Here is a 70,323-nt window from a genome sequence, read left to right on the forward strand (position 1 = left end):
TCTGTATGGTCAGTGTCCCGTAAGGGTGGAACATCTCTCGGAAATGTCACTGAATGTCAGTGGACAATTGAGGTTCTGGCACCTCCCGGGAGCCCCCGATCAGTGACTGTCATTGATCTCTGCCCATGGGGGTCACACCTGACAGGGGCCTCTGAGCTGGGATGGGAGCGAGGGACACTCAGGTGGGAAGGTCCCATCCTGCTTGGGAGAGCAGTGGGGTGAGGGCAGGGAAGGGACATCCCTGAGGAGAGGGGGGTCTGTGGGAGCTGTGTCCCAGTCCCAGCCCAGTCTGCAACCAGAGCCCTGCTGGACTGGAGTCACTGGGACCCCCTGTCTGGGACAGCTCAGCAGAGATAGGACCCAGGTGATACGGGTGACACGGTGTCCCCAGGTGGGACAGGGGCAGGGCCAGGGCTGGGGATCTGCTCCTTTGGGCTGTGCGTGGAAAGGGAGTAGCTGGGCCTTGACCACTTTAGGGTTGCAGTGGCAGGAAATGGTCTGGACCCAGCACTGCAACCACCCCAGCACTTGCCAAAGCCAAGCCCTGTTCTCCCAGTGCCAACACTCCCCAGTGCTCACCAGTTCCTCCAGAGCTAACCAGAGACTGGAGATCCCAGGCTGTTACTATTGCCTGTGACCTTCTTTATCTGCCATCCCCCTGTTTTCCCTCATCCTGGGGCCCCGGTGCCTCAAGCAGAGGGGTCAGTGTCAGCCCCCCATTCAGCCAAGGGTCTGGAGTGGGAATAGGGATAATTGTGCTCAGATGTGCCAGGTGTCCCATGCAGGGAGCTGGATGGATGCCAGGGAAGGTGGCTGGATCCATGCCACGGCTGGCTTTGTTGCCAGGGATGGGGTCTGTGCCAAGTCAGGCTTTGCCTGGAAGGCTCTTGGGGAGGGTGCAGGGAGGAGTCCTGGCAGGGATAAATGTGCTCCTCACCTTCTCCAGCCTCACCCAGCGCTCCCCACTGAGCGAGGAAGATGAAGGTCGCTGTGCTCAGCGTGGCCCTGCTCTTCACCATCCTGCTGAGCCATCCGGCAGATGCCCAGGTGAGATTCTGATGCCACCAGGACAGGTCCAGGTATGGGACCCTTCCCAATCCAGGGGCTCCCCCAGGACTGCCCATCACCCGCAGCCCCAGTCAATGCCACTTTTTGCCTGCCATAATTCCCTCTGTCCTTGCCCTTCCCACAATTCTACTCCTGCTGCTGGAGCTCTGGTTCTTCATGGTATGGTTGGACTCAGCTCTGTCCTGGCAGAGTCCCACCGGATTCTGCTCTACCTGCCCCCAAATCCCACCTTTTTGGGCCTCCCCATCCCATCCTCTTGGTCCCCTCAGGCATTTCCCCAGGATCTCCTTTGTTTCCCATTCAATATAAAGGTTGAACCCAAATGGGGCTTAACTGGACCAAGGCCAAATTAAATCATATTAGGACTAATAGGACTAAGCTCCAAACTGGGCCGAACTGGGACATGTCCTCCCATGGATGTTTCCAAGGGTTGTTCCCCTCAACCCCTTGCCTTTCCCCCTGCCCCCAGTCTCCAGGAGACCCTCAATCCCAAGCACTCCTGCTCAGACCGGTGTGCAGCCATGGGCTGAGGGGGTGGGGACACCTGTGTGCCCCCCACAGCCCTGAAGGGACAATTCAGACCAAACCTTTCCTCTCTTTCTGCAGCCCGTTGGAATTGCTGGTGGAGGCTGTGGTGGGGTAAGTCCTGGATTTGGGAGCACCCAGTGTGGGAACTGGGGGCCAATTTTTTCCCCTTATCCCTTACTGAGACTGGAGACACCCCAGTGACCAGTGACATCTCATGGTCTCTCTGCAGGTAGGTGCCATGGCTGGAGCACCTGGCCAGGTGAGTACCAGCAGTTGTTCTGGGAACAGACCCTCCCCTGTCAAGGCCAAAACCCTCCAGGGCTTCCCAATCCACCCCAGTGTTTCCTGGACAAGGCCCTTCCTCATGGCCCCCACTTTATTATTACTCACCCCAGTTCACCCCAGTACACACACACAGGATATCATTCCCAGAATATTTCTTTCCCTCTATCCCCACTAATCCTTTCCCATTGCACTTGACAGTGATGCCCCTAAATCCCCTTCCTTGACTCCACAGTACCAAACCCTCTCCCAGGCTCTGAGTTTTCTCCCGACCCCATCCCTCCTCTTCTTCATTCCCCATTTTTCCTCCACTGGAATTCTTTCCTCCTCACCTGCCTCCCTTATAGTCCCATCCCTTCTAGACCCCAGTGCCCATCTCGTTTGATCCCCAGTTTCCCCCAGATCTCCATCTTTGCGTGCCTTCCCTCTCACCCCCATCCTCCTTGGACACCCTCAATTGCCCTCACTCTCTTTGTCTCCATCCCCACCCTGGTCCCTGCAGGATCAGGGATCCCAGGTGAAACTGGGCAATTTGGGATTGGGAGGAGCAGAAGGGATTTTCCCCCTCAGTCCAGGGGGCAGTCCCAGGGGGGCTGGGGACACCTGTGTCAGCCACAGCCCCACAGGGGCCAATCTGCTTAAACCTGTGCTCTCCTTCCCCAGGGACTTGCAGCATCAGGTGCAGGGGCATGTGTTATGGTAAGTACTGGAGTTGGGGGGCACCCAGGGTGGGAAATGGGGGGAAATTTAGTCCCCCCATTCTTTACTGGGAGTGGAAATGAACCAGTGACACCTCATGGTCTCTCTACAGGGTGCTCTCGGTGGCGGTCGAGTGAAGAGGTCTGAGGTGGGTACCCTGAGTCCTTCTAGGCCCAGAGTCTGCCCTCTCATGGCCACGACCCTCCAGGGCATCCCAGTGTTTCTCACTACATCCCAGTTTGCCCCAGTACATCCCAGTGTCTCTAATCCTGCCTTTCCCCACAGCCCCCTGTGGCTGAGCAGGTGGAGCTTCTGCGCCAGTGATGCCCAGTTGCCTCTCTGGATGCCTCTCCAGGTGAGAAATATCAGAGGGTCCTCAGGTCCTCAAAATGGTCCTGGGAGGGTTCTGGGTGAACCTTCTGGGTTGGGGAGATCTTGGGCACAGCAAATGGACACAGAGGTGGCTGTCCCTGACCTGTGTCCCAGCTGAGCTGGACAGAGCTGCCCCCACACCTTTCCTTGCACTCAGGGGGCTCTGCAGACCCCCAGTGTCACCAGGAAGGCACTGAGGGGCTCTGGGAGATTTCAGAGCATTCCAGGCAGAGGTACTCTGGGGCCACATGGATGTCAGGATTTAATTCCCTTCTCTGCTCCAGGTCTCTGGGGTAGGGACAAGGCCTCTCTCATGTCCCAGTGGACACTGGGGCTGATGTTTTGGGCTCTGCCTTTCAGGATTGGAACAGTTGATGACACCCATGTCCTGTCCCTCTCCAGCGGTATGAGGAGATCATCATCCCTGGAGGACACCTCTGACCCCTTGGCAGCCCTGGCAATCACCCAGGAATGATCAATAAACCCCTTCAGCAAAGCAATGCTCTCAGTCTGTCTGTTTGTTCCCCTGTCCATGTGAGTTCCCGTGTCTGTGTGTGTGTCCCCATGTCCATGTGGGTTCCCATGTCTCTGTCCCCTCCCCTCTCCAGCCCCTGCACACCCAGTGCCTCTCTGCCCACACTCCAACAATCAGCAGAGCTCTCAGGGGGCTCCTAGGGGGCTCTGCTTGGGAAATCCTCTTTACCCTCTCAATGTACCCCCCAAGCAGGGCGGGTTTGGGGACTCTGGTGTATCCCCTCAGGGGCCAGGGAAGGTGAGGGGCACAGGGACAGTCCCTCAGGAATCTGGGTTTGGAAACACATCAGGAAACAGCTTCTGGCCAGGGCTTCATGAGCTGCATCCCAAAGGAGCACAGGGGAAGGGAGGGGCACAGGAAGCCTGGAAGCACTGGGTCCTCTGCCCAGATCTGGGACGGAAAGAAGAGGGTATAAAGGGAGCCAGAGGATGTAAAATTCTCTCAGATACCAGGCCAGGTTGGGGTGAGGGGATCCAGAGCAGACCTGCACACAAGGACAAGGGGATGCTTTTGGATAAAAACCTGGATGTGACCCAGCAATGTGAGCTCAGAGTCTGGAAATCCCCATGTCCTGAGCTCATCCCACAGCATGGGCAGCAGGTGAGGGTGAGTTCTGTCTCTCTGCTCTGCTCAGCTGACATCCCACCTGCAGTGCTGCTTCCAGCTCTGGGCACCTCTCTGTCTCTGTAATGCACCTGCTCTGAATGGGAATCACTTTTGGTGATTTCCCTGCCAGCCCCTGCATCTCATGTAGCTCCAGAGGGTCCTCAGCACAGGAAAGACCTGGACCTGTTGGAGCAGTTCCAGGGGAGGCCAGCAAGATGATCAGAGGGCTGGAGCACCTCTCTGGTGGAGACACAGGCTGTGAGAGTTGGAGTTGTTGAGCCTGGAGAAGAAAATTACGTGAGGAGACATAAGGTGCTTTATTAGAAATGTGTGGGTCTGTCAGAAAAGGACAAGGGGTGAGGAATTTGAAATAAAGTAGAAGAGGGTCAGTTCAGATGACAGATAAAGAAAAAATATTTTATGATGGGAATGGTGGAACAGTGGAACACATTTCCAGGGAGGCAGTGGATGCCCCATCCCTGGAAACATTCAAGGCCAAGCTGGATGGGGCTTTCAGCAACCTGATGTGGTGAAGGCAGTCTCTGCTCCCCCCTCCAGGTGACCTCCTGCCCTGTGGTGTTGGCTACCAGAGGGACTGACATCTCTGGCAAGTGCCCCAGAGAGCAGAGGGAACACACAGTAGCTGTGTTAGCAGGGGCATATTCAGATGAAGATGGTGATATTTTGAACCAACACTCTCAGGCTACTCTGCTTTGCCTCTCTGTAAGGGTTTGGGGGGGAGGATCCCCCCACTACAAGCCCTTTTAAGGGGGTGCATCCTTCCCATTTAAGGGTGTTTGGGGAGACCCCTCACCCCATATGCCCCTTTTAGGGGGGTCTTGCCCCTTTAGGTCGCTTTGGGAAGAGGCCCCTCCCCACACAAGCCCCTTACAAAGGGGCCTGACCCCTTTAAGAGTCTTTTTGAGGGCACTCCACCACCCTGAAGCCTTTTTAGGGGTGTTTTACCACCCAGGGTGTATGTTTGGGGTTCCCTTTACCATCTCCACTTTAAGACCTCCCTTCAGGCGGGCCATTCTATACCCTCCTCCTTAAAAGGGCAACACCACTCCCCGTTTATTCTCACAGTGGAGCTCGCAGGGGGTTGGGAGTTACGGAGGGGATTTGGTTTTTTGGGGGGTACCTGTGCGATGGGGAGGTATTGGGGGGCTCTTAGTACTTTCTTTGGGGCAGTGAGGGTCCCCCCAGGAATCCCGGGGGGAAATCAGCCGGGGGACCCCCAGGAAGGGGTTGGGGGAGACCAGAGAGAGTTTTGGAGGGGGTTGGGAGGGGCCTAGGAGGAGTTTGGGGGGTCCCCCAGGACGGGATTTGAGGGGTCTAGGGATGTTCCAAGATTTTGGAAGGGTTGGGGGGACCCGTCAGGAGGGGCCCAGGGGAACCCAGCAATCGCAGGAGGAGTTCGGGGGGTCCCCAGGAGTTTTGGGGAGAATTTGGGGGGACCCCCGACCTCGCTCGACACCGCCATGGCCTCGCTGGGGCCGCACGTGGGCGAGGCCGGGATCAATCAGCACCGATCGGGATCGATGGCGACGGCGCCCCACCCCGAGACCGCCTGGCAACCGATGACGTCACTGACATCGCGACGTTCTATTGGATGTGTCACACCAAAGGCGGGTAGAGAGACGAGCAGATTCCTCCCAGCAACTGGTGACGTCACAAAACAGCGCCATCCTATTGGCTGCAGCGCACGAGGGAGCCTCAAAACCTGTTCATTGCTGGAGGTGGTGGGGGGAGCAAACCGGGATGGCCGGGAATGGGAATCGGGGGGATTGGGGGCAGGTTCCAGTGCGCAGGAAAGGGGCACAGACCTGTCCCGGCTGTCTCTCAATGGCCCCCCAGCCCATCCCAGTCTTTCCCCTCTCTCTCCCAGTACCCTCCCAGCCCAGCCCAGTCTCTCTCCTCTCTCCCATTGCCCCCCCCAGCCAATCCCAGTGTCTCCCAGTGCTCCCCGTGTCCATGTCACTGGTGCCGCGGAGCTCCCAGCCTGGCCCAGCCCCTGCTCTTCCCCCGGGAAAATACAGTAAAAGCTCCTGGTGGTTTCTTGGAGCAGCAACAAAGTGTTTTGGTTGGATTATTGTGGGAAGAAAAGCGACACATTCACAGTTCAGGGCTGGGCTGTGGCACACAGAATGAAGTCAGGATATAATAAAACTACCATTTTCTTTTTCTTCTTCTGATACAGGAAAAACCAACCAAACAGGTCCTGATATGTGTGTCAAGTCAAAAGGAGGGGAAAAGCTTTTTTGATTTTTAGATGACAGAGACAGATTTACTTTGTAGCAACTGGACAGGTAATGAAACTGGTTTTTTCAAAGGATGCATTTCAAACCTTTTTTCTATAGGTTTTCCTTTGATAGTGTAATAAATTTGCAGTTCAAGGTAATGTAAAATACACATTTCATCATCTTAACATAGTTTAAATTAAAACAAAATAAAATCTAATAAATACAAGTTGCAAGAGCTGCATCCCTGTCAGTGCTGTGGAAGGACCAGAGAACCCAAAGAGGAATAAACCACAGGAAAGGTCTGAGCAGAGGAAGAGAATAAAAGGGAAAATATGAGTTCAGAAAGGAAAAAGCTGCCCATGCTTTTGCAAACCCAAAGAATGACAAATGTCTTGTGTGTGATCGCAGCTTGTAGTTCCTGGAAATGGAGAATTTTGTTTAATATTTGTAAATATTTCCCTGGACAACCCAGATAAGTATAGTTTGTAATGCAGGTGATGAACTAATAACAAACAATTTCATGCAAAAATTAATATCTTTTCTTTTTAGCTGGGCCTGCTGATACTGAGACCCATCTAAAACTAAAGCCAGAACTACCACAACTATATTCATGCATATATATCTATATATAAAATGAAAAATTACAGAAAGTTCTCACTCCAAATTAGCTCCCCTTGTGGTACACAACATGTTTCCCCATCTTTTTGCCTTACCCACCAAGTGCAACCAGGTCCTTGAACAAAAACAATCCCTCAGATGGGTTTGCATTTGCTTGAGGTGGGATTAATCCAAACAGTCTTTCCTAACATGCCTCCCATATGTACCACAGGGACTTCATCTACAGTATTCAAGAGTTCTTATTGGACAGGGCCAGCTCAATTGGTGGAGCCTCAGGTGGTGACCAAGCAGGTGGCCTTTGGTAAATGCAGCTCCCAGTGTTTGTAATTTCCCCCACTCAGCATCTTCAAGGTGGTTTTCAGCAGTCCATTGCACCGCTCAACTTTCCTGGCAGCTGGTGCATGGGAGGGGACATGATACACCCACTCAAGGCCGTGCTCTCTGGCCCAGGTGTCTATGAGGCAATTCTAGAAATGGGTGCCATTGTCAGACTCTGTTCTCTCTGGGGTGCCGTGTCTCCACAGGACTTGTTTCTCAAGGCCCAGGATGGTATTCTGGGCAGTGACGTGAGGCACGGGGTATGTCTCCAGCCATCCAGTGGTTGTCTTTACCATAGTCAGCACGTGGCGCTTGCCTTGGTGTGTTTGGGGAAGTGTGATGTAGTCAACTTGCCAGGCTTCCCCATACCTGTATTTCGACCACCATCCACCATACCACAGAGGCTTCACCCGCTTGGCCTGCTTGATGGCAGCACATGTGTCACAGTCACAGATAACCTGTGAGACTCTGTCCATGGTTAGATCCACCCCTCGGCCCCGAGCCCATCTGTATGTCGCATCTCTGCCCTGATGACCAGAGGCATCATGGGCCCATCGAGCTAGAAACAATTCTCCCTTGTGCTGCCAATCCAGATCTAACTGAGGGACTTTAATCCTGGCAGCTCGATCCACCTGCTCGTTGTTACGATGCTCCTCATTAGCCCGGCTCTTGGGTACATGAGCATCTACGTGACGGACCTTCACACTCAGCTTCTCTACCCGGGCAGTGATGTCCTGCCACATCTCAGCCGCCCAGATGGGTTTCCCTTTGCGCTGCCAGCCGGCCTTTCTCCATCGCTCCAGCCATCCCCACAGAGCACTGGCCACCATCCACGAGTCAGTGTAGAGGTAGAGTTTTGGCCACTTCTCTCATTCAGCGATATCCAAAGCCAGCTGAATGGCTTTCAGCTCTGCAACCTGACTTGATCCACCCTGTCCTTCAGTGGCTTCTGCAACTCGCCCTGTAGGACTCCATACAGCTGCTTTCCATTTCCAGCTTGTCCCTACAATGCGGCAGGAGCCATCCGTGAGGACAGCATATCACTTTTCCTCTTCTGGTAGCTGGTTATAATGGTGGAGCCTCTTCAGCTCGTGTCACCTGCTCCTCTTCTTCTCCAGAGGATAGTCCAAAACTCTCACCTTCCAACCAGTTGCTGATGAATTCCAAAATCCCAGGGCGATTAGGATTCCCCATCCGGGTTTGCTGTGTAATCAGAGCGATCCACTTACTCCATGTGGCATCAGTGGTGTGATGGTTAGAAGGAGCTTCTCTTTTGAACATCCAGCCCAGTACTGGTAGTCGGGGTGCCAGGAGGAGCTGTGCCTCAGTGCCAATCACTTCTGAGGCTGCTTGAACTTCCTCATAAGCTGCCAGGATCTCTTTCTCAGTTGGGGTATAGCTGGCTTCAGATCCTTTGTTTCCCCAACTCCAGAATCCCAGAGGTCGTCCTCGGGTCTCCCCAGGTACTTTCTGCCAGAGGCTCCAGGATGGGCCATTCTCCCTGGCTGCAGTGTAGAGGACATTCTTCACATCCTGTCCTGACCTGACTGGCCCAAGAGCTACTGTGTGGGCAATCTCCTGTTTAATCTACTCAAAGGCTTGTTGTTGTTCAGGCCCCCACTGGAAATCATTTCTCTTCCATGTCACAAGGTAGAGAGGGCTTACAATCTGACTGTACTCAGCAATATGCATCTTCCAAAAGCCCACGGTGCCTGGGAAAGCCTGAGTTTCCTTCTTGCTGGTCGGTGGAGACACAGCTGCTGTTTTGTTGATCACCTCTGATGGAATCTGGCCATGTCTGTCTTGCCACTTCACTCCTAGGAACTGAATTTCCTGAGCAGGTCCCTTGACCTTACTTTGTTTAATGCCAAAACCAGCTCTTAGGAGAATCTGGATTATTTCTTTCCTTTCTCGAAAACTTCCCCTGCTGTGTTCCCCCATACAATGATGTCATTGATGTACTGTAGATGTTCTGGAGCCTCACCCTTTTCCAGTGCAGTCTGGATCAGTCCATGGCAAATGGTGGGACTGTGTTTCCACCCCGGGGCAGTCTATTCTTGGTGTACTGCACACACCTTCAGATGAAAATAAACTGTGGCCTGCACTCTGCTGCCAAAGGAGTTGAGAAAAAGGCATTGGCAATGTCGATGGTGGAACCTCTTGGCTGCCTTGGACTCCAGCTCATACTGAAGCTCCAGCATGTCCGGCACAGCGGCACTCAGGGGGGTGTGACCTCATTGAGGCCACGGTAATCCACCTTCAGCTTCCACTCTCCACTGGACTTCTGCGTTGGCCATATGGGGCTATTAAAGTGTGAGCGAGTCTTGCTGACCACCCCTTGGCTCTCCAGCTCAGGAATCATCTTGTGTATGGGGGTCACAGAGTCTCGGTCGGTGCGGTATTGCCGACGGTGCACTGTGGCTGTGGCCAGCGGTACCAACTGTTCTTCAGCTTCCAGCAGTCCCACAGCAGAAGGGTCCTCTGAGAGGCCAGACAAGGTGTTCAACTGTCTGATTTCCTCTGTCTGCACAGCAGCTATGCCAAAAGCCCAAAAAAGTCTTTTTGGGTCTTTGAAATACCCACTCCTCAGGTAGTCTATGCCAAGGATACACAGGGCCTCTGGACCAGTCACAATGGGGTGTCTATGCCATTCCTTCCCAGTCAAGCTGACTTCAGCTTCCAGTACAGTCAGCTGTTGGGATCCCCCTGTCACCCCAGAAATAGAGATGGATTCTGCCCCTGCGTATCTTGATGGCCTCAATATGCATGTCAGCTTAAGCTTGAAGAGAACAGAGCTACCTGGAGTATGTGCGGTGACTTCTAACCAATGAGAAGCTGTGGTGTATGCAAGGTGAATTGGTTAACCAATTATGTGATAGCATGTTGGATCTGAGAGTACTTAAAAGGTGTGGATATTACTGCATGAGAGAGAGATTTGCTAGGATGTGAGAATGAGTCAGATCTAGATCTACTGTTGTAATAGGAACTAACTTCTTCTCCTATGAGCTATGAGAACTGTCTGTTAACCTATCTTGAATAAACTCCCTAAGTTGTGAGCCTTGTGATCAAGCCTTCTGATGTCTGGTGTGCCTGAGCTCTTCTGACCACCAGTCCACAACCCAGCTCGGTGTAGGTGGCTCCCCTGATAGGTGTGATGTACCAGGCCATCGAATTCACATGGTCCATAAACCCAAATGTCCCTCTCCTCTGCCTTGCTAGAGGCAGGGCCCCCCTTGTTCTGGTCGTGGAACTCACTGCAGTCTTCCTGTAAATATGACGTGAAGGGCCCTTCAAGAGTGTCCCAGTTCAGCAGGAGGGAGCAGCTAACCCTGTGTGGGGGTGATCAAAGCTGTGTATTCTACCCCCTCTATTCATTCCCCAAGGACAATGGGCCATTAGCAGCAGCTGCCCAGGGAGCCATTATCACCTTCACACCCAGCCTGAGGGGGGCGGAGCTGCTAATGGGCCATCAACAGTTCAACACCCCCTGGCTCCCAGAGTTAACCACCCATTGTGTGAGTCCCCGCCCAGGGGGAGGGACTGAGTGCTCCCTGAGGGTACATAAGTGGTGGGTAAGAAGACCTCGGGAACTTCTTGTTGGATCCAGAGCAGCAGCAGGACCTTGACAGGAGGAGATCACCGCTCTCGCCCAGACCACAGCCCTCGCCTGCACCAACAGCAGGTTTTTCTTTTCCTTTTGCTCTGGACTTGGAGGAACCACAGGGGTCTCAGCACAAGGGCAAACAAACCCCCTTGGGTTTGTGCCTCAGGACACTGGGTTATACTGCTGGGGTTTTGTGAGTTGAAAGCAATTTCCCTTTTGTGTCAGTGTTGTTATTGTAATATTGTTAATAAATCTTAGCTCTGACTTATAATCTCTCTCGTGGTGAGTTCATTTCCCCTGCTGTTTAACCTTTAAACCAGCACAAAGAGGAACGGACATGACATCACTCCTATACCATCTGGAGTCTTGCCCACAAGAGACCGGAGCAGCATTTAACCTTGAAGAGTTTCTTGTGGTAGTTGTGCCTCTTTTCAGTTCATGTACCCGTGCTGCTAAGAAGAGCTGAGTTTTCCATCCCACTTCCTCATATCTTCTCCATGCTCATGGAGGAAGAAACATAGATTGCCATGTGGAGTGTACCCTTTCTACTTGGCTGGGGGATGCCTGCTCCTGATGGCAGAGACTTTTATTTGTCCTGGCAAGATATGGAAGATTCCTTCCTTAATCTTCTCTTCCAGTTCGACCAGTTTTGTTTTCAGAGCTGAGATGTGGGCTCGTAATGGGGCAGTGACAGTGTCTTCATAAATCTCCAGTTTGCTTTACCAGCACGCCCACCTTGTCCTCTCCTTCTCTCCACTGCCACATTGCAAGGTAGCGAGAATACAGTTCTGCCCCAAGCCGTGCAAACTTTAACCACATCTGGGATGTGCACTGTACAGCATCCAGACTTTTAGGGCATCTCTCGTCCTCTGAAAAGATTATCTCCAGTGTGGCTAATTCCCTTAAGCACTGGACACCTTGTTCCAACATGTTCCACTGTCCTTGCTGTACATGGAGGTCCTCCTTGCAAAGATATCTCTCCGTTACACTTGACAACAGTCGCCGCCAGAGGCTGAGAGTTTCCTGCCTTTTTCCAATCTCCTGGTCAATGACGACATCCCGAGACAGGGATCCCAGCTGCCTTGCCTCACTCCCATCTAGAATTGTATCATTGGCCACGGTGTCCCAGATTCGGAGCAGCCAGGTCAAGATGGACTCATTCGCCTGTCATGTGAACTCTCTCCGGAGCTCACACAGCTCACCCAGGGATAGGGACCGGCTGATTAGTTCTGGCTCCGTTTCTTCTGCTTGATGTGAAGGTCCTGCCTCTTCCTTGTCATTCCCTATACAAAGTGATTTGGTCTTTGATTTTCTGTTCTGGACAGGGACAATGGCTATTAGTTTCAGTTCCCTTCTGGCTCCTCAGCAGTTTGCGTGGACATGATGTTGGTTGATGTATTTCTTTATCTCTCTGGCTCAGCCGTGGTTTGGGTGGACACGCTGCCTGTGCAATTGCCTCTCTTCTCCTCCTCCTGATGGGGCTGTTCCACACCAAGCAGTGCCCGTTAGGCCCGTGAAAGGGCCCAGCAGGTTGCTGTGAGCTGCCCATCTCTGGATCTGCCAGAGCATTTCCCTTTCACGTGGCTTATTATTCCAACAGGGTCCTGCAGTTGTTCAGGGTTGAATTTCCTCATCATTGGAGGAGAGAAACTCTCCAAATACTGGCCCATGTCCTCCCACTTCCTGTGCCACTCAGCATTATCCACTCTCAGGGTAGGCCTCCAAACAACCTCCCTAGAAGGCCCTGTGCTGACCCCTAAGCATGGTGTGTACAGTACAGAGGAGACAAAGCAACACTAACAACAGTATTACACTGTCCTTAATATCAAAAGGAAACTCAATATTCTCAAAGACTGTTGTAGCAGGTCTGAAGGGGGAGAAAAAGGTGAAAGTGTGGAAAGAACCATTCCCTTCTGTTACCCCACAGGCTGGGTGCTATTTTTATTGAGGCCCCAGAGGCAGCAACCCAAGCTAGGACAGGCAAACAGGACTGAATACACATTCACAATGAAGCTCACTGCTTCTGATGTTATGGTGATATAAAAGTAATATATTAATAACACAATTTTGGTCCCTCTCCCTGGTCTTAAAAATGGCATCAAATAGGTAAAAAATTCCCATATGTTGAAATATGAACAGGCTGAGAGACAACATCCATGGGAATACATCAAGCAACAGGGTAATCAGGGAGTTTCTGTATCCAAATACACAGATGTTTAAAATGAAATTGTAAGTCTGACTTCTCTCTCGTGCCCCACATTGGGCTTTAAAAGATGCGCTGGTTTAAAGGTAAACCAAGAGGAGAAATGAAACCAACATGAGAGAGATGAAGTCAGAGTTACAATTTAATAAAAATATGACAATGAATGCAATGATACAAAGAGAAATTGGTTTTGACCCAAAAACCCAGAAGTATAACCCAGCACCCTGGGGCACAAACAGAATGGTGTTTGTTGGCCCCTGTGCTGAGTCCCACGTGATTCCTCTGAGTCTAAAGTAAAAGGAAGAGAAACACCTGTTGGTGCAGATGACAGTCACAGTCTGGACATGAGTGGTGGTCTCAGTCCTGTCGAGGTTCTGGTTCTCCTCTGGATCTGACAGGTGGTCCCAGAAGTCCCCAAACCCCAAGATTCTATACCCTCTGGTTCAGATGGGAACACCCAATATGTCCCCCAGGGAGGGGAGTTCCACAATGGGTGATCTGACTGTGTCAGTCATGGGGTATATTTGGAGTTGTTGATGGCCCATGAGCAGACATGACCCCTCAGGCTGGGTGTGAAGGCACTAAGGACTCCCCAGAGGGGAGTTATCACAGCTCCTCTCTCACAGGTGTCTTTCACACCCAGCACAGATCCTGGGGGGTGTGCCCTGGGGAGCTGCTGCAAATGGTCCACTATTAACAGTTCATGAGAAACGACACAGGGGGTTTAGAATACACAGCTTTGGTCACACCCAGACAGTGATAAACTGGTCTCAGTTTGCTGAACTAGGACAGTTGTGTAGTTGCTAATAAAGTATTTGCCAGCAGTTGGATTACGTCTCCTAATACAGACCACCGTACAGGCTCTCATTTCATCTGGTGGGTTTAGTGGCTCAGATCAATCCCAATACTTGGTAGCTCGAGCTGGTGCCTCAGCAGAGGGACCTGAACAAAGAAATCCCTGGGCAGGTCCACCCTTACGATCTAAACTGCCCATCCTGCACACAACAGTCTGCACCAATGGAAATATCAGCAGCTGAGGTCTTGTCACTCTGCAATGGATTTGCTGTTTTGTTGCCAAGTGTTTGTCACAGGGTTATTGGTAAAACTGACCGAATTATTGAGGCCAACATTCAAAACTTAATTTTTAATCATTTATTGCAGCAACAATAGACAAATAATTCACGGCAGCAACTATTAGACAAATAAACAAACAGGACATCCTAGGAAATGCCCTGGGCGACCAGCTTAGGAGCCCAGTGCTCCCAGCTGGCTCGCAAAGGATACAAGTTATAGGCTTGGTTTTTATAGACTGTGATTGTTCCTTGTTGTCGCCCCTAATTCAAGTGGGTCTGAAGGACCAGCCTACAAGTTTCGTTTTCACCTTAAAAGGACATGTTTCCAGCCTCAGCCTATGGAATCAGACCTCCGTACGTGGGGCGGGGTCACTTAATGTGATATATACCTGTATTTTTGAATAAACTTTGGATCTTGCTTGCACATCATACTGGTGTGTGCGGTCTCACTAGCGCCTGGTCTGTAACATCTGGTGGACCTCGACGTGATTCAAGACATGAAAGCCATCTGCAGACCTGCCTAGACCCTTAAGTAGTGGCCCCTGAGAGCTGCTGTTCCCCAGTTTTCTGGGAGCTTTGTGTATAGGCCCCTGAGAGCTTCTGTCTCCTGTAAACTCGGGAGGTTTTGGAAGTGGCCTTTGAGAGCTGCTGGAAGAACGTGGACTGAAAGAAAAAACCATGACCTTCAAACCAGTGAGTTAAACATGGGAAATTCCAAGTTGACTAAGACGAACTTATTGCTTGATAAATTTGAAAAATTAGTACTTGTTACAAAAACATTGAAAGACAAGCCTTACAAAAATTTCTGGACTGGTGCTTTAGTCAGGGCATTTAACCGATGCCAGCTCCACGCTTTCCATAGAATTGTGTGACAATATCGGGGCAGATTTGTGGAATTTATCACAAATTGCCCCCGAAGATCTCTTGCCGCTTATCCCGTCACATACAGCTATAAGGAAAATGCTGTTAGAGGTAGATCGAGCCCGAAAAAACTCAAGCTACCTGAGAGAAGGGAAAAGAGTCTCCTTTTGCAGAGCGACTTTTCCCCTGAGCACCCTTCTGCACCGCCGTGGGCGCCGCCGTTCGCGGAGCCCCCGCCGCGGTACCCTTCTGCACCGCCCGTGCCGCCCGTCGGACCCCCGCTGCCGTTCCCTTCGGCATCGCCACCGCCCTATCCGCAAGCGCGGAGCCCGGAGCCGAGCCGCGGAGCCAGCGCTGTGCCATGCCCGTCGTTGCCGCCCGCCCCCGCTCCGGGAGATCCGACGAGACCACACCAGCCGTGGGACCAAGGCTTTTCCACGCCGTTCGTCGCCGCAAACAGCAGAGATATCCAACAGTACCAAGGAGTAAGTGATTTTAATTCATGTTCCAAGTCCACGGTAGAGCTGCGCGCCATAGCTGAGTTTGAAACCGAAACCGTGAGAGGCTTTGAAAACCTCATGGAAATGCCCGCGAAATCAAACAAAGGGATTGCGCGCGCTTACCACGAGGCGCCAGGACCGCCCCATTCCCCTCCCTACAGTATGCCCATCAAGGCGCATGCGCGAGGCGCAGGTCCCCCCGCAGCAATGGCGCAGGAAGAAGCCTCTGTTTGGGACATGATGGCGGGAGCCGGGAATCGCGAGGTAGTTAACTTAATTTCAAAGCCTTCTGATACCCAGGTACCAGATTCGGTAGATGGAGCAACAGCGCCACCTCGCGACCTCACATTTAACAGCCAGCAAAGGTACAAAGAGTCTCTTTGGCGGCTGACGCAGGTACACCTTCACCTTCCCTGCGACCTCTGGTTTCTGCGCCTCTGATGAACACTACACAAGGCTCAAAATGGGAACCACTTGATTGGAAAATTGCACAAAAAATACACACTATAGTCTTTCAATACGGCTATGACAATGCCTTAGTAAAAAACCAAATCACTGCCTTCATAAAATACAACAACCTAGTTCCAGCAGACACTAATTAATGGAGTTTATTCTACCTCCTACTGCTTATATGTTATTTCTACAGAAATGGAAAGAGCAGCTAATGGAGGAACAGGAAAAAAATATACACTTAGAAACTGGACATCCCTTAAGATTAGCATCTTTAGACCAGCTAATGGGATCAGGAGCTTATGAAGACCCACAAACACAAGCTGCATTACATTTTCATATTCTGCAACAGTCAAAGAATGCTGCTTTGACCGCATTCTCTAATCTGCCTAAGAAGGGAAAACCTTCTCTACCTTATATGCAAATAATGCAGAAACCTGGACAAACATTTATGGAATTTGTAGACAAAGTAAAAGAAGCCCTGGACATGGCTCCAAATCTTACCCCTGAAATGAAACCAGTATTATTGAAAGATCTGGTAATTAATAATGCCAATCCTCAATGCAAACAGCTCATAGCCTCTCTACCAGCTACAGCTACTTTGGTACAGTTAATTGAAGCCTGTGCCAGATTGCCCTGGGTAGAGGAGGAAGAAAAAGCAAAGCTACATCCCTCTGCTCTAGCCACAGCTCTTAACAAACAATCTACCCAAAAAAGGGGGAAAAGACCCTGGAATTTAACAACAAAATCTTGTCCAGCACAACCAAAATATAGCAGAACTCAAAGCTTCACTGGAGAATGTAACCGTTGTCACAGGCTTGGCCACAGGGCCCAGGATTGTCATTCTAAATATAAAAAGGATGGCACTCCTCTAACAAACATGGGATGGGGAGCTGGGCCTCCAGAAAACCAGAGGGGCTACAGGCCATGGGGCACAGCCAGTCAAATACCTCATAGAAACTGGAGCCAAGCTGCCTTCCCCATATGGCAACCACAACCACAAGCAGTAGTAGCCTAGGACTAGTCATTGACTGTCCAATCAAACAAGAACAGTCCAGTTCAAGAGCATGTTGCTTAGTCTGTCTCTCCAAGTTACAAACAAATCCTAAAAGCTGTAATTTTGGTATTTCAGCATTTCTCTCATCAGCCCGTTAACCTTGTTGTCGATTCTCTGTATGTAGCAGGAATTGTTACTAGAATTTCCCGTTCCTTATTAGGGTACATTTCAAATTCAAAACTGCAACCCTTGTTCATCACATTATGGAATTTAGTTGAACATCATCAGCACCCTTTCTGTGTACTCACATTCACAGTCACTCAGATGGAGAAGGCATACTTGTTCAAGGTAATGCATTTATTGATCAGGCTGTTTCTGCTGCTGCAGTCACAACACCAACTCCTTTTGAACAAGCTACCCGGTCACATTCCTTTTCCCACCAATCAGCTAAAGCCATACATAATGAATTTGCTCTGTCACGATCACAAGCCAGGGCTATTATTGCTTCCTGCCCTGACTGTGCCAAAATAGCACCCATTCAATCTGGAGGAGTGAACCCACGAGGGTTAGAAGCTCGGAAAATTTGGCAGACTGATGTCACTGAAATTGTATCTTTTGGACATTTAAGGTACGTTCATGTGTCAGCTGACACCTGTTCTAAAGCAATGTGGGCCAGTGCTGACGTCTCCACTGCTGCCAAGGCATGTATTAAACATTGGCTTAGTGCTTTTGCTGCATTGGGTAAGCCTGACATTATCAAAACAGATAATGCTCCAGCATATAAAGGCAAAATATGTGGCACCTTTCTTAATCAATGGCAGATTAATCATGTCACTGGCATCCCCCATAACTCTGGAGGACAAGCAATCATTGAACGCCACCACCAAGATTTAAAACGCATGGTGTCAGTTTTAAAAAGAGAGGGGGAAATGGAGATGCGTAGCCCACAGAATGTGCTGATGAAAGCTTGTTATGTTTTAAATTGGTTAAACCCAAGGGAGACTAATGATCCCCCAATTTTTTCACACTTCTCAGAAAATTTACAGAATTTCTCAGCCTCAGATGTTCAAGTTGCAGTGTATCAACCTGCCTCGAACATATGGAAAGGTCCCTTTCAGCTGATAACGTGGGGCCGTGGATACGCTTGAGTATCTTCAGATCAAGGCAGTGAGTGGATACCAGCAAAATGGGTAAAGCCCTGGATTTGAAAAGACCCAGCCAAATCTGCAGGGAACAACATGCCTGTTAACCCTACAGATGGCAGAGGATCCACAGCTCACTTAACAAGTAATGCTGACACATGAATCTGAGTACTAGTTAAAAAGTCTAACTTCTGACCAAAAGTTTAATTTCACTGTTCAAATAAGTTCACAAAGTGCCTGAAGTGACTGAATCTCAAGGCTTTTCTCAGTCTACGATGGCCACGTAGAACTGAGAATTGCTCTTGTGAAGTTGCATAGGGAATTAGCTCAGCTGGACTGAAGCTAACCCTTGATAAGTGAAGTCACTGCACTCAGACACAATTCATTAAATGTGTTGTTTTGTTTACCATGGTCAGTGTGGTGACGGCCACACGAAAGGACCAAGAAGTCTCACGTGAGAAAAGTTTTCTTGTTTTGCACTGATTGTAATTTATGACAAATTACTGTGTTAGTTTTGTATTATGTTGTCTGTATTTTCATTTTGTTCTTTGAAACAAAAGGGGGAGATGTTGTCGCCCCTAATTCAGGTGGGTCTGAAGGACCAGCCTACAAGTTTTGTTTTCACCTTAAAAGGACATGTTCCCAGCCTCAGCCTATGGAATCAGACCTCCGTACCTGGGGCGGGGTCACTTAAGGTGATATATACCTGTATTTTTGAATAAACTTGGGATCTTGCTTGTACATCAGACTGGTGTGTGCGATCTCACTAGCACCTGGTCTGCAATAGTTCCTCTTTTTAGCTTAGGTTTTTTCATTCTTGATAATGTCTTAGTCTCTATTTTTAATTAGTCCCTCCCAGCCTTGGCTTGTGATGGCTCTTGATCTTCATCTCATCAGGCTCGTGATAGCTCATGATGTTCACCTCTGCGTAGGTTTGGCTCTGTTGCTGGGGGGTTGCTTTCTTTTGATTGGACATAGAGTGGTCTTAGGGGGGTCTTCAGGCTCTTCTTCTCATGCGCAGTTCACATGTATGATATGCAGGTGGTGGTCAGAGGCTACGGCGCTGATGATGAGGCCGTTGCCCAGGAGGGCAGCCAGGGAGATGCCCAGGAAGAGCCACAAGTGCAGGAGCTGCAGCTGCCGCGTGTCTGCCAAAGGCAGGAGGAGGAAGTGGCTGATGGAGCTGCTGTTGCACATCTATTGTTTCTTAGCAGAGGGTCTTCTCAGAAAAAGAAAAGAAAGATTATTAAGCATAGAGGTCAAAGTCAGTCTGTTTCTAACCAAAATCAAAGATGTCAAATATTGCCAAATGTTTTGCCAAGGAGCCAGTTTTCCTCTGCTGCAGTGGGACATGGAAATCTTTTCTCACAGCTTTGACATTCACAAGGTGTATCAGATTCAACCCATCTTGAATGCAAAAGTTTCTTTTCTGCACTCGTAACTCAGAAGAGACATCTGATAAAAGTTCTTTTCCACTTTAAGAACTCTCAATTTTCTTGCCCAGCACAAAGTGCCCAGCAGAGCTCAGGGAAGTGCCCCCAGAGCTGCATGAACGCCACCCCCCACACCCCCCATCCCCAAGGCTGCCTTGAGGGCACTTTTCCCCCACTCCCTGCCCAGGCCTTTGCTGCCAGCAGCTGCTTCCCTGTGCCCAGGGCTGGGCCCTGGCAGTGCTCCCAGAGTCCATTCCAGCCCTGGGTGCTCAGCTCTGCCCTGCAGAGCCCTCCCAGCACAGGGCACTGCCCAGGGGCAGCTCTGGCTGTGCAGGCTCTGATGGGATCGTCTGAGCAACTCCGAGGAGGCTGGAAAAGTGACACTGATGATGAGTTTAAGGCACAGTGTGGTGGTTGGAGAGATTTCCTTAAAGTAAAATGATTGAAGATTCAGAGCTTTCTCATGAACTGAGAAATTAATTTCTGTGTCCCACTGCCCACACAGAAACCTTGGAGCAAAAGATAGAAAGGACATAAAGAACATGCAGCCCCCGACTTCCAATGTTTCATTTAAACTTCCCTGTTTTAATGCCTTTAGTGATCTGCAGCTGTGAACAGCTGTGAAACCTGCCCTCACCTGCCAGAGATTGCTCCTTTCCCACAGCCCTGTGAGCAGCTCCCTGGGCCAGCTGAGAGCTGACCCTGGCAGGCAGCAGAGTCCCTGCCCCAGCACAGCGCCCTGGGCTGCAGGACCCTGCTCTGCACCAGTCCTGGCCACCCCTGGCTGCACCCCCCAGCTCCAAAGCTATTCCAAAGTGCCCCCCAATAGCCCCCTCCTGACACATCCCAGCAGCTGGGGCTGTGCCAGCCTTAGGAGATGCCTCCAGGAGCTGCCCCTGCACTGCCCTGCACCCACAGACTCACCGTATCCAGCACTGCAAAGATTTCTCCTCCAAGAGCTCTCAGTCATCCTGCCAATCCTGAGCACATTTAAGCTCTGTCTGTGCCCCACTCGTGTCCCTGAGATGCCCTGTCAGTGCCCAGATCCCTGCTGGGCTGTGCACAGGAGCTGCTCCTGGGCAGAGCTGTCTCTCTGCAGCACTGCCCGCTTGCCAGGAGCTCCCTGTGTGCCAGGAGCCCGGCCCAGCTCAGCAGCACAGCAACATCCCCTGGCATTTAATGACCCTCTGGGGGCACTGATGTTGTTTACATTAGACTCAGTCCATATGAGTAAGTTTAAACAACTTCTCAAGAAGTCAAAGTGAGATTGAAACACTGAACCATCTTGTAGTCCTAATGGGTCCCACTGAGGAACAGGACTGAGAAAGTGTCCCCAGATTCCAGTTAGAGCAGAAAACTGACACAGTAATGACAAGTATGGACAAAAGAAAGATGGCTCTGATACTGAGGAAACTTGGATGTGTTTCACAATCTAAAGGACTGAACCCTGACACCCAGCCCCTGGGAAGTAGGATCCTGTCCCTGCCTCATTCCTCAGGGCTCTTCCTGGGGCACTGGGATGTGGGGATGTGAAATGCCAAGGGCAGGAGGATGGGGTGGCACCTCCCAGGCTGCTAAACAGGGACAAGGAGGCAATGAGGCCCCAGGGCTGCAATGGTCACTTGTCTTCTCATGCCATCAGTGGCACACACAGCAGCCATGGCCAAAGGCCTGCACAAGTTGGCTCTGTCAGGGCCTTTCAGCTTCTGCACATCCCTGTCTCCTCTCCAGCCCAGGCTGTCCTATGGTGTCCATGCCCTGCCCCTTTCCCTGCAGGCTGTTGTCATCCCCCTGACTGCCCCACCTGGCTGGCACCTTCCTGCACTGACATCTCTCCCTCCTCCCTGGCTCTTCCATAAAGCCTTGGGCTGATCCAGGCTCCTTCTGGGGGATGTGTTTCACCACACCTTGACCTTGGAAAGAAATTCCTTTCTCCTTGTTTCCAGTCTGCACCTCCTCCATTGTCCTTGGTGACCTTTTTTCTTTCTTACTCTATTTCCAACTGCAAAGGGAAAAAAAGCTCCACCATCTCTGAAACCACCACTGTGTCACTGCTGAACCTCATGGAATGAAGGGTCCATTTTGGCTTTGTGGGGCCTCATGGAATGAAAAGAAACCTGAGATACTGTGGAAATTCATGGAATCAGGGGACCATAGTGACATTGGGCAAGCCCATGGAACCAAAGGTGTCTTGAGACTTTGTGGAATCTCATTGTGTCACAGAAAATATGGAAGGCTTAGACAAAGGTTATTAGAGAAGGCACCTCATTGAGCTATGAGGTGCAGAAAGGACCCCATTGCTTTCTAAACCCTTCTTAGAGAGGAGCCTGAGTGTGACAGGGTCCAATATTAGCCTCAGGTTTACTTTGGGGTTAAAATTTAGGGAATTATAGAGATGTGATTGAATCACTTTCTCCTGCAGGTTTTAATGATGGCATATCAGATGTACTTATATCTAATGTATTATTTATTATGATAAATGGACAGAGAAAGAAACAGATAAGTGAACAGATTAAAGATCTAAATCAGAATTATTTACTACACTGTGGAAAGGCTAAAAACCTCCTAGTATAGTATATTATAGCATAAAATAGTGCAGTGCACTGTATCAAAAGAATTCTTTTAAAGCAGTTGTATCAAAGCCAGCAAAAAGAAACAATCATTCAGCAGGGATTGTTGTAATTTACCACACAGATAAAGAGGGCAGATCTCTGTCCTTCCCTTAACCCCTGGGCAGTGACCATGAAGAACCCTCCTTCTTCATGGGAGAAGCTCCACACACTTCAAGGCAGTCTGTGGAAGGATGTGCCATATGAAAGTTGGACTGGGCTTTTCTAGTTACACAGTGAGGGATTGCAGGTCCTGTATTTCCAGGCCAGTGAGCAGCTTATCTGTCAGCTCCTGTTTCAAAAAGCAGGATGTGTATTTGCAGTTTGGTGAACCAGGCTGGTTTTAGCAGAATTCAACACCAAACCAGCACCTTGGTGCCAGCAGTAACTCAGCACAGAGAGCCTGCACTGTTTGCATTCTCTGAGCAGATTCTGGGCCTGATCAGGGTACAACATCCCGTCACTGTCCATAAGGCTCTGCAGAGCCACAGTGGCACCTTGATGCCATGAGGTTCCAAAATGTCCTGGGGTTGATCTGGTTCCAGGAGGCCCCACAAAAGACAAAGGCCCCTTGGTTCAATGAGATTCTGAAAAGTCTCAGTGTTCCCTGTGTTCCCTGAGGCCCTGCAGTGTCATGGTGGCCCCGTATCTCCAAGAGGTTCCAAAGTGTCTCTGTGTACACTTCCAGAGAGTCCTCCACCTCCCTGGGTAACCCACTGCAATACGTAAACACTCTCTTGGGGTTGAAAGAAATTTGTTTTAATATCTGATCTGAACTGCATCCAATGCAATTTATGGACATTTCCTCTCTTCCTCTCACTAGGTGCTTGGTAGAATAGACCGACCCCCACCTCACTAAAACCTTCTTTTCAGTCTTTGTAGAGAGCAACGAGGCTCCTCCCTGAGCCTCCTCTTCTCCATTCTCAAAAGCACCAGTTCTGTCAGCCGTTCTGTTTCGCAGTGACAGGCCCAGAACTGGACACAGCACTCCTGGTGGGGCCTCACCAGTGCCCAGTGTAGAGGCACAATCACTTTCCTGACCATGTGGGCCACACTGTTCTCAATAAAGGCCAGGATGCCATTGGCCTTCTTGCCCAGCTGGGCACACTCTGGCTCATATCCAGCCACTGTCAAGCAGCACCTGCAAGTCCATTCCTGCTGAGCAGCTCTCAAGCCACTCTGCCCTCAGCCTGGAGCATTCCATGAGGTTGTTGTGACCCAAGGGCAGGATCTGGCACTTGGCCTTATTGATGCAGCCAGTCCAGATCCCTCTGCAGAGCCTTCCTGAGCTCCAGCAGATCCACAATCACCCCCACCTTGGTGCTGTCTATGATCTTACTGAGGGTGCACTGGATCCCGTTGGCCAAATCATCAAGAATGATGTTAAAAAGGACCAGCCCCAACACTGAGCCCTGGGGAACCCCACTAGTGACCAGCCCCACCTGCATTTAGTTCCATCCCCCACCACTCTCTGGGCCATCAGCCAGTTTTTCACCCAGCAAAGAGTTCCCTCATCCAAGTCATGAACAGCCAGTTTCTGCAAGAGATGCTGTGGGAGGTGGTGCCAAAGGCTTTTCTGAATCGTAGAGAGACGCATCCACAGCCGTTCCCTCATCTCCTGAGTGGGTCATTCTGTCATGGAAGGAGATCAGGGTGGTCAGGCAGGACCTGCCTTTCCCAAACCCAGACTGTCTAGGCCTTGTCCTCTGGTTCTTCTGCAAATGCCATGTGATGACACTCAAGGTGATCTGCTCCATGGCCTTCCCTGGCATCAAGGACAGGCTGACTGCCTTGGAGTTGCCCAGATCCTCCTTCACACACTTCCTGTGGTTGGGCATCACATTTGCTGATTTTGAGTCAGCTGAGACTTCTGCAGTTCATCAGGACTGCTGGGCAATGAGTGGAAGAGACTTGGCCAGTTCTTTCTCCAGCTCCCTCAGTACTCTGGGGTGCATCCCCTCTGGGCACAGGGAGTTGTATTGGTGTCATTAGGACAGGTCACTGCCCATTTCTGCCTGGATTATGGGGGCTTCACTCAGCTCCCCATCACCAACTTCCAGCCCTGGGATCTGGGTATCCTGAGGATGACTGGGTTTGGTGTTAAAGACTGAGGAAAGAAGTCACTAACACCTTCAGCCTCTCCCTCCTCCCCTGACACTGTGCTGCCTCTGCATCCAGAAAAGGATAGAGACTCTCCTGAGCCCTCCTTTTGCTGTCCAGGGATTTAGAGGCACGTTTTTTGTTGGTTTTAAGTGCAGTGAACAAATTCAGTTCCTGCTTGTCTTTGGCCTTTCAAGTTCTTCCCCTCCATAACTTCATCACATCCTCGTAGTCCCTTTCAACTTTCCTGGCCCTTCTTTCAGAGGTGGTCCACTCTCTTTTATCCTTTGAGTTACAGCCTAAGTTCTCTGTTTAACCAGGTAGGTCTTTTCTACACCTGCTTTTCTGAGGGCCATTTGGCACAGCCTGCTCATGGAGCTTTGAGATTTCCTTCTTTAAGCACCTCCAGCCTGCCAGAACTGTTTTTTCCTTCGGGACTGACTCCCAAGGAACTCCTTCAAACATTCTCCCAGACAGGCCAAAGTCTGCCCACCAGCAGTCCAAGGCATCAGTTCTGCTGTCCCCTCCTTCCTTCACCCACAATGGAAAACACCACTATTTCATGGTGTCTGTACCCAGACAGCCCCAACCACCACATCACCCACCAGTCTCAGAATCACAGAATTTTGGGGTGTGAAGGGCCCTTAAAGAGTATTTAATTCCAGCCCCCTGCCATGGACAGGGACACCTTCCACTGGACTGGGCTTCGCATCCAACCTGGCCTTGAAGAACTTCCAGAGATGGGGCAGCCAGAACTTCTCTGCACAACCTGTACCAGGGCCTCACCACCCTAACCATGAGGAATTTCTTCCTAATATCTCATTTAACCCTCCCCTCTATCAATGTGAAGCCATTTCTCCTTGTCCTGTCACTCCAGGCCCATGTAAATAGTCTCTCTCCATCTTTCTTGTTGGGTCCCTTCAGGTCTGGAAGGGCACAATTAGGTCACCCCAAAGCCTTCTCTTCTCCATGTTGAACAATTCCAGTTCTCTCAGCATTTCCTCATGGCAGAGCTGCTCCATCCCTTTGATGATCTTGGTGTCTCCTCTGGACTCTCTCCAACAGCTCCATGTCCTTGCTGTGCTGGGACCCCAGAGCTGGAGGCAGCTCTGCAGGTGGGGCAACATCCACCCATGTGTGTTCCTGCAAGTGCAGTGTGGAACCTCATGGAACCAAAGGGACATTGTGACACCACAGAACCTCATGGAACCAAAGGGACATTGTGACACCACAGAACCTCATGGAACCAAAGGGGACATTGTGACACCACAGAACCTCATGGAACCAAAGGGGACATTGTGACACTTCAGATTCTCATCGAACCAAAGGAAATCTGGACCATTTCTGAAAGTCAAGGAGTCAATGGGCCACTGTGACACTTGAGGCCTCACCAAACCAAATGGACACAGGGACACCGTGGAACCTCTTGGAGATACGGGGCCACCATGACACTGCAGGGCCTCAGGGAACACAGAGAACACTGAGACTTTTCAGAATCTCATTGAACCAAGAGGCCTTTGTCTTTTGTGGGGCCTCCTGGAACCAGATCAACCCCAGGACATTTTGGAACCTCATGGCATCAAGGTGCCACTGTGGCTCTGCAGAGCCTTATGGACAGTGATGGGATGTTGTACCCTGATCAGGCCCAGAATCTGCTCAGAGAATGCAAACAGTGCAGGCTCTCTGTGCTGAGTTACTGCTGGCACCAAGGTGCTGGTTTGGTGTTGAATTCTGCTAAAACCAGCCTGGTTCACCAAACTGCAAATACACATCCTGCTTTTTGAAACAGGAGCTGACAGATAAGCTGCTCACTGGCCTGGAAATACAGGACCTGCAATCCCTCCCTGTGTAACTTTAAATCCCAGCCCAACTCTCATATGGCACGTCCTTCCACAGACTGCCTTGAAGTGTGTGGAGCTTCTCCCATGAAGAAGGATGGTTCTTCATGGTCACTGCCCAGGGGTTAAGGGAAGAAGAGAGATGCCCCTTCTTTAATTGAGTGGTGAGAAATGTCATTTTCTGTTTAATGATTTTTTTCTTTTTGCTGGCTTTGTTACAACTGCTTTTAAATAATTGCTTTGATACAGAGCAGTGCAATTTTTTATGCTATAAAATACTCTACTGGTAGGGTTTTAGTTTTCCACAGTGTAGTAAATATTGAAGTAAATGATTAAGAATTTTCATCTGTTCACTTGTCTGTTGTTTTGTCTATTCATTTCTCATAAGAAATAGTTATTTTGATACAGGTGTATCTGATTTGCCATCATTAAAACCTGCAGGAGAATGTGATTTGATCAGACTTCTTTAATTCCTTAAATTTCAACCACAGAGTAAACCTGAGGCTAAGATTGGATCCTGTCACACTCAGGCTGCTTTCTCAGAAGGAGTGTGGAAAGCAAGGGGGCCTTTTCTGCACCTCTCAGCTCAATGAGACAGCTTCTCTAATAAACTCTGTCTGATACTTCTATTTCCCCCGTGACACCACGAGATTCCACAGTGTCCCAAGACTCCTTTCATTCCATGAGCTTCCACAATGTCCCAGAATTCCTTTGGTTCTACGACCTCCTGCAGTGTCACAATGACCCTTGGATTCCATGAGGTTGCACACAGTGACAATGATCCCTTTGGATCAATAAGACTCTGCAGTGTCACACTGGGCCGTTCATCCCATGAGGTTCCACAGTGTCACACTGGTCCTTTATGCTCCACAAGGCCCTGTCCTGTGACAATGGCCCCTTAAATCCATGAGATTTCACAGTGACCCTGTGACTCCAAGAGGTTCTGCAGTGTCACAATGGTGGTTTCAGCGATAGTGAAGCTTTTATTTTAATAATACAAAATAGAAAGAAAAAGAAATAAGGTCACCAAGGGCATCCAAGAAGGTCCAGACTGGACAGATGGAGAAAGGAATTTCACTCCCAAAACAAGTCCACTGACACAAAACATCACCAAGGACTCTAGATCAGTTGAAAGCTTTGTATTCCAAAGAAGAGCCAGTGAGGAGGGAGAGATGTCAGTGCAGGAAGGTGCCAGCCAGGTGGGGCAGTCAGGGGGATGACAACAGCCTGCAGGGAAAGGGGCAGGGCATGGACACTGTAGGACAGTCTGGGCTGGAGAGGAGACAGGGATGTGCAGAAGCTGAAAGGCCCTGACAGAGCCAACTTGTGCAGGCCTTTGGCCATGGCTGCTGTGTGTGCCACTGATGGCATGAGGAGACAAGTGACCCTTGCAGCCCTGGGGCCTCATTCCCTCCTTGTCCCTGTTCAGCAGCCTGGGAGGTGCCACCCCATACTCCTGCCCTTGGCATTTCACATCCCCACATCCCAGTGCCCCAGGAAGAGCCCTGAGGAATGAGAGGGAGAGACAGGATCTCCCTTTCCAGGGACTGGGTGGCATGGCTGTGACATTTCCTTAACGTGGTCCAGGCTTAGACCTCTGGATTAGTGAAACACATCCAGGTTTATTCAGCATCAGAGCCAACTTTACTTTGCCTGTCCCCAGCTGTCAGCACTACCTCCAGTTTTCTGCTCTAACTGGAGCCTGGGGACATTTTCTCCTTTGTGTCCCTCAGTGAGACCCATTCAAACTACAAGAAACTTTGGAGTTGCAACACGAGTTTGAATTCCTGTGAGGTTTCCTCAAGTTCCACTCAGGGCCTGATGTTCAGGGAGTCAGGACCAAACTCCCACCAGGGTTTATTGTTTTGATGCTGAGCTGGGCCGGGCTCCTGGCACACAGGGAGCTCCTGGCAAGCGGGCAGTGCTGCAGAGAGACAGCTCTGCCCAGGAGCAGCTCCTGTGCACAGCCCAGCAGGGCTCAGGGCACTGCCTGCAGACACCCAGGGCACAGGAGAGCAGTGAGAGGGAAGTTAAGCACAGTTTGGAAGAAGACAGAGGAGAGCTTGCTTATATCTCACTAGAGGAGAAATTATCACTCTGAAACAGTCAAACTTTAAGGAGGATAAACTTCAGTTCCTGGAAGGATCTCCTAAACTGGCACATCCCACAGCTTTTAGGACCTTCCTGGAGGACTCTCCCAGTTCCTCCAGTGCAGAGGAGGTGGCCACACAGCAGAGCTGGGTTTGCCTCCTGCACCATCCGAGGGACAGAGCAAGGCAATCCCTGTTCCCATTGTGTGCTGCAGGTCTGTGAAGGTGGGTGTGCAGCCAGGGGTGCCCAGGGCTGTGGTGCAGAGCAGGGTCCTGCAGCTCAGGGTGCTGTGCTGGGGCAGGGACTCTGCTGCCTGCCAGGGGCAGCTCTCAGCCAGCCCGGGGAGCTGCTCACAGGTCTGGGGAGAAGCTGTGGGAGGAAGGAGCAGCTCTGAGCAGGGCAGGGTCCTGCTGCTGAGAGGGTGCTGTGTGGGTCAGGGCTGCTCACAGCTCCAGATCCACCTGGGAATGGCTCTGGATGACACTTCCTGAGAAGATGGTAAATCAGAGATTATTGTAACAAGGTGCTTTCCTGAGTGTGTTTTCAATTTTCTCCTTGGAGCAGGGTGAGATTGTTGGGGGATGAGAGAAGCAGAATAGGAGGTGTAATCACAGAATCACAGAATCTTCTGGATTGGAAGGGGCACACAAGGACCATCCACACAATGGTTGAACATGTACTGAGACTGCTGATGTGTAACTTTGAGTCAGTCTGTCTTCTGGGATCCTCCTGAAGTGCCTCAGCTATGGACAGCACCAGGATCACCTTTCCTGGGCCCATCAGGGTTGTTGTGACCTGCCCTTTCCCACCTGCAAAGAGAACATGCCCCAGGCAGTGCCCTGCAGACAGGCAGGTTTCTGTAGGGTTGGGGTGAGTGCACAGAGGGTGGGATGGGACTGGGAGTGCTGAGAGGGAAAAGGCACCTGCCAGGAGGAAAATGTCCAGGCAGCAGGGATATGATCAGGGAATGAAGGGGAGCTAAAAGGAGAAATGCTGTGGGAAGGAGGGCACTGTTGGTGTCTGTGAGGTGGCACAGCTGGGTCAGGGTAACACTGTCCTCAGTGCCTGCTGTCTCTGCCTTGGCCTCTCAGAGAAGGCACCACAATATTTTTCCTTCTTTCTCCACTACTCTGATACTGTTCTTGTCTTGTTCTCTCAGTGAGGCTCTGGGATTTGCAGCATCTGAGTCAGGCACTGCCCTTGTGATTCCTGTCATGCAGGTGTGTCCTTAGGAATGCAATGTTAAAGCTTTCCTCTAACCTGTGGGCTGTGTGCAGTGTGTGTGAGAGGGGAATGAGCTGACTCTCCCTTAATGAGCCACCATCCCCAGGGCACTCAGGGGTCTCCTTGTCCTGTCCTTCCAAGCACTGAGCTGCCCTCCTGGATGCAAATCTCTCCTACAGCATATTTCTGCTACCAGAATTCCCCATGGAGAAGCACAGAGATGTTATAACTGAGGAAACACTGTTGGGTTTGTCAAATGAACTGTGTCTTTGGCACAATTGATTCTTCCCCAAAGACCTTAAGAAAGGCTGAGACATTTAGTGATCCCTCTGCTCTCAGCAGGGTCTGGTTTCTTCTCAGGGTAACATGGAGGAGGTGATTGTCATCTGATCCCCAAAGGTGCAACCACAGGGCAATGGGGAAGAAGACTGTCCAATTCTTTACCTTGCCCTGAGCTACAGAAATCCCTTTACCTCCCAGACCTGGCTGTGGCTCATTCTGTGTGCAGCAGAAATGCTGGGGATTTCTGACCTCAGAGAAGCAGGCATGGAAAGTGGCCAGGAAAAGTATTCCCTAAATCCCCTTCCTGCCAACCCTGTCCTTTAGAACTGAGAGTGTAGATGCTAATAAGTTTTCTGCATTAGGAATGATTCCATCTGACAAATCCAGAATATGCCACATGTCCCCAAACGCACCGCAGTGGGGCAGGGATGGCTTCTCCAGAGCCCACACACACAGGCCTGGCTGCTCTTGGCACACTCAGACAGTCAAAAGGGAGCTCAAGTCAGGGACTGAGATGAGGGTTTTCCTCAGAGAAGGAACAAGGGTGGTTGAGACAAAGGGGGACAGTCTACAGGAAATGGCACCAGTTTAGCTCGAAGCAGCCTGTCCTGACTTGTCCCTGCCTTTTTCTCCATCAACAGATAACCATACCCTGAGGCAGCAAATGTCCAACAGCAGCTCCATCAGCCACTTCCTCCTCCTGCCATTGGCAGACACGCGGCAGCTGCAGCTCCTGCACTTGTGGCTCTTCCTGGGCATCTTCCTGGCTGCCCTCCTGGGCAACGGCCTCATCATCAGCGCCGTAGCCTCTGACCACCACCTGCACACCCCCATGCACTTCTTCCTGCTCAACCTGTCCCTCATAGACCTGGGCTCCATCTGCACCACTGTCCCCAAGGCCATGCACAACTCCCTCTGGAACATCAGAACCATCTCCTATAAGGGATGTATTGCACAGTTCTTTCTGATGTTCCTCTTAGTTGGAGTAGAGTTTTCCCTCCTCACCATCATGTGCTACGACCGCTACGTTGCCATCTGCAAACCCCTGCACTACGGGACCCTCCTGGGCAGCAGAGCTTGTGCCCACATGGCAGCAGCTGCCTGGACTACTGGGGTTTTTTATGGTGTCCTGCACACAATCAATACATTTTCCATGCCCTTATGCCATGGCAATGCCCTGGGCCAGTTCTTCTGTGAAGTGCCCCAGATCCTCAAGCTCTCCTGCTCACACTCCTACCTGAGAGAACTTGGGCTTCTTCTGGTTAGTGGGGGGGGGTTTGTGGGATGTTTCATTTTCATTGTTTTCTCCTATGTGCAGATCTTCAGGGCTGTGCTGAGGATCCCCTCTGAGCAGGGAAGGCACAAAGCCTTTTCCACGTGCCTCCCTCACCTGGCTGTGGTCTCCCTGTTTCTCAGCACTGTCTTCTGTGCCTACCTAAAGCCCCTTTCTCTCTCCTCCCCATCCCTGGACCTGGTTCTGGCAGTTCTGTACTCGGTGCTGCCTCCAACACTCAACCCCTTCATCTACAGCCTGAGGAACCAAGAACTCAGGGATGCTGTGAAGAAAAAGATGACTGGATGCTTTTCAGGAACCAGAGACTGCTTGCTTTCCTCTGTCAATGGCCTGTAGTTTATGTCATGAGAGATGAATATAACCTCATTTTTCATTGTGTTTTCCCTTTCTAGTATTATGGTCTTCAATGATATTTCATTATTAACTTCATTCTAGCTCCTCCATTTTCTGTGACCCAGCCCAGGAACTGCTCTGGGCGTCCCATCATAGGGGCTGTTCCCCACCCTGGATGCTCCTGCCCTGGGCTGGGGCTGCACAGGGAGCTGTGGGACCAACTGTGGGGCAGTGGGACACAAAGGGGCCACAGAGTCACTGCCAGGGGGTGGGAGCAAGGCCAGGCACAGACAAGGAATTCCTGGGCATGGCCTGAGCTGTGCACGTGGGACTGTGGGAAAGGCAAAGCTCCCCTGGAGTTGGTGGCTGCAGGAAAAGTCAAGAGCCAAAAGAGCCTCAGTGGCTGTACTGGAGACCAAGGCTGAAGGAGGGAAATGCTGGGCTGCTGTGGGATGGGGAGGGGGATTTAATTCCAGCAGAGACTGCTGTGGTGCTGAGGGACTCCATGGCTTCTCTGCCTGAGTCTTTACTGGAAAGGTCTCTCAGGCCTCTGTGCTCAGGGAAAGCTTGAGGGAGGAGGAGAGCCCATCTTGGCAGGAACCTCCTGCAATGCCAGAGGACAAATGGCAGTGTGTGCCCCTGCAGGGGCCTCCCCTGGCCATGGCACAGGCTGGGAGCTGCCTGGCTGGGAGCAGCCCTGTAAGGCAGCTGTGGGTGGGCAGGAGCTGGGCAGGAGGCAGCCGTGTGCCCTGGCAGCAAGGGAGGCCAGGAGCACCCTGGGCTGTGTGACCAGCACAGCAAGGACGTGGGTCATCCAGGTTGCTGAGGCTGAGGAAAGCTGCACAAAGAGCTGTGATGTTTAGAAATGTTACTGTGTTTATTTTTTCTCTGGGCAATGAAGGGACTGTGCCTCTAAGCATCACCAGTTCCCAACCTCCCAAAGAACACAAACCTGATGAGTTTTGGTTCCTACTTCAGTGGCACTTGGATCTCCCTCCATGCTCAGAGCACAGAGCTCCCTTTTCTCACAAAGTTCTTGGAAATGAAGAGACTGAGGACACAGGACAGGCTGTGGGGATCAGTTGCAGAGCATTGCCAGGGACTGGGGGTACTTGTGACCCCAGTGCAGGACCTGGCACTCGGTCTTGTTCAACCACATCCAGGTGGCCTGGGCCCATCGATCCAGCCTGTCCAGAGCCCTCTGCAGAGCCTTCCTGCCCTCCAGCAGGTCAGCAATCCCCCTCAGCCTGGTGTGATCTGCAAACTGACTAAGGGTGCACTCAATGCCCTTGTCAAGGTCGTTTATAACAATAATTGAACTAAGCTGACCCCAACACTGAGCCCTGGGAACACCCATCCATGTAACTTGATTCCCCCCCACTCCCTTGGCTTGATCATCCAGCCAGATTTTTACCCAGTAAAGAGATGCTGCAGAAAATGTTTGATTAAGTTCCTGGAACCCCAGAATATTTGGGATTAGAGCATTGCTTATTCCCAGGACAATTCTTATCCCCTCAACAAACACACTCCTCCAGGTGCCACCCTTGTCTCTTGGGAAACACAAAGGGATTGGACGGGAGTGTTTCACTGACAACAAGGAGAATTTTGGATGGGTACCTTTACACACACAGATATTGATGTGTCCACTCATCTCTGCCTGTGAGTGTGTGTGAATTGAGTGTGGTGTGAATGTTGTTATTGTGACTCTGCAGTTGAGTCACTGTTAAAATTGCTGATCAATGCTATTGAAGCAGATGGTAACTGTCAAATTGGTCAATGGTTAAGGGCTGCTAATCTCTTTTGCCCTATTTTGTATCTGATTCCTTTTCACCCTGGCCCTCTTGCATTTGAAGTGTCTGTGTAAATCATCCCCATTCATTAAAAAATAAATATTTTTGTCAGGTCCATATTGAAATTTTCCCTCTTAACTAAACTCCAAATAATACAAGTCTTCAAGACTTGAAGTCAATTAAAGGAAGAGAAAGAAATTGATTTTTCTGTGCTTTAATGAGCCCTACTGTGTATTTGGAGATGAGTTCATGGTCCTCAGGAACTGATAAAACAATGAAGAAGTTCTCAAGAAGTCAGAAGCCAAACTCTAAGTCTCCTGAAGCATCAATGGGCCCCACTGAGGGCAGGCACTGACAAAGCCTCCCCAGGGACTCGTTAGAGCAGATCCTTGGAGGCCCTGATTGCAGGGAGACAAAGGCTCTGTGCAGGCACCTGGAAAGCTGAGAAAACCCTGGGTTTCTTTGAGGAAGCACAAGTGCCAAGGCCTGAGTCTCAGGCCCTGGGCCAACAGGTCCTGTCCCTCACTGGTGGCTCGGGGCTGTTTGTGGGGCAGGAGGGGGTGAGGGTGTGAAATGACAAATGTCAAAATTTCTGCAACCCCTCCCAGTCTCCAAAGGGAGGGGTTAGGGAGAAACAAGGTGCAGACCCTCAAAGGAAAGATCCTTATGCTGGCCTCAGTGGCAGAGGTACCTGTCAGAGTGCTGGGGACAAAGCCCTGGGTGCCTTTGTGCCTTCCAGCCCTGCCAGAGCCCTTGGCCATCTCTCCTGCAGTCTGTCCTGCCCTGTCCCTGCTGCTCCTCTGGCCTTGCAGGCTGCACACACCCATCCTGCTTTGCCTCCCAGCCCTCCCACCAGCATTTCTGTGCCCTCACTGATGTCTGTGCAACCATCACTGCCTGTTCCCTGGAACACAAAGCCATGGCATGGTCCAGACTCTCTCTGCGTGACCTCTTGCACCACAAGGCTCCCCTTTGAGGGATATTTCTATTTCCTCACCTCCACTCTCAACATTCCAAATCTGACTATGTGGCTTTCTTTCTCATTCCACCACCAAGAACATCTCCATCCTGCCTGATCTCCTCTGGCTCAACTCCAGTTCTTCTTCATTCCTCCCCAAGGATGAGCCTCATAGACAGACAGACCAGTCCAGAAGTGTTACCCCAGGGCTGAGTCCAGAGGGGTGACAACTTCCCTGTCTGGGTGGCCACACTGCCCCCAAGTCAGCCCCACATCCTGTTGTCCTTATTAACTTTCATCCCGAGCCCCTGTGCCTCAGGACATCCCTCACAGAGCCCAGGGCCTTCTCCTCAGGGTCACTCCAGAGCTGTTCATGTCCCTGTCCTCAGCTCTGGGTCATTGTGCCCCCAGGGCAGGACTGGCCTCTTTCCCTTCCAAAACTCCATGAGGTTTGTATTGCCAGAGCCCAGAGCTCCTCAGGGCCCCTGAGAGGGACTCTCAGCTGGGGCAGCTCTCAGTGTGTGTGCACAGGGGGCTCAGCTGCCTCTGGGTGCCCAAGGCTGCTGCTGCCTGGCAGGGAGGTGACAGATGGCACCTGGCAGCCCCTTCCCAGCCACAGGCCCCCTGGAGATGCTGAGGCACAGCTGACTCCTCACAGCATTGCCACCCATCTGCTCCTTGTGTCCCACAAGCTGATCAGGTCCAGGTCACCTCACATTCCTCTCCCAACACCTTGTGCCTGCTCTGGACCCTCAAGGTCCCTGCCCAGCTCCCAAGGGCTGTGTGGGGGTCGTTAATTGTCAGGGGTTGGTGTTTAGAGGTTCGTGTCAGGATTAGGTAGAAGTTTAGGGAGGTTTGGTGTTGTGCTGACAGGGTTGGAGTCATGTTTAGGGGAGGAGCTTTTTGGTCCTGTTTAGGATTAAAGCTTGGCTTTCATACTAAGAATGCAGGTTTGGGATTGGGGCATTAGAGTCTAAATAAGAGTCTGGAGTTCTGTCTTTGGGCTTTTCCTTCGAGGTCAGGTTGAGGTTGGCATCAGAGCAGTGGATTCCTTTCACTGGGAGAGGCAGCACTTTTAGGCTGGGGCTTGAGGTTGGACATTGGGTAAAGGTCTATCAGAGGTGTTTGCACAGTCAGTGTTTCAGCACTCTCAGCATGACCTGAACCTGTTTTGAAATCATCAAAATGTTTCCTCTCTTTTGTCCAAGCTCCTCTTTCCTTCCCCAACTGTCCCAGTTCCTCCCAATCTCCCCAGAACTTCCAACAGGATGGTCTCAGCTTTGTGATGGCACTGCAACCTCATGGAGTCAAGGGGCCATTGTCACACTTGCAGGGCCTTATGAAGCCAAAGGGACCCTGGGACACTGCAGGAGCTCATGGAATCAAGGGGCCATTGTGACATGCGGGGCCTCATGGACAAAAATAACCCTGAAATGTTTCAGAACCTCATGGAATCAAGGGGTCATTTTGTCACTGCTGAGTGTCATGGAAATAAAGTGACCCTGGGACACTGAGGAGCCTTTTCAGATCAAGGGGCAGTTGTGACACCACAGGACCTGATGGAGCCAGAGGAACCTGGGGACACTGTTCAACCTCATAACTCCAGATGGCATAGGGACACTGTGGAACCTCATGGAAACAAGGGGCCACTGTGACAGTGCAGGACTTCATGGAACCAAAGGAACCCAGGAACACTGTGGAAAAGCATGGGACCAAGAGGCCATTGGACATTCAGGGCCTCAGGGAACCCAAGGGGCCCTGTGACATGGAGTAACCTCATGGAATCAAGGGGCCATTCTGACAGTGAGGAACTTGATGGACTCAAGGGGCCACTGTGCCCCTGCACAGTCTCATGGAACAAAATGAACCCTGGGACACAGTGGAACCTCATGACATCAACGGTCCATTGTGACACTGCAGGGGCTCATTGAACCAAAGGAGTATGGGGACAGTGAGATATCCCATGGAATCAAGGGGCCATTGTGACATGTGAGTCCTCGTGGAACCAAAGGAACCCTGAGGCATTTCAGAACCTCAGGAGCCAAGGGGCCAGTGTGATCCTAGAACTCCAAGGGATCAGCAGACCCGCTGCCTCCCCCCCACTGCCACATGGACCGGAGTCGTGGCTGCTCCTTGGGCCCCTCTGGAGTCAGCGTTTGCTTTGGCAGCAGAACTTGTCTTGGATGAGATACTTTCCAGATTTTGCTTTGCCCCCTCTCTCCCATGGTTTTATTTTTTAATCTTGTTCCCTCAGGGGAAAAGGGGAATGGGAAGCACATGTTGATAACCATCTATACATAAAAGGGAGTTGAGGGCGGAGAGACAAAGTGATTTCTCTCTCTCTTGTTGCTTTGAACTCTTGATATTGTTGTCTTTGCTGCTGTATTTCTTCTCACTAAACTTCTACTTTTTTCACTTAATACCTCTTCTTGTTTTGTCTCTCTGTACTGGTGGGGAATAAAAGGGGAGTGAATTAATTTAATAGGATTTTCCATCACAATATTTGTCTTTAAGCCCAGACAGGTTGCTCAAGGCCTCCCTGAAAGGTGGCATCAACCACAAAGGACTTGAAAAAGCATTTAGTCCCATTGTATAGAGAGATAATAAAGATGTTCTACAGTGGTATTGAAGGGCTGATCACTGGGATATCTCACCAGGATGTTTCTGCCAAGTGGAATTTTTTCTGTTGATTTTATTTGACACTCTTTGTTCAGCCAAATTCCCACCCACCACAGGTTCCACTTCTTCACTCCAGCTCTCACCAATCTGGCCATAAGGACACCATAGAAGAGCATGTCAAAGCTCTTGCTAAAGTCTTGGCACACAACACCCCCTTTTTGTCCATCCCACATGGGTTCTGCCATCCCTTCCTTGTCCTTCCAAAACCTGGAGATGGCTGCAGAGGACTTCCCATATCCCCTTCTCTGCTGAGCCTGACCAGTCTGGAACTCTCTCAGTCCTCCTCCATGCCCTGTTTGCAAACTGGTTCCATCTCTGCTTTTCCCAAGTCCCCAGGAATCTCTATGATGGCTCTGGCCTTCCCAAGGTGTGTGAGAGAGGACTCACAATGACACTGCCCACCCTCCTCAATATCCCTGAAACCAAAGGCCTTTTCCATATCCCACAGTTCCAGTTTAGTGCCCACAACACAACACAGGCCTGTCCAGCTCCTTGGGGCCATTCATAAGGGAGGCAGCAGGGATTTCTTCCTACAGGAACACCACCCTCTGTGCACTCCATGGCTGCCCAGAGCACTTTCCCTGGTGCCTCCCTGCCCGGAATGTTTCTGGCCATCAGGCTGTAGGTGAGAGGGGTGAGCAGGTGCTGAGGATGATGTAGAACAAGGGCTGTGTCAGACTCTCTCAGGAGGGCTGTGCTGGGCAAGGCTGAGGGTGCTGCAGAAAACAGTGACACTGTTGAGGTGAGAGGGGCAGGTGGAGAGACCTTGTGGCTGCCTGTGCTGGGCAGGAGCTGCCCCAGGATGGCAGCTCTGAAGCACACACAGGTTGCCAGTGTGATCAGGAAGGGGAAGGCTGGATCAGAAAATCAGGCTTGGAACACAAAGAGCAGCAGTGACATGGTGTCACTGCAGGAGAGTTCCAGCACTGGAGCAAGAATACAGAAGTGGTGCAGTATGTCAGGGCCATAAAGGTGTCTGGGACAAGAAGGAAATGATGACTGTGGGTGACAGGACTCCCAAAGGTCAGGGTGCAGCTTTACTGGAGACAGAAATTCCTTGTTTATGCCTGGCCTTGCTGTCACCTCCTGGCAGTGGCTCCATGGCCCCTTTGTGTCCCACTGCCCATCAGATGGTGCCACAGCCCCCTGTGCAGCCCCAGCCCAGGGCAAGGGCAACCAGGGTGGGGAATGGCCCCTCTGGTAGGATGCCCAGGGCAGTCCCTGGGCTTGGTGACAGAAATGGGTGTCTAAGTAGAAAAATGAATTTAATAAGGACATTTCATTGAAAACAGTAACATCAGAAGAGGAAAAAACAGTTATAAATGAGGACAGACTTGGTCTCTCATGACATACACTATAAGCCATTGACAGAGCAAAGCAGGGAGGTTTTGGCAGCTGAAAAGCATCCAGTCATCCTTTAAAGTAAACAAACTTTCACAGAGAGAAAGGACTTCACAGCACGAATCTCTGAGATTCAAAGTAAAGACATTTTATTTCACACAGCACACGGTTTATATGGGGTTAGAGGTGCATCTTATTGGCTGAAAAGGTCTCACCCCAACACCCTAGAACTTCTAATTGGTTAAAAGCCCATCTCTCACAAGTCCAGTGTTTGTATTATCTCCTCCCGATGTTTTGAGGTCCATGTCCAGAGATCAGGAAGGCAGTTGAGACGTTCTCATGAAAACACTTGCAAGGAGTGACCGTCGCCTACCGGACAAACAGCAGGTGTGTGTCCTTGCAGGCTGAAGTATCAGCATGATTCTCATGGAGCTGAAGCAGTTTGGACTGCTCAGAAATTAACTTTTTGCAAGCAATCTCACAACAATCATTTTCCTCACAGCATCCTTGAGCTCCTGGTTCCTCAGGCTGTAGATGAGGGGGTTGAGTGTTGGAGACACCATTGTGTACAGAACTGACACCACCAGGTCCAGGGATGGGGAAAAGATAGAAGGAGGCTTCAAATAGGCCAAGAAGACAGTGCTGAGAAACAGGGAGACCACAGCCAGGTGAGGGAGGCACATGGAAAAGGTTTTGTGCCGTCCCTGCTCAGAGGGGATCCTCAGCACAGCCCTGAAGATCTGCACATAGGAGAAAACAATGAAAATGAAACATCCCAATAATAGAAAACAACTAACAGCAATGAGACCAAGTTCCCTGAGGTAGGAGTGTGAGCAGGAGAGCTTGAGGATGTGGGGGATTTCACAGAAGAACTGGCCCAGGGCATTGCCCTGGCACAGGGGCAGGGAAAATGTATTGGCTGTGTGCAGCAGAGCATAGAGACAGGCACTGGCCCAGGCAGCTGCTGCCATGTGGGCACAGGCTCTGCTGCCCAGGAGGGTCCCGTAGTGCAGGGGTTTGCAGATGGCAACGTAGCGGTCGTAGCACATGATGGTGAGGAGAGAGAATTCTGTTGCCAAGAAGAAGATAACCAGAAAAATTTGAGCAGCACATCCCATGTAGGAGATGTCCCTGGTGTTCCAGAGGGAATTGTGCATGGCCTTGGGGACAGTGGTGCAGATGGAGCCCAGGTCTGTGAGGGACAGGTTGAGCAGGAAGAAGTGCATGGGGGTGTGCAGGTGGTGGTCAGAGGCTACGGCGCTGATGATGAGGCCGTTGCCCAGGAGGGCAGCCAGGGAGATGCCCAGGAAGAGCCACACGTACAGGAGCTGCAGCTGCCGCGTGTCTGCCAATGGCAGGAGGAGGAAGTGGCTGATGGAGCTGCTGTTGGACATTTGCTGCCTCTGGGTATGGGGACCTGTTCATGTAGAAAAGACAGGGACAAGTCAGGACAGGCTGCTTTGAACTAAAATGGTGCTATTTCCCGTAGACTGTCTCACTTTGACTCATCTACCCTTGTTCCTTCTCTGGGAAAATCCTTCATCCAGGTTTCTGATTTGAGCTCCCCTTGCACTGTCTGGGTGTGCCATGAGCAGTCAGGCCTGTGTCTGTTGGGCCTGGAGGAGCCATCTCTGCCCCACTGCAGTGGGTTTGTGTTCATGTGGCAGAAGGACTGGCTTGAACAGTCAGCATTTTTCAATGCAATCACTCCTAATGCAGAAAGGCTTGTTGGCATCTGCACTTCCAATTTTAAAGGACTGTTTTTCCTACCCACATTCCATGCCTGGTTCTCTGAGGTCAGAAATTCCCAGCCTTTCTGCTGCACTCGGACTGAGCCACTGAGAGGTGTGGGAGGCAAAGGGATTCCTGTGGCTCAGGGCAAGGTGAGTGGCTGGACAGGCTCACTCCAAATGGCCCTGTGTTTGCACCTTTGGGGATCAGAGGACAATCACTTTTCATGTACCCTGAGAAGAAACCAGAATATGCTGAGAGCAGAGGGATCACTAAATGTCTCAGTCTTTCTGAAGGTCTCTGATGAAGACTGACTTCTGCCAAAGACACACAGAGTTCATTTGACAAACCCAACAGCATTTCCTCAGTTGTAACATCTCTGTGCTTCTCCATGGGGCATTCAGGTAACACCAGTGTGCTATAGGAGAGATTTGCATGCAGGAGGGCAGCTCAGTGCTTGGAAGGACATGACAAGGAGACCCCTGAGTGGCCTGGGGATGGTGGCTCATTAAGGGAGAGTCAGCTCATTCCCCTCTCACACACACTGATTTGCCTGCAGCCAAGAGTGTAGAGGAAAAGGTTGAACATTCCATTCCAAGGACACACCTGCATGACAGGAATCACAAGGGCAGTGCCTGACTCAGATGCTGCAAATCCCAGAGCCTCACTGAGAGAACAAGACAATAAGAACAAGATAAGAATTGTAGAGAAACAAAGGAAAATATTGTGGTTCTCTCTCTGAGACACCAGGGCAGAGACAGCAGGCACTGAGGACAGTGTTACCCTGACCCAGCTGTGCCACCTCACAGACACCAACAGTGCCCTCCTTCCCACAGCAGTTCTCCTTTTAGCTCCCCTTCATTCCCTGATCATATCCCTGCTGCCTGGACATTTTCCTCCTGGCAGGTGCCTTTTCCCTCTCAGCACTCCCAGTCCCATCCCACCCTCTGTGCACTCACCCCAACCCTACAGAAACCTGCCTGTCTGCAGGGCACTGCCTGGGGCATGTTCTCTTTGCAGGTGGGAAAGGGCAGGTCACAACAACCCTGAGGGGCCCAGAAAAGGTGATCCTGGTGCTGTCCATAGCTGAGGCATTTCAGGGGGATCCCAGGAGACAGACTGACTCAGAGTTACACATCAGCAGTCTCAGTACATGTTCAACCATTGTGTGCATGGTCCTTGTGTGCCCCTTCCAAGTCAGAAGATTCTGTGATTCTGTGGTTACACCTCCTATTGTGCTTCTCTCATCCCCCAACAATCTCACCCTGCTCCAAGGAGTAAACTGAAAACACACTCAGGAAAGCACCTTATTACAATAATCCCTGATTTACCATCTTCTCAGAAAGTGTCATCCAGAGCCTTTCCCAGGTGGATCTGGAGCTGTGAGCAGCCCTGACCCACACAGCACCCTCTCAGCAGCAGGACCCTGCCCTGCTCAGGGCTGCTCCTTCCTCCCACAGCTTCTCCCCAGACCTGTGAGCAGCAGCCCGGGCTGGCTGAGAGCTGCCCCTGGCAGGCAGCAGAGTCCCTGCCCCAGCACAGCACCCTGGGCTGCAGGACCCTGCTCTGCACCACAGCCCTGGGCACCCCTGGCTGCACACCCACCTTCACAGACCTGCAGCACACAATGGGAACAGGGATTGCCTTGCTCTGTCCCTCGGATGGTGCAGGAGGCAAAATCAGCTCTGCTGTGTGGCCACCTCCTCTGCACTGGAGGAACTGGGAGAGTCCTCCAGGAAGCTCCTAAAAGCTGCAGGATGTGCCAGTTTAGGAGATCCCTCCAGGAACTGAAGTTTATCCTCCTTAAAGTCGACTGTTTCAGAGTGATAATTTCTCCTCTAGTGAGATATAAGCAAGCTCTCCTCTGTCTTCTTCCAAACTGTGCTTAACTTCTCTCTCACTTCTCTGCTGTGCCCTGGGTGTCTGCAGGCAGTGCCCTGAGCCCTGCTGGGCTGTGCACAGGAGCTGCTCCTGGGCAGAGCTGTCTCTCTGCAGCACTGCCCGCTTGCCAGGAGCTCCCTGTGTGCCAGGAGCCCGGCCCAGCTCAGCATCTAAAGAACAAACCCTGGTGGGAGTTTGGTCCTGACTCCCTGAACATCAGGCCCTGAGTGGAACTTGAGGAAACCTCACAGGAATTCAAAGTCGTGTTGCAACTCCAAAGTTTCTTGTAGTTTGAATGGGTCTCACTGAGGGACACAAAGGAGAAAATGTCCCCAGGTTCCAGTTAGAGCAGAAAACTGGAGGTAGTGCTGACAGCTGGGGACAGGCAAAGTAAAGTTGGCTCTGATGCTGAATAAACCTGGATTTGTTTCACTAATCCAGAGGTCTAAACCTTGACCACGTTAAGGAAATGTCACAGCCATGCCACCCAGTCCCTGGAAAGGGAGATCCTGTCCCTCCCTCTCATTCCTCAGGGCTCTTCCTGGGGCACTGGGATGTGGGGATGTGAAATGCCAAGGGCAGGAGTATGGGGTGGCACCTCCCGGGCTGCTGAACAGGGACAAGGAGGCAATGAGGCCCCAGGGCTGCAAGGCTCACTTGTCTCCTCATGCCATCAGTGGCACACACAGCAGCCATGGCCAAAGGCCTGCACAAGTTGGCTCTGTCAGGGCCTTTCAGCTTCTGCACACCCCTGTCTCCTCTCCAGCCCAGACTGTCCTACAGTGTCCATGCCCTGCCCCTTTCCCTGCAGGCTGTTGTCATCCCCCTGACTGCCCCACCTGGCTGGCACCTTCTTGCACTGACATCTCTCCCTCCTCCCTGGCTCTTCCTTGGAATACAAAGCCTTGGGCTGATCCAGACTTTTTCTGGGGGCGTGTTGCCCCACAGCACTGCTCTCAGAGGGGAATTCCTTTCTCCTCATATCCACCCTGAATCTCCCCAGCTGCCCTTGGTGGCATTATTTCTTTCTCATGCTGTTTCTCACTACAAAGGAAAGTTTCACCATCTATGGTGGAGAGCACTTCAAGCACTCTCAGGCCTCTCCTGTGCTCTACTCAGTCTCCACACCACTGAGCCCTGGGCTTTCAGTCCTTATCTATTGCTCATGTGCTTGAGGCCTCCAAGTGCATTCATGGGCCATCTCTGGTCCCTCTCCACGTGTTTAGCCATGACAATGCAGAGCTGCTTGTCCAAGAAAGATGGAGTGACACTTTTTGCCAAGGGTTGTATTGGCAGAAGAAGGCACAGTACCTGAAACTGATTGAGGGGAGATTTACATTGGATGTCAGGAAGAAATATTTTATATGAAGGTGGAAGGAGCCTGGAATAGGTTGCCCACTATGTGCAAAAACCCGCCCCTGGAGGTGTCCAAGGTTGGGAGCTTTGGGCAACCTGAACTCGTGGAAGGCGTCCCTGGATAATGAAAGGGAAAGTTGGTCGAGAGGCTCTTTCAGGTCTCTTCCAACCCAACCCATTTTATCAGTCTTTCATTTCTATATCTCCAATACCCTCACCACAGTGCTGCAAATATCTGCATACACAATGTCAGCATTTTGATGTGACCCAATCCCCAGAGCTTTATAGAAATGAATGAACTGCCATTTTAAAGACATGAATTTCATGGTATTTGGAGGAACAATTCAAAACTCTGAAGTTCCAAAGGAACTAAGAGAAATTTACAACATCTCTACATGAAAAGCTCACCGAGTACTCTGAGTTGGGCCTGTGGCCTTCAGTGTGTTGGGGCTGCCCTGGGGCTTCTCCTCCAGTGGGATGTGCCCTGGTCATGGAACAGCAAAGGCACTTCCTACCCCAGCAATCTGCATCCTTCTGCATGTCAGGCCCTCACTCACTGTCCCTCACTCTGCTCAGTGTTTGCCTTGGCTCGTGGGTGCACTTGATTAGATCTGCTTGAGTGTTCTGAGGCACAATCCAACACTTATTGCCTTCTGCACCCACAGCATAAGAAATATCACTTGCCCTTTCTATGGGGATGGACCTGATGGATGTTTTTGCATTACTGCTTTTAATTCCCCCTTTTGGAAGATGACATTTTCCCAAGCTGGATCAAGATGTTGGGCTCTTTCACAGTTACCTGAAGTAACTCAGAATCATAGAATGTCCTGAGTTTCAGAGACCTTAAAAGATCATCTAATTCCAACCCCAGTGACATGGACAGGGACACCTTCCACTAGGCCTCATTGCCCAGAGCTCAGTCCAACCTGGCCTTGAACACTCCAGGGATGGGGCAGCCACAGCTTCTCTGGGAAACCTGTGCCAGATCCTCAGCACCCTCAGAGAGAAGAATTTCTCCCTAATATCTCATCTGAACCTGCTCTCTGTCAGTGTGAAGCCATTCCCTCTTGTCCTGTCACTCCAGGTCCTTGTAAACAGTCTGTGTCCATCTTTCTTGTTTGCTCCCTTTGGGTCCTGGAAGGCCACAATTTGGTCACCCCAAAGGTTCTCTTCTCCAGGCTGAACAATCCCAATTCTCTCAGCCTTTCCCCATGGCAGAGCTGCTCCATCCCTCTGATCATCTTGGTGCCTCCTCTGCACTCATTCCAACAGCCACCTGTGCTGGGACCCCAGAGCTGGAGGCAGCTCTGCAGGTGGGGCAACATCCACCCATGTGTGTTCCTGGGAGTGCAGTGTGGAACCTCATGGAAACAAAGGGACATTGTGACACCACAGAACCTCATGGAACCAAAGGGACATTGTGACACCACAGAACCTCATGGAACCAAAGGGACATTGTGACACTTCAGATTCTCATCGAAACAAAGGAAATCTGGAACATTTCTGAACTTCAAGGAGTCAATGGGCCACTGTGACACTTGAGGCCTCACCAAACCAAATGGACACAGGGACACCGTGGAACCTCTTGGAGATACGGGGCCACCATGACACTGCAGGGCCTCAGGGAACACAGGAAACACTGAGACTTTTCAGAATCTCATTGAACCAAGGGGCCTTTGTGTTTTGTGGGGCCTCCTGGAACCAAATGAACCCCAGGACATTTTGGAAGCTCATGGAATCAAGGTGCCACTGTGGCTCTGCAGAGCCTTATGGACAGTGACGGGATGTTGTACCCTGATCAGGCCCAGAATCTGCTCAGAGAATGCAAACAGTGCAGGCTCTCTGTGCTGAGTTACTGCTGGCACCAAGGTGCTGGTTTGGTGTTGAATTCTGCTGAAACCAGCCTGGTTCACCAAACTGCAAATACACATCCTGCTTTTTGAAACAGGAGCTGACAGATAAGCTGCTCACTGGCCTGGAAATACAGGACCTGCAATCCCTCCCTGTGTAACTTTAAATCCCAGCCCAACTCTCATATGGCACATCCTTCCACAGACTGCCTTGAAGTGTGTGGAGCTTCTCCCATGAAGAAGGAGGGTTCTTCATGGTCACTGCCCAGGGGTTAAGGGAAGGACAGAGATCTGCCCTCTTTATCTGTGTGGTAAATTACAACAATCCCTGCTGAATGATTGTTTCTTTTTTGCTGGCTTTGATACAACTGCTTTAAAATAATGCTTTTGATACAGAGCACTGCACTATTTTAGGCTATAATATACTATACTAGGAGGTTTTTAGCCTTTCCACAGTGTAGTAAATAATTCTGATTTAGATCTTTAATCTGTTCACTTATCTGTTTCTTTCTCTGTCCATTTATGATAATAAATAATACATTAGATATAAGTACATCTGATATGCCATCATTAAAACCTGCAGGAGAAAGTGATTCAATCACATCTCTATAATTCCCTAAATTTTAACCACAGAGTAAACCTGAGTCTAAGATTGGACCTTGTCACACTCAGGCTCCTCTCTAAGAAGGGTTTAGAAAGCAATGGGGTCCTTTCTGCACCTCATAGCTCAATGTGGTGCCTTCTCTAATAACCTTTGTCTAAGCCTTCCATATTTGCTGTGACACAATGAGATTCCACAAAGTCTCAAGACACCTTTGGTTCCATGGGCTTGCCCAATGTCACTATGGTCCCCTGATTCCATGAATTTCCACAGTATCTCAGGTTTCTTTTCATTCCATGAGGCCCCACAGAGCCAAAATGGACCCTTCATTCCATGAGGTTCAGCAGTGACACAGTGGTGGTTTCAGAGATGGTGGAGCTTTTTTTTCCCTTTGCAGTTGGAAATAGAATGAGAAAGAAATAAGGTCACCAAGGGCAATGGAGGAGGTGCAGACTGGAAACAGGGAGAAAGGAATTTCTTTCCAAGGTCAGAGCTGTGGTGAAACACATCCCCCAGAAGGAGCCTGGATCAGCCCAAGGCTTTATGGAAGAGCCAGGGAGGAGGGAGAGATGTCAGTGCAGGAAGGTGCCAGCCAGGTGGGGCAGTCAGGGGGATGACAACAGCCTGCAGGGAAAGGGGCAGGGCATGGACACTGTAGGACAGCCTGGGCTGGAGAGGAGACAGGGATGTGCAGAAGCTGAAAGGCCCTGACAGAGCCAACTTGTGCAGGCCTTTGGCCATGGCTGCTGTGTGTGCCACTGATGGCATGAGGAGGCAAGTGAGCCTTGCAGCCCCTGGCCCTCATTAACCATAGAATCATAGATTTGATTGGATTGGAAAAGACCTCTGAGATCATCAGGTCCAACCCTTGGTCCAACTCCAGTCCCTTTACTAGACCATGGCACTCAGTGTCATGTCCAATCTCACTTGAAAAATCTGCAGGGATGGTGAATCAACCCCCTCTCTGGGCAGCCCATACCAATGCCTGATTACTCTCTCTATAAAGACTTTTTTTCTCATCTCCAATTTAAATTTCCGCTGGCAGAGCTTGAGCCCATCGTGCCCCCTTGTCCTATTGCTGAGTGCCTGGGAGAAGAGACCAACCCCCACCTGGCCACCTGAGGTCACCTCTGAGCCTCCTCTTCTCCAGGCTAAACAACCTGAGCTCCCTCAGCCTCTCCTCACAGCACTTGTGCTCCAGTCCCTTCCCAGCCTTGTTGCTCTTCTGTACACCCACACCAGCCCCTCAAGATCTTTCCTGAAATGAGGGGCCCAGAACTGAACACAACACTCAAGGTGTGGCCTCACCAATGCAGAGTACAGGGGAAGGGTCACTTCCCTGGTCCTGCTGGCCACGCTAGTTTTGCTCCAAGACAGGATCCCATTGGCCTTCTTGGCCACCTGGGCACACTGTTGGCTCATGTCGAGCTTCCTGTCACTCAGTACCCCCAGGTCCCTCTGCCTGGCTGCTCTCCAGCCACTCTGTGCCCAGCCTGGAGCAATGCAGGGGGTTGTTGTGGCCAAAGGGCAGGACCTGGCACTTGGCCTTGCTGAACTTCATCCCATTGGAATCAGCCCATCTCTCAAGTCTCTCCAGATCCCTCTGCAGAGCCCTCCTGCCTTCCAGCAGGTCGACGCTCCCTCCCAACTTGGTGTCATCAGCAAATTTGCTGATGATGGTCTCAATCCCCTCACCTAAATCATCAATAACGATGTTAAACAGGACTGGACCCAACAATGACCCCTGGGGAACACCACTGGTGACCGGCCACCAGCTGGATGACTCCTTGTCCCTGTTCAGCAGCCTGGGAGATGCCACCCCATCATCCTGCCCCTGGCATTTCACATCTCCACATCCCCACATCCCAGTGCCCCACCAAGAGCCCTGAGGAATGAGGGAGGAACAGGATCTGCCTTCCCAGGGGCTGGGTGGCATGGCTGTGATATTTCCTTTACAAGGTCAAGGCTTAGACCTCTCGATTAGTTAAACACATCTGTGTTTATTAACATCAAAGCCAACTTTACTTTGCTTGTCCCACCTTCCATCACTACCTCCAGTTTTCTGCTCTAACTGAATGCTGGGGACATTTTCTCCATTGTGTCCCTCAGTGGGACCCATTAAATCTACAAGAAACTTTGCAGTTGGAAGAAAACTTTCTATTCTTGAGAGGTTTTCTCAAGTTCCACTCAGGGCCTGGTGTTCAGGGATTAAGCACGAAATTCCCCCCAGGGGCTGTTGCTGTGCTGCTGAGCTGGGCCGGGCTCCTGGCACACAGGGAGCTCCTGGCAAGCGGGCAGTGCTACAGAGAGACAGCTCTGCCCAGGAGCAGCTCCTGTGCACAGCCCAGCAGGGCTCAGGGCACTGCCTGCAGACACCCAGGGCAGAGGAGAGAAGTAAGACACTGATGAGAGGCTTTGTGGAGTGTCAGAATGCTGAGAGTTCACTGATGGAATCACCTGAACAGTCCTTAACACAGTAAGTCTCTGGGTTCAGGGCGATACAGGAGTGTGCTGGAGGGCTCTCCCAGAGCTCACACATGTTGCTGCAGCTCACATTTGGCAGGATGGCTCTCAGGGTTCCTTTTTGTGGAGGACGACATACTCCAGAGCAAGGATTACCTGTGCCATCATCAGAGAGACACAGCATGAAATCTTTCTTCTGGGGATGGCACAAGGGTGGGAAGGTGGGTGCTTAGCCAGGGGTGCCCAGGGCTTCTCTGTCCGAGCAGGGTCCCTTCATTCAGGGGACTGAGTGTCAGGGCAGGGGCTCTGCTGCTGCCAGGGGCACTCTCAGCCTTCCTGGGGATCTCCCAGGGTGCTCCAGGGATAAGATCTGGGTGAAGGTGTGACACCTGTCAGGGCAGGGTCCTTCTGCAGGTGAATGGGTGCAGTGGGGTCAGAGCTGCTCACAGCTCCAGATCACCCAAGGTTACTTTAATAAAGACATCAAGGCAGCATTAACCTGAAGGGAGAGTCTGTGCTTTGGGTTTTCCACTCTTCGTGGTCTCGGGGGGGAGATGGAGATGGCAATTTATTTTTCTTCTCATATGAAGGCACTGAGATTCCATTTCTCATGAATTTCTGAGCTTCTTCCAAACCCCAGCACAGCCAGAACTGCCTCTGGGCATTGCCCTGTGCTGGGAGGGCTCTACAGGGCAGAGCTGAGCACCCAGGGCCGGGATGGGCTTTGGGAGCACTGCCAGGGCACAGCCCTGGGCACAGGGAAGCAGCTGCTGGCAGGGACATCTCCAGGCAGCAGAGCCCTGGGCAGGGAGTGAGAGGGAGTTGCTGCTGAAATGCCGTGGCAGAGCAGTTAGGGCAGCTCTGGCCATCTCCTACTCTGCTGATTTTTTCCCAGAAGAAGCCCCTGATCTCCTCCAATAGCCAGGAGAGCCTCTACCTCAAAGGCCATGGGGTCAGGGGCATCTCTTGACACACAGAGCCCTGATGAGGGGAAACTCCCTTTGCCCATCTGCTTGTCCCTGTGGGGTGTCCAGAGGAGTGGGGCAAAATTTCCCCATTTCTCCTCCTCTTCATGCTGCCTTTGTTCCCAGCTCAGGTGGGAGCTCCAGGCAATGGGTCTACAGGACTCTCCACTGAGGATGTAACACCTCTGGGACATTCAGCCCTTTCCCTGGATGATCCTGCTGTGCTGCAGGCTGCCTTCCTGAAGGGCACAGCTGTGCCATTGCAGCTCTGTGTTCCCCACAGCCCCTCAGCACCGAGGCCATGGCAGTGGGGCTGCAAGGTGTGTGCAGGCAGCTGCAATGAGCCCTGTGTGCCCCTGGCTGGGAGGGGAGAGCTGAGATCTGCCTTGGGTAGGATGAGACAGGATGAGGAGTTTGGAGATGTGCACTTGCAAACTGAAGTCACCAGCTCTCAGCAGTGTGCAGCTTCTCCTCATGAGAACACTTGAGTGCCTTTGCCCTGCAGGTCAAAGAGGTGACAGCCTTGGGCAGCTGAGAGCAGGGCTGAAGGACACACTGTCTGCCCCACACTGCAGGAATGGACGATCCCTTTGATTCACAGGACCTGCCAGGTTTCTCTTAGACATGAGTATAAATGCAAAGGATTTGTGCCTTAAAAACTCCACTCCCTGTGGTGGAGCAACTAGAAGGAAAGAAAAAACAACTATGAGTCCACAGCTGTGCTGTGCAGTCGTTTGAACTGTGAGTGACAAGGCTGAGAAGCTGTTTAGTGCCATGAATGAGTTTAAAAAAACATCACTCCCAGTTCCTATTTATTTATCTGCTGTTGTAGAGTACAACTGATTACTGCAGAAAATCAGCAGAGCTCGTTAATCCTTAGAGCTTTCTGAGCCAGGCCTCTCCAGAAGTCCTAAAATGACCAGCCAAAGAATTCTTGAGAGTGAGAAGAGGCGATTTAAAGGGTTTACATGAGGACAGGCATAGTTCTTTTTTCAGAGACATCTACAGTAACTACTTACTGCTTTTTCTGCTTGGACAGGTGCCAGTACCCAGAGACAGTAAATGTCCAACAGCAGCTCCATCAGCCACTTCCTCCTCCTGCCATTGGCAGACACGCGGCAGCTCCAGCTCCTGCTCTTGTGGATCTTCCTGGGCATCTTCCTGGCTGCCCTCCTGGGCAACGGCCTCATCATCAGCACCATAGCCTGTAACCACCACCTGCACACCCCCATGCACTTCTTCCTGCTCAACCTGTCCCTCACAGACCTGGGCTCCATCTGCACCACTATCCCCAAAGCCATGCACAACTCCCTCTGGGGCACCAGAACCATCTCCTACATTGGGTGTGCTACTCAGGTCTTTTTTTTTCTCTTCTTCATCATAACAGAGTATTCCCTCCTCACCATCATGTGCTACGACCGCTACGTTGCCATCTGCAAACCCCTGCACTACGGGACCCTCCTGGGCAGCAGAGCTTGTGCCCACATGGCAGCAGCTGCCTGGGCCACTCCGTTTCTCTACTCTCTGCTGCACACAGTCAATACATTTTCCTTGCCCCTCTGCCATGGCAATGCCCTGGGCCAGTTTTTCTGTGAAATCCCCCAGATCCTCAAGCTCTCCTGCTCAAACTCCTACCTCAGGGAACTTGGGCTCATGGTGGTTAGTGCTTTTCTATTTGTGGGTTGTTTCATTTTCATTGTTTTCTCCTATGTGCAGATCTTCAGAGCTGTGCTGAGGATCCCCTCTGAGCAGGGACGGCACAAAGCCTTTTCCATGTGCCTCCCTCACCTGGCTGTGGTCTCCCTGTTTGTCACCACTGTCTTCTTTGCCTACCTGAAGCCCCTTTCTCTCTCCTCCCCATCCCTGGATCTGGTGGTGTCAGTTCTGTACTCAGTGGTACCTCCAACACTGAACCCCCTCATCTACAGCCTGAGGAACCAGGAGCTCAAGGATGGTCTGAGGAAAATGATGACTGGATGCTTTGCAGCAGCCAGAGACTCCCTGCTTTGCTTTGCCAATGGCTCATAGTGTATGTCATGAGAGACCAAGGCTGTTCTCATTTATAATTTTGCTTTTTTTCCTCCTCCTGATTTTATGTTATTCAAAAAATGTCATTATTCATTCTCCTCCACTTTTTTACCCCCTCCATTTTTTGTGACTAAGCCCAAGGACTGCCCTGGACTTGTGGATTGGGATAAGGCACTTTATTAAATCAAAAGCCACAGTTTGAGTGCACAAGTGGAGAGGAAAATCACCAGGTTTATTCTCTACATCCCATCAGCAGAGATGTCTGGCCCCCTCCCAGGAAGCCAGGCTTTGGCACATGGGGTGGCTGATCAGCAGGCAAATATTGTAAACAATGAAAACCCCCATTCCTCCTCCTTTCCTCGGCTTTTATACCTGAGCTGATGTCACATGGTCTGGAATATCCCTTTGGTCAGTCTGGCTCCGCTGGCCTGGCTGTGTCCCCTCCCAGGATCTTGCCCTCGACTGGGGAAGGAATGTTGCAGAGCTGATGCTGTGCCAGCCCTGCTCAGCAGCAGCCACAACACTGCTGTGTTCTCAACCCCTGTCCAGCTCCCAGTGCAAAGCACAGCACTGGGAGGGCTGCTGTGGGGACATGAACTGCAGCTCAGCCAGAGGCAAAATATTTCCATAAGGTTCCTCAGTGCCCCAGGATTCCCTTGGTTCCATGAGGCCTTGAAGTGTCAAAATGGCATTTTGATTCCCTGACAGCTTGACAATGGTCCCTTGATTCTATGAATCCAAAGGTCTCAGGACTCCTTTGCTTTAACGAGGCTTCACATGTCACAATGGCCCATTGGTTCCATGTGTTTCCCCAGTGTTACAATTGCACAATGATTACATCAGATTCCAGAGTGTCCAAGGATTCCTTTGATTCCATGAGGTTCTGCACTGTCACAATTGTCTCTTTGGCTTCATAAGGCCCCTCAGTTTAACAATGACTCCTTGATTCCATGAGTTTCTGCAGTGTCCCAAGACTCCTTGGAGTCCATGAGGCCCTGTAGTCTCACAATGATCTCCTGATTCCATGAGGCTCCACAGCCTCACAGAGTCCCTTTTCCTTCCATGAGGCTCCACAGTGTCACAATGGGCTTTGGTTTCCATGAGGTCCTGCAGTGTCACAACAGAACCTTGATTCCATGATGTTCCCAAGTGTCAGAATGGCCACTGGATTGATAACAAGGCATTCCACAGTGTCCCAGAGTTCCTTTGGCTCCATAAGGACCTAAAGTGTCACAAAGGACCCTTGATTCCATGAGTTTCCACAGAGTCCCAGAGTTCCTTTTGTTTCTGAGAGAAAATGACTGGAGGTAAAAACAGGGGAATCAAGTTATATTCACATCCTAACAGAAGTTGCAATGGTTCACAAAGTTCAGGTGAAGGTCCATCAGGAGTGTTTGCATAATCCTTATTTTAACACCCTCAGCATGAACTGAACCTGTTTGTACCTCATTAAATCTTTCCTCTCTTTTGGCCATCTCTTCTTCCCTCCCCCAAATACTCCATTCCTTTTGTCCCGGTTCCTCCTGACTCACCTAAATCCTTCACTTGGATGGGCTCAGCTTTGTGATGCCCTTCATGACCCCTGAGCATCTGCCTGCCCACCTTGGCCGGTCAGTCCCTGGGAACACACCTGACAGCACAGCCCTCCAGGGGACAGGATGTTCTGCTGTGCTGGAGAGGGCCCTCCTCAGCCTGGCCAGCATTGCTGGAGGTGGGGGATTCCCTGCCCTCCCCAGCTGGTCCCTTCCTGCCCACCAGCTCCTGCTCCACAAGGGCTCACACACACCCTGGGGGACTTTTCACCCTTGGGTACTTGAGCTGCCCCGGGGCATCTCTGGGACAGTGTCCAACTGGGTGGCTGCTCTGGGAGGTCATGGCCTGAAGCCAGGAGTGTGGATTTTAGGACACATCTGAAACCTCTGCAGTCAGAAGTTGATAATTTTTAAAGACTTCCTGGCCTGTCATTACAAGGTCGAGTTTGTTTGTTTGTTTATTTTCAATTTCAATGACTTTTCATATTTTTTTCAGTGACAACACCACATACATGTACTAATCTGATTCACTCACTGTTTATGTGAAAATTCTTGTGTAATTATTTTTCATCATTGTACATTTCCTACCAATTATTTGAATGCAGGAAAATTGCTCAGAGAAGCTCCTGAAACTCTTTGGGCAGGTTTCATATCTCTAATTTTGCCTCTTTTATTCTTCCTCTCTCAATTTCTGCCTTCAAAGATCTCTCCAAGCTGTTCATGCCTGGGAATGTTTTCATAGTCCCGAGTTGTGCTCTGGGCCATGTCAAAGGGGACAAAAGCACCTTCTAGAGAACACTGCCCCTCCTGCTCACAGAGCCTCTCTGACTGCTCAGGTGAGATGGTCCCCAGGCTGCTTTCCTGCTGTGGGATGAAAGGGACAGAAAGGCAGAGGAGGGCAATTGAGGAGACAGGGACATTTGCAATGGAACTATGTGAGGCCTGTGAGATGAATTTCACTGCAGCAGTGGAGGTTGTTCCTGGAGTCACAGCCAGAAGTGTCAGGGCTCTGACAGGTGCCCACACCTGAGCTGTGCTCATGCCCTGCTCACACCCCCAGGGCTGTTCAGAGACACGAGTCCTTCCCTTGCACACACAGATAGTTCCTGGCAGCAGGTGCAGTGTCTCCTTGAACTCCTGCTGCCACTGCCAGGGGCTGGAGGCACCTCAGCCCTGCAGAGCCCCCACCCTGCACACTCACAAACTTCAGATCAACAGGGGGGTTTTCCTCTCCCTGGCCCTTCCCAGTCCAGCCCCTCTCTGGTCCCCCCATCTCCCTGTTCCTGCCCCAGCCCAGCAGAGCAGCCCAGTCATGTTGCCCTGCACCAAGAAATGGAGGAAATGGAGGTCAGGGACAGTGACCTTCTGTGTGGAATGCTCAGGAGATCTTCAGTTCAGGCATCTCCTGCAGCCCCAAGGCCAGCCCTGCTCCCCAGGACAGCAGGAAAGACTCGGCCCCAAAGGCTCCTCAGGCAGCTCCTGCTGCCCCAGGGACAGGGCAGCCTCTTTCCATGTCTCCTCTGCACACACAGGCTGTCCTGCTCTTCTCCTGGCACATCCCATCTCCCCACAGAGCCTTTCCCCAGGGAAACACGTCTGTGCTGGCCTGACCAGCCATTCCTGCAGCCCCTCCCCGTGCTCCCCACAGCCCCTGAGCTGGGGGTGCTGCTCTGCAGGGCACGGGGGCTGTGGTGCCCAGGGCCATGGGGGGACTCTGCTGGGCTGTTCTGGTCAAGTTGGGAGGCAGAGCCAGCTGATGGTGGTCCCTGCCACTGACCACCTGCCACACCAGCTCTTGAGTGGCCACAGAGGGTGCTCAGAGGGGTCCTGCCTTGTGCCAGTGCTGGGAGATGGGTCTGGGGGCTGCACTGGATCTAATCTATGAACCTTCACTGACCACAACATGAAGCCCTCACCAGACTCCTTTTCCAGTGCCTGTCATGGTCTGTGGGGTTGCAGAGCTCCCCTTTGCCAGTTCACACTCAGATGTATGTAGGGAAAAATTTGAACTTAGAAGCTTTTGTGCACAACCCAGCCCATGGAAAGAGGAACGAGGCCCCTGCATCCTTGAGCCTGCTTCAAGAAGAGCAGTAAACAACAGAAAGAATGTGGCAGCTGTTGGGAGAAGGAGGTAAACACATTGATAGAGAAGGGCATAGCTTGGAGAAAAGTACCAATCCCGTTGCATGGTAAACCAAGCACACCCTAGGCATTGACCAATGATATTCCTGTACTATTCGTGGACTCAGAAAGTATGCGATGTGTGTGTGTGTAATATAAACAATAAATCAGAGCACTGACCACACTTCTATGACGGACACGTCTTTGACTCTCGCGCCGAAACCTGGGGAGCTCAAACATATCGACATTTTGTACTTTAATTGGTGGAGTTCATGGGCAAAGAAGTGGCGATGAATTATCCACACAGGTCGATATGGGAGGCTGGACCAGGTAGCTGAGATCGGTGCCGGTGGAACTGGGCTGGTCGTTCGCTCTGAGGAGGTGGGGCAGGGGAGGCTGCCGGCGGAGCGAGGGGCACGGGCTGCGGTGAGCAAAAGCGAGAGTCGCTCTCTCCATCCTACCAAGGGTCTTGGCTTATTGAACAGATGGAAGCCGAGACAGCTGCTGCGATACGGCTTTTGCTGGGCATACTGGCTAAGCGTGGTGAGGCAGGCAGCGAAAAATTCTTTGAAAAGCTCGTTGTGTGGGCTACAGAGCAAGGCTTTTCCAAAGCCCTCCCACGTTATTTATGTGGGAAGCCATGAGAGAGAACCTCTGGCATGAACTCGGGACTAACAGGAAACTTGCAAGGGACGAGTTGCAGAGCATAAAAACCGAAGGCACTGCCGCAGGTTTCCATGCCAGCCGCGATCGGCTCCTGCTCCCGCCGCCGCAGCCCCCGCTGCAGCCACCCTGGGGGGACACCTTTGGAAGTCGCGCACAACCTCTGGCTTTCCCCTCGCTCCTGCTGCTGGTTCTCACCTGCCCGGAGCGGGCGTTGCGGGTCCGGCTCCGGTCTCTGTGGGAAGCTGCTGCCGCCCCTTCAGCCCCTCAGCCCTGGCCACCCCCGCTGCAGCTCCAGCTCTCGCCGCTTTCGGGCACTGCTGCCCGACCGCCCCACGCCGCTCCCGCCCGCTGCTGGTTTTTCTTTTCACCGCCTTGGGATCGCCGCTTTTCCCTCCTGCCACCCCTCGCTGCATTGCACACAATCCCAGGGTCGGCGCGAGAAAGAAAGGCAGCACAGAACGGGACACGGGACACGGGTCTGTACTTGCAAAGGACAGAACAGCCCGATCGTACCACGTGGGCTTTGTTCTGTATCGTCTGAGCCCCGCACGTTCTCTTCAGCCTGCAAGAAGCGATAAGTTGTCGGAAACTGCTCTCTTAACTCTGTTTCGCTTCGGTTTCATCTGTGGAGGCTACAAATCCTTGTTTCCTGTTGCATTCCAGCTTTCCGATGCCAGAGAATTTTTCCTGCGTGGTTTGAAAGTGGCGCTTCCTGCTCCGGGCTGGGAGGGGCCGGTCCCGCCTCCGATGGGGAGGGGCTGAGCTCCCTCCGGTGCGCCCCGAGCTTTAACTGCCATGCGCGAGTCTCGCAGGGCATTGTGGGATTTGTAGTTGGACAGGCAGAGCTTTGCATTACGTCATCAGCTCCTCGCAATGGCTTATGGGAAATGTAGTCTCGCGAAGGACTCTGGTTGTTGTGGTTCCAGCACACCCCTGACGGTCTGCGAGCCTGTCGGTTCACCAGAAAGCAGCTGGAGTGCACTCGCTCTAACAAACATCAGCCCAGCTTGCCTTCCACACAACGGGACACAGGCACCTGATGCCCTGCGGTCACAGCCTTACAATACATCATGCACAGACAAAATGCAGCATCTTTCTCCAGCAATTCAGAGAGCAGCAGGGAAGCCTAGAAGAGATCTGTTGAGCTGATTTCTCTGTTAATTTTTGGCTTTTCTTAAATGCTTATAGAGTGTTCTAAGCATTTAATAATTTGGGAAAAGTTTCTATTTTTGTCTCCACAGGTTGAAGTCGGCGATGGATAAGAACAGCCAGGTTCCTCTGGCTGAATCAAGATCAGTTAGCTGAACATCTGAGTGGCTGATTAAAGCTTTAAGTTTGATCCCTCAGGTTCAAGATTCATAACGCCTGGTGATGCTTGATGTGTCTCCATCTGTTACTGTCCTAGTTCAGCAGGAGGGACCAGCTAACCCTGTGTGGGGGTGATCAAAGCTGTGTATTCTACCCCCTCTATTCATTCCCCAAGGACAATGGGCCATTAGCAGCAGCTGCCCAGGGAGCCATTATCACCTTCACACCCAGCCTGAGGGGGGCGGAGCTGCTAATGGGCCATCAACAGTTCAACACCCCCTGGCTCCCAGAGTTAACCACCCATTGTGTGAGTCCCAGCCCAGGGGGAGGGACTGGGTGCTCCCTGAGGGTACATAAGTGGTGGGTAAGAAGACGTCGGGAACTTCTTGTCGGATCCAGAGCAGCAGCAGGACCTTGACAGGAGGAGATCACCGCTCTCGCCCAGACCACAGCCCTCGCCTGCACCAACAGGTTTTTCTTTTCCTTTTGCTCTGGACTTGGGGGAACCACAGGGGTCTCAGCACAAGGGCAAACAAACCCCCTTGGGTTTGTGCCCCAGGACACTGGGTTATACTGCTGGGGTTTTGTGAGTTGAAAGCAATTCCCTTGTGTGTCAGTGTTGTTATTGTAATATTGTTATTAAATCTTAGCTCTGACTTATAATCTCCCTCGTGGTGAGTTCATTTCCCCTGCTGGTTCACCTTTAAACCAGCACAGTTAGTTTTGAGCGTTTTCAAAACAAGCTCTTTTTAAAGTGATAAAGTGAATTAAAACAAACAATGGTTTTAATTATAAAGCATTAAATTGGTTAAGACATGTTCTTTTAGATACAAGAATGCATATTTACCATAAATAACACTAGGATTGCAAGACTAGAAGTGTTAAGATCTGCTTTTATGAATATAAGGCTTGATGCAACATAGCAAGTTTATAGAAATAATGTTATGTAGTGTTGTTACATTTCTGTTAAGGTTTCTTAGGTTTTTCTTGATGCATCAATGGCAATGCCTGCAGGAATGTTTTTTCATTTGTTACAGATAATGATGTTAAGCAGATAGAATAATATTTGTTTTTTTTCTTTTGTTAAGACAATTAATTTGTTAAGCTGATAGTATAATATTTTTACTTTGTTAAAGGGTTAAGATGTTAAGCAGAATAAGTTAAGAGTTAGGGTGTTAATTGAGTTAGCAGAGTAATGTTAATTTGGTAAAGGTTTAAGTCATTAAAGTAAGGTTACATTTATAGCTTTGACTGTGTTGTTAACTGGCACTTTTCCTATTTAGAGTTAGCCTTGCTACATTGCAAATAGAGCAGCATTTAAGTTACTTGTTCTAAAAATAAAAGGGGGAGAGGAGTGACAGTAACAGTGAAAGACAGACTAAATAATAGAGTGAATGATAAATAAAAGTAGCTAAACAAATTGCTTCAAAATGGACTATAGATGGATTATAACTAAAAAGTTTTTATCTATAGTGAAAACTAAATTGGAGATTTTTTGCAATTGTGACACTTGTGCTGCAGTTAACACCAAGTGCAACTGGTCTTCTGCAAGGGCCCTGCAGAAAGCTGTTGTTGCTATATTTTATGGCACAATTACTAAAAGGGAAAATTGTCAGAATGACTGTGTGTGTGTGTGTATCTATTCTCTGATGTTTGTGATGACTGATGAATGTGTCTTTAAAAGGCCGAAGAACTACCTGAAGAATTTAAATGCCCTGCAGATGGACTCGAGCTGCTCGATCTGCTCCTGCTGCCCCATCTTCGGATGAGCCTGTTCACACTCCCAGCGACAACGAGGAGGACGGCAGCTGGACGTGACCGAACCCACGGCTCTACTAAGCCCCTCGAGTGGAATCCTCGTGCTGTGACTGTATAAGATCCTTGGTCATAGGGGACAGGGTGGAGTGTGGGAATTCAGCATCTGGTAACGGTTGCCATCCAGGGTAGCCTCTGTGAAGAGTGTTTTGGGAATAGCCTGTCTAAGTTCTATAGTGCATCCACAACTTCCTGTAATATCCTAATTAGAATAGTTGAAGTGAGTTTGTTTTTAGACGCAATGGGTAAGGAAATTGTCAGTTGCTTCTGTTGTATATGTCTGCTGTGTGTGTTAGTTAGTCCTGGTACAGCCTCAATCCTTCACAAAATAGAGCCTAATAACAGCATTTGGGTTACTATTGCTAAGGAGACTGGAGAAGATTCCTTTTGTCTTTTGATGGCCACACCCGGAGACCCGTTTAGGTCCTGCCTGATAGGAGTCCCAACATTTGCCCCAAATTAAGGGATATGTAAGGAATGACACGCTGTGCACAATGAGTGATGCCACAGCCAAGGCCACCAAACCAATGTCTGCGTACAATTACACTGCTTGGTGGCAAGGCGTGTTAATTATGTCATTAAATAGAGCCATAGCAGAACCCCAGGAGTTAGACCTCATGGCATCAGCACCCCCAAGTTTTGGAGCTGTGCTGTTCAAGGGAAATAAAAAGACTGCTGCCCTACTGAAGTCCAGTAAAGCTCAATTGTCATCTGTGCAGACAGTATCACAGAGGTCCTCTGTCTATAGAGAGGTTTGAGAGAACAGCTACTGTCCTCCAAAATGTCTGTACTCTGATGTTTGGGGGAATAACACTATGGGTCTAGCCTTGCCAGAAGGTCTGCTTTAATTTGTGGAGATAGAGCATGGCCTGGTATCCCCAGTAATCCAGTTGGAGGCCCTTGCTATCTAAGTGAACTTACTCTGTTCAAGCCTGCCATAGCTCAAATGCTGAACAACACCTTATGGAATCACACCAAAGCATTACGTAGTAAACGATCAGTATAACAACCAGGGCCAACCTGTGATAGCAGAGTAGCCTTTTGGAGCACTCCCATCAATATCATCACATCAATAATATCTGGAATAGGCACTGCAAACTCTTTACGGGTAATTGGACAATTGGCTTGCTGGACTGCGAAAGAACTAAACATAACATCCAAAGTCCTTTCAGAATTGACCACTGATGTAGATGGCGTCAGGCTTGCAGTCCTGCAAAATAGGGCGACCACAGACTTCCTGCTGTTAGCTCAAGGACATGGGTGCAAAGACTTTGAAAGAATGTGTTGCATGAATCTATCTGATCATTCCCAATCTATACATAAAAGCCTTGAGCAGTTGCAAGAAGGTTTCAAATAACTGACAGTTTCAACTTCTCCTTTCAGTGATTGGCTGAAATCGTTGGGCATTACCGGGTGGTTACAAGATTCACTTAAGCAAAGTGTTGTGTGTTTAGCTACTATTTTAATCTGCTTGCTTGTGCTTCGCTGTGCCTCAGGTTGTATAAAACGGCTGATGGTAAAGTCAGTCAACCAGGCCTGAGCTGTGCAAAAAGAAAAAAGGGGATTTGTTGGAAGAAATTTGAACTTAGAAGTTCTTGTGCACAGCCCAGGCCATGGAGAGGGAAATGGGGCCCCTTTATCCCTGAGCCTGCTTCAAGAGGAGCAGTGAACAATAGAAAGAATGTGGCAGCTGTTGGGAGAAGCAGGTAAACACATTGATAGAAAAGGGCATAGTTTTGAGAAAAGTCCCAATCCGGCTGGTAGCACGCCCTAGCCACTGACCAATGATATTCCTGAACTATTTGTGGACTCAGAGAATATGCAGTATGTGTGTGTATAATGTAAACAATAAATCAGAACACTGACCACACTCCTATGGAGGTTACGTCTTTGATTTTCGTGTCGGAACCTGGGGAGCTCAAAAACTGACATTTCTTACTTTATGGCCAAGGGCTCTGGCAGGGCTTGAAAGCACAAAGGCACGCAGGGCTTTGTCCTCTGGGCTCTGGCAGGTGCCTCTGCCACTGAGGCCATCAGAAGGAACTTTCTTTGGAAGATTTGGACTTTCTTTCTGCCTCACCCCTCCCTGAGGAGTCTGAGAGATGTTGCACAGTTTCTGACATTTGTTTTTCCTCCCCCTTACATCCCACTGCCCCACAAACAGCCCTGAGCCACCAGTGAGGGACAGGACCTGCTGTCCCAGGGCCTGGGGCTCAGGGCTTGGCCTTTGTGCTCCACAAATAAACCCGGGTTTTCCTCAGCTTTCCAGGTGCCTGCACAGAGCCTTTGTCTCCCTGCAATCAGGGCCTCCAAGGATCTACTCTAAGGAGTCCCTAGAGAGGCTTTGCCAGTCCCTGCCTTCAATGGGGCCCGTTGATGCTTCAAGGCACTTGAAGTTTTGCTTCTGACTTCTTGAACAGCTTCCTCAATCTTCTCTCAGCACCTCAGGATTATGGACTCGTCTCCAAATGCACTGTGGGGCTCATTAAAACACTGAAAAACAATTTCTTTCTCTGTTTTAAAATTGTGTTCAAGACTTCAAGGCTTTAACAATTGAAGTTGTTTTGGAGTTTAGCTAAGGAGGAAGATTTCAAAGTGGACTTCATGAGAAATACATTTTTTTGTGAAAGGCAATGATTTACAGAGGCACTTGAGATCCAAGAGGACCGGGGTACAAAGGGTTTGGATCAAAAAGGGGGCAAAAGCAGTTAGTAGCACTCAATCACTTACAAATTAAACAGTTTTCAAGTGATTCAATAGCATTGATAAAGAATTTTAACAGTGACTCAACTACAGAGTCACAATAACAACATTCACACCACACTCAATTCACACACACTCACAGGCAGGGATGAGTGGACACAATATCTGTGTGTGTAAAGGTACCCATCCAAAATTCTCCTTGTTGTCAGTGAAACACTCCCGTCCAATCCCTTTGTGTTTCCCAAGAGACAAGGGTGGCACCTGGAGGAGTGTGTTTGTTGAGAGGGGATAAGAATTGCTCTGGGCATCAGCAATGCTCTAATCCCAAATATTCTGGGGTTCCAGGAACTTAATCAAACATTTTCTGCAGCATCTCTTTACTGGGTAAAAATCTGGCTGGATGATCAAGCCAAGGGAGTGGGGGGGAATCAAGTTACATGGATGGGTGTTCCCAGGGCTCAGTGTTGGGGTCAGCTTAGTTCAATTATTGTTATAAACGACCTTGACAAGGGCATTGAGTGCACCCTTAGTCAGTTTGCAGATCACACCAGGCTGAGGGGGATTGCTGACCTGCTGGAGGGCAGGAAGGCTCTGCAGAGGGCTCTGGACAGGCTGGATCAATGGGCCCAGGACACCTGGATGTGGTTGAACATGGCCAAGTGCCAGGTCCTGCACTGGGGTCACAAGTACCCCCAGTCCCTGGCAATGCTCTGCAACTGATCCCCACAGCCTGTCCTGTGTCCTCAGTCTCTTCATTTCCAAGAACTTTGTGAGAAAAGGGAGCTCTGTGCTCTGAGCATGGAGGGAGAGCCAAGTGCCACTGAAGTAGGAACCAAAACTCATCAGGTTTGTGTTCTTTGGGAGGTTGGGAACTGGTGATGCTTAGAGGCACAGTCCCTTCATTGCCCAGAGAAAAAATAAACACAGTAACATTTCTAAACACCACAGCAGTTTCCTCAGCTTTCCTCAGCCTCAGCAACCTGGATGACCCACGTCCTTGCTGTGCTGGTCACACAGCCCAGGGTGCTCCTGGCCTCCCTTGCTGCCAGGGCACACGGCTGCCTCCTGCCCAGCTCCTGCCCACCCACAGCTGCCTTACAGGGCTGCTCCCAGCCAGGCAGCTCCCAGCCTGTGCCATGGCCAGGGGAGGCCCCTGCAGGGGCACACACTGCCATTTGTCCTCTGGCATTGCAGGAGGTTCCTGCCAAGATGGGCTCTCCTCCTCCCTCAAGCTTTCCCTGAGCACAGAGGCCTGAGAGACCTTTCCAGTAAAGACTCAGGCAGAGAAGCCATGGAGTCCCTCAGCACCACAGCAGTGTCTGCTGGAATTAAATCCCCCTCCCCATCCCACAGCAGCCCAGCATTTCCCTCCTTCAGCCTTGGTCTCCAGTACAGCCACTGAGGCTCTTTTGGCTCTTGACTTTTCCTGCAGCCACCAACTCCAGGTGAGCTTTGCCTTACCCACAGTTCCACATGCACAGCTCAGGCCATGCCCAGGAATTCCTTGTCTGTGCCTGGCCTTGCTCCCACCCCCTGGCAGTGACTCTGTGGCCTCTTAAGCCCCACTGCCCCACAGTTGGTCCCACAACCCCCTGTGCAGCCCCAGCCCAGGGCAGGAGCATCCAGGGTGGGGAACAGCCCCTATGGGGGGGTGCCCAGAGGAATTCCTGGGCTGGGTCACAGAAAATGGGGGAGCTAAATAGTAGAATGAAGTTAATAATGAAATATAATTGAAGACAATAATATTAGAAAGGGAAAAAACAATTATAAATGAGGACAGACTTCATCTCTCATGACATAAACTACAGACCATTGACAGAGGAAAGCAAGCAGTGTCTGGTTGCTGAAAAGCATCCAGTCATCTTTTTCTTCACAGCATCCTTGAGTTCTTGGTTCCTCAGGCTGTAGATGAAGGGGTTGACTATTGGAGGCAGCAGCGAGTACAGAACTGCCAGGATCAGGTCCAGGGCTGGGGAGGAGAGAGAAAGGGGCTTTAGGTAGGCACAGAAGGCAGTGCTGAGAAACAGGGAGACCACAGCCAGGTGAGGGAGGCACGTGGAAAAGGCTTTGTGCCGTCCCTGCTCAGAGGGGATCCTCAGCACAGCCCTGAAGATCTGCACATAGGAGAAAACTATGAAAATGAAACATCCCACAATAAACGCCCCACTAACCAGAAGAAGCCCAAGTTCTCTCAGGTAGGAGTGTGAGCAGGAGAGCTTGAGGATCTGGGGCACTTCACAGAAGAACTGCCCCAGGGCATTGCCATGGCATAAGGGCATGGAAAATGTATTGATTGTGTGCAGGACACCATAAAAAACCCCAGTAGTCCAGGCAGCTGCTGCCATGTGGGCACAAGCTCTGCTGCCCAGGAGGGTCCCGTAGTGCAGGGGTTTGCAGATGGCAACGTAGCGGTCGTAGCACATGATGGTGAGGAGGGAAAACTGTACTCCAACTACGAGGAAAATCAGAAAGACCTGTGCAACACATCCCTTATAGGAGATGGTTCTGATGTTCCAGAGGGAGTTGTGCATGGCCTTGGGGACAGTGGTGCAGATGGAGCCCAGGTCTGTGAGGGACAGGTTGAGCAGGAAGAAGTGCATGGGGGTGTGCAGGTGGTGGTCAGAGGCTACGGCGCTGATGATGAGGCCGTTGCCCAGGAGGGCAGCCAGGAAGATGCCCAGGAAGAGCCACAAGAGCAGGAGCTGCAGCTGCCGCGTGTCTGCCAATGGCAGGAGGAGGAAGTGGCTGATGGAGCTGCTGTTGAACATTTGCTGCCTCTGCATATGGGGACCTGTTGATGGAGAAAAAGACAGGGACAAGTCAGCACAGGCTGCTTCGAGCTAAACTGGTGCCATTTCCTGTAGACTGTCCCCCTTTGTCTCAACCACCCTTGTTCCTTCTCTGAGGAAAACCCTCATCTCAGTCCCTGACTTGAGCTCCCTTTTGGCTGTCTGAGTGTGCCAAGAGCAGCCAGGCCTGTGTGTGTGGGCTCTGGAGAAGCCATCCCTGCCCCACTGCGGTGCCTTTGGGGACATGTGGCATATTCTGGATTTGTCAGATGGAATCATTCCTAATGCAGAAAACTTATTAGCATCTACACTCTCAGTTCTTAAGGACAGGGATGGCAGGAAGGGGATTTAGGGAATACTTTTCCTGGCCACTTTCCATGCCTGGATCTCTGAGGACAGAAATCTCCAGCATTTCTGCTGCACACAGAATGAGCCACAGCCAGGTCTGGGAGGTAAAGGGATTCCTGTAGCTCAGGGCAAGGTAAAGAACTGGACAGTCTTCTTCCCCACTGCCCTGTCTTTGCACCTTTGGGGATCAGAGGACAATCACCTCCTCCATGTTACCCTGAGAAGAAACCAGACCCTGCTGAGAGCAGAGGGATCACTGAATGTCTCAGCCTTTCTTAAGGTCTTTGGGGAAGAATCAATTCTGCCAAAGACACAGTTCATTTGACAAACCCAACAGTGTTTCCTCAGTTATAACATCTCTGTGCTTCTCCATGGGGAATTCTGGTAGCACAAATACGCTGTAGGAGAGATTTGCAACCAGGAGGGCAGCTCAGTGCTTGGAAGGACATGACAAGGAGATCCCTGAGTGCCCTGGGGATGGTGGCTCATTAAGGGAGAGTCAGCTCATTCCCCTGTCACACACACTGCACACAGCCCACAGGTTAGAGGAAAGCTTTAACATTGCATTCCTAAGGACACACCTGCATGACAGGAATCACAAGGGCAGTGCCTGACTCAGATGCTGCAAATCCCAGAGCCTCACTGAGAGAACAAGACAAGAACAGTATCAGAGTAGTGGAGAAAGAAGGAAAAATATTGTGGTGCCTTCTCTGAGAGGCCAGGGCAGAGACAGCAGGCACTGAGGGCAGTGTTACCCTGACCCAGCTGTGCCACCTCACAGACACCAACAGTGCCCTCCTTCCCACAGCAGTTCTCCTTTTAGCTCCCCTTCATTCCCTGATCATATCCCTGCTGCCTGGACATTTTCCTCCTGGCAGGTGCCTTTTCCCTCTCAGCACTCCCAGTCCCATCCCACCCTCTGTGCACTCACCCCAACCCTACAGAAACCTGCCTGTCTGCAGGGCACTGCCTGGGGCATGTTCTCTTTGCAGGTGGGAAAGGGCAGGTCACAACAACCCTGATGGGCCCAGGAAAGGTGATCCTGGTGCTGTCCATAGCTGAGGCACTTCAGGAGGATCCCAGAAGACAGACTGACTCAGAGTTACACATCAGCAGTCTCAGTACATGTTCAAACATTGTGTGGATGGTCCTGGTGTGTCCCTTCCAATCCAGAAGATTCTGTGACTACAACTTTTATTCTGCTTCTCTCATCCCCCAACAATCTTACTCTGCTCCAAGGAGGAGACTGAAAGCGCACTCAGGAAAACTTCTTATCATTACAGTAATCCCTGACTTACCTTGTTCTCGGGAAGTGTCCTCCAGAGCAGTCCCCAGGCAGATCTGGAGCTGTGAGCAGCCCTGACCCACACAGCACCCTCTCAGCAGCAGGACCCTGCCCTGCTCAGGGCTGCTCCTTCCTCCCACAGCTTCTCCCCAGGCCTGTGAGCAGCTCCCCGGGCTGGCTGAGAGCTGACCCTGGCAGGCAGCAGAGTCCCTGCCCCAGCACAGCACCCTGGGCTGCAGGACCCTGCTCTGCACCACAGCCCTGGGCCCCCGTGGCTGCACACCCACCTTCACAGACCTGCAGCACACAATGGGGACAGGGATTGCCTTGCTCTGTCCCTCGGATGGTGCAGGAGGCAAACCCAGCTCTGCTGTGTGGCCACCTCCTCTGCACTGGAGGAACTGTGAGAGTCCTCCAGAAAGGTCCTAAAAGCTGCAGGATGTGCCAGTTTAGGAGATCCCTCCAGGAACTGAAGTTTATCCTCCTGAAAGTTTGACTGTTTCAGAGTGATAATTTCTCCTCTAGTGAGATATAAGCAAGTACTCCTCTGTCTTCTTCCAAACTGTGTTTAACTTCCCTCTCACTTCTCTGCTGTGCCCTGGGTGTCTGCAGGCAGTGCCCTGAGCCCTGCTGGGCTGTGCACAGGAGCTGCTCCTGGGCAGAGCTGTCTCTCTGCAGCACTGCCCGCTTGCCAGGAGCTCCCTGTGTGCCAGGAGCCCGGCCCAGCTCAGCAGCACAGCAACAGCCCAGGGCATTTCATGACTCTCTGGGGGGTGTTGGTGCTGAGTCCCTGAACATCAGTCCTTGAGGAAAGTTGCAGGATCCTCTTGAGAAACTAAAGTCAGATTCAAACTGTGAAGTTTCTTGTAGTGCTAATGGGTCCCACTGCGGGACACAACTGAGAAAAAAACATCCCCAGGATATTGTTGGAGCCCAAACCTGGAAACATTGATGGCAGGTCACGGAATCACAGAATTATCAAGGTTGGATGAGCCCTTTACTGATCTTCCAGTCCAACTGTGAACCCAGAACCACCATAATCATCCCTAAATCATATCCTAAAGAGCTACTTCTAGACCCCACCTGAATAGTTCTGGAGACTTCCTGACTTCCTTGGGAAACTTATTCCAATGTCACCAGGAGTCTGGACACTTAATGACCTTCAGTCATTTCTGGGACAAGTAAATTGGATTCGGCCTATTCTCAGTCTAAGCACCGATGCATTGGCACCCCTTTTTCAATTACTCAAGGGAGATGCAGACTGAAATTCCCCACGTCACCTTACAAGAGAAGTGCTTGTTATATTAAAAGAAATGAACAAGAAACTTAACAAATACCAATGCATGAGGAAAATAATTGGGAAATCTGCTTGTTTGCTTGTCTTCCATGGACCAAAACAAACATTTGCAGTTATTGGACAAGGTGATTTCAGAGAAAAAAATTTTGGTTATGGGTATGGATATTTCTCAGTTTTCAGTTTCAAAAAACTATCACCACCTACCCAGAGGTGCTTGCCAAGGTCTGCCATAAAGGCAGACTGTGGCTTTGGGAGCTCTCTGGAAGAATTCTGGATCTATCTGTATTCCTCTTTTCAAGTCTCAATTGCAGTATTTTAATTTACATGCTATTGATTTTCAGGTCTCCATGGCAGATTTCTCTGGACAATTAGTAACTCTTCTTCCTTCTGTTCCCTTTCTTCAGTTTTTAGCAGCTACACAACCAAGATTAAAAAATAATTATTCACCTACTCCACTAAGTAAGGCAAGAACAGTTTTTACTGATGGCTCTGGGAGGACCTGCCAAGGGGTGGCAGCATGGAAGGAAGGACAGGAGTGGAAGAAGGATATTCATCAGGATCAGGGGTCCTCTCAGACAGCTGAACTGTCAGCTGCAGTTTGGGCATTTCAACTATTTTCAGAGCCCTTAAATACTGTTTCTGATGTGGGGTATGTAGTGAGAATAGTATCAAGAACAGAAAACTCGTATCTAAAGGAGGTTACTAACCAAACTTTGCTTCATTGATTTGGAAATTTGCTTTATAAAATTCAACCAGAAAGATTCCCCTTCACATTATACATGTCCATTCCTACACATCCCTCCCAGGACCAATTATGGAAGGGAACAGAATGGCGGAGAACTTTGCAAATGATTTGGCAATGGTGCCAACAGTGGTAGTTCCAAATAATTTCGAAAAAGCAAGGGGTGCTCACGAGTTCTTCCACCAAAACGCCAGGTCTTTACAGAAATCATTTCATCTTAGTGCCTCTCAGACATGGCCTATTGTCTCTGTGTGTTCCCACTGCCAAAGAGTAACTGCTGTACCACCCGAAGGAGGGAATCCCAGAGGGATCACTCCCCTCAACCTTTGGCAGTCGGACGTCACCCCCTATCTGCTTTTCAGGAAGCTGAAATACAGACCTGTGTCGACAGACAGATGTTCCGGGCTGAGAGTGGCTCCGGCCCATGCAGGAGAAAAGGCTGGGGATGCCAAAAGACATTTTTAACAGCTATTTTGATCTTTGGCATTCCTAGAAAAATAAAAACAGACAATGGCCCAGCTTATGTCTCGCAATCTTTGAAAGAATTCTTTAATTTCTGGAGGATCACCCATAGCACTGGAATCCCTCATTCTCCACAAGGGTAAGGCACAACTGTGTGTGCACATCAACCGCTTAAAAATATGCTAAAGAAACAACAAAATGCCACAGTGAGGCTTACACCTCAAGAGAAAATCAGTAAGGCCCTACAGGTACTTCACTTTCTTAATAGGGTAGAGAGAGATCTCTCCCCATACAACGACATTTTGAGTCTAAAACTGAAGGAAAAATAACAAAGGCAAAAGCTATTTATATAGATTTATTAACTGGAGAATGGGTCGGCCCTGTCCCCCTCATCACCTGGGGGAGAGGGCATGGCTGTGTCTCCACAGGGTCCAGCCCACAATGGATACTCTCGGGATGCGTGAAACTGCATCAAGGAAATCATCCCTTGCCACGCTCTGGAGAAACCACTTGAGACAACTGATTTATGTCATCACAGCTCTAGTTATCCTTTTGTCACTGCCCACTGCCTGTCAAGAGCTGTTGTGGCCTTGGCCTCCTCTCACACCTACTCCTCAAGTTCCAGGCCCCTGGTTCATTTCCCAGCATGAAAATAGCTGGTATTCTCTTGCTAAGTCTATTGGATCAAACTCTCTTTGCCCATCAACTTCTGATCCTGCTAACCCTTCTAAAACATCTTTAATTTCTCTCCCATGGGAGTATCCCAACTGGCATGAGTTCTTGTGACTCTATATGACTTTTTGTGATGACCTGGAGCATTTCAATAATCCCATTGCTACTTGCAATGCTCCTAACCCTGGACTGAAACCTCTTAAATTTACCTGCGTATGTGACTTTCCTGATCCATTAGAAATTTTGTTATGGGCTTAGCTAGGTAAGCCTAAATTTAGGCTTTGGATTTCAGGCTAGGCCTGGGCCTGTTGGCTGACTTGAGCTGGGCTGAGCTAACTAACAGCTGACTTCTTCTAGCCAGTCGTATCCCACACCATATTCCGACACCATCTTAAAGTGGAGGAGCCGGTGTAGGAGTGGCTTGTTCGGTTCCATCATGTCTGCAGTGGAGGCAGGACGTGTGTCCTGCTGTGCTGGGACTTGCTCCTGCTGCTGCTACATCCTATTTTGTTTTAGTTTCAGGGCAGTGGAAACATTTTATTGTTTTGCTCTCTCTTTGGCCTTCCCGGGTCTCTTTTGCCTTGCTCGGTGTCTTTTAGAGTATTTTATGGATCTGGAGCAATGAAATCCAGTTTTGGTGGGAGGTAGAAAACTGTTGTTATTTCTAACTTGTGTAAGTGGGTGTTATACTGCAGTTTTCTTTTAATTTTCTCTTTTCTGTATAAAGACATATAGTTAGTTGAAGCATAAATTTAGTTGGAGTTTCCAGAGGCTTTTTCCTTTCTCCCTTTTCTCAGCAGTGGAAGGGGGGTCGGGGGTCGGGAGCCTCTGTCAGTCTGTGTTGGGCAGTTGGCATTTTGCCATCTCAACCCAAGACACCCTGTTGCAAGGTACTGCTTTCATTTTGTTCTGGATGATGTAATTGACCATAGAAATACAGATCTATCCCCTAAGGACACTTACAGAAATTACTCGTGTTGGTGTCATCAGTACATTCCTGTTGAGTTCAGAGTACCACCTAACTCTGTTGTTTTACCTCCTAAAAGGTTTCTAATCCCTGATCTGAAAGTGTGGAAAGTTATCCCCAAACGTGCCTATGGAGGCCCATGTACACTGGGCAAGTTTACTATTTTTGACCCTACAAAAATTGTAAGCTCCTATCACATTAAAAACAAAAGCACATTTTTTCAGACTTACAGGGCAAGACATTTAAATTAAAGCAATGGAAAAGTTACCCTACCTAGGATAAACTGGGTGCAAGATTCAGCCAGCATCCTTCTCCAGGTCATGGAGTGCAATACATCCCCTTTCAAACAACAAATCAACAAGTGTTCTCTGGCAAAGAAGAACATCAACCTTAAACGTCCTCCTGTGCACCCACTTAACCAATCCATGAGTTTCAGAAAAATTGTGGCTCTGACACACACATTTGGTCTCGCAGCAAAAATTTTGGGCAAGTGCAATTATTCCATATATGGGCACCCGTCATGCACTTGACCTGTTAATGCAAACGGGTACTGGCTGGCCAAGGAGGCCAATGCCACCAGCCTTGCTTTGGAGGGTTTGCTCCTAGACACACCAATGATTAAAAAGGCCACCCTCCAAAACCGGGCTGCCATCAACTTCCTTCTTTTAGT

At 50.5% G+C, this 70,323-nt stretch overlaps 4 protein-coding genes and 1 pseudogene across 4 annotated transcripts in view; 2 read left to right on the forward strand and 3 right to left on the reverse strand.

Annotated features, from left to right (window-relative positions):
• The first annotated feature begins 18,507 nt into the window (after window positions 1–18,507).
• LOC139684103 (olfactory receptor 14C36-like) lies at window positions 18,508–31,306 on the forward strand. Its single transcript, XM_071579704.1, has 2 exons — window positions 18,508–18,553; window positions 30,543–31,306. The coding sequence occupies exons 1-2, from the start codon at window positions 18,508–18,510 to the stop codon at window positions 31,304–31,306; spliced, it is 810 nt and encodes a 269-aa protein (XP_071435805.1).
• Window positions 31,307–38,182: 6,876 nt separating this feature from the next.
• LOC139684104 (olfactory receptor 14A16-like) lies at window positions 38,183–39,496 on the reverse strand (annotated as a pseudogene).
• A 10,484-nt stretch (window positions 39,497–49,980) lies between these two features.
• LOC139684105 (olfactory receptor 14J1-like) lies at window positions 49,981–50,829 on the forward strand (the record flags this gene model as incomplete). Its single annotated transcript, XM_071579705.1, has 1 exon — window positions 49,981–50,829. A coding segment is annotated over exon 1 (849 nt), but the record flags the coding sequence as incomplete, so codon positions are not given.
• An 11,874-nt stretch (window positions 50,830–62,703) lies between these two features.
• On the reverse strand, window positions 62,704–69,124 carry LOC139684106 (olfactory receptor 14C36-like). Its single transcript, XM_071579706.1, has 2 exons — window positions 69,028–69,124; window positions 62,704–63,657 (listed from the first exon to the last, which is right to left on the reverse strand). The coding sequence occupies exons 1-2, from the start codon at window positions 69,122–69,124 to the stop codon at window positions 62,894–62,896; spliced, it is 861 nt and encodes a 286-aa protein (XP_071435807.1). The 3' UTR covers window positions 62,704–62,893.
• LOC139684019 (zinc finger protein 436-like) overlaps window positions 68,207–70,323 on the reverse strand; it is an 8,025-nt gene continuing 5,908 nt past the window's right edge. The window contains exon 3 of the mRNA XM_071579627.1: window positions 68,207–70,323. This exon is cut by the window's right edge and continues 2,734 nt beyond it. The gene's annotated coding sequence lies outside the window, so the exon portion shown is untranslated.

Source organism: Pithys albifrons, chromosome 31 (genome assembly GCF_047495875.1).
Source record: "Pithys albifrons albifrons isolate INPA30051 chromosome 31, PitAlb_v1, whole genome shotgun sequence".
Taxonomy (NCBI): Eukaryota; Metazoa; Chordata; class Aves; order Passeriformes; family Thamnophilidae; genus Pithys; species Pithys albifrons.

Excerpts from the sequence above, each read along its gene's own strand:
- LOC139684106 (XM_071579706.1), bottom strand. The coding sequence starts at position 69,124 with ATGATGGAACCGAACAAGCCACTCCTACACCGGCTCCTCCACTTTAAG. Across the intron at positions 63,658-69,027 it reads CTGGCTAGAAGAAGTCAGCT|ACCTGGGCTCCATCTGCACC; the intron begins GTTAGTTAGCTC and ends TGTCCCTCACAG.
- LOC139684103 (XM_071579704.1), top strand. The coding sequence starts at position 18,508 with ATGGTCAGTGTGGTGACGGCCACACGAAAGGACCAAGAAGTCTCAC. Across the intron at positions 18,554-30,542 it reads AAAGGACCAAGAAGTCTCAC|ACCTGGGCTCCATCTGCACC; the intron begins GTGAGAAAAGTT and ends TGTCCCTCATAG.